Raw genomic sequence first — 71,486 nt, forward strand, 5'->3', positions numbered from 1 at the left:
AACCAAGACCCGAACCAAGACCCAGACTAAAACCAAGACCTGAACAAAGACCCAGACTAAAACCAAGACCCAGACTAAAACCAAGACCCAGACTAAAACCCACACCCAGACTAAAACCAAGACCCGAACAAAGACCCAGACTAAAACCAAGACCCGAACCAAGACCCAGACTAAAACCAAGACCTGAACAAAGACCCAGACTAAAACCAAGACCCAGACTAAAACCAAGACCCAAACAAAGACCCGAACCATGACCCAGACTAAAACCCGAATCCAAGACCAGACCAAGACCCGAGCCAATTACCAATCAACGATCAATATCTCAAAAATGAAGTGGCACAAACGAAGCACAAACGAATGACACCATTCTGAAGCAAATCGGACACTATGGGGGGGCGAACTTCACACAAGTATCATTTGTTCAACAGACGAAAGGGCTTTTCTTCATTATCCCCCATTTTATGAAGTTTTTTGCCCATTTTCCTCACATTTTCTCCTCATTTGTTTCCCTAGTTAGACAAACTCAATAAAAAGTGACGTGTTCTCCTGTTTCTAAACTTTAATGTAACTCCTGGCCCTGATAGAAACTCTCCTGGTTTAAGATCATGGGATTTGCAGCAATAACAAAGTAATGGAAATTTGACAAGGTGAGCTGAGGAAAACATCAGGACAAGACAAGTCAAAATAAAACATGTTCAGACACAAAGACAGAGAGGACGCGACAGGAAAAGCAAACACTACAATCACTGAGACATTTAGTCCTGATTGTGGAGCGGGGGGATGAAGGGCAGGGAGTTCAGCTTCCCCATGGCCTTGTGTATGAAGCTGTTCTTCAGTCGACTGGACCTGACCCATAGATTCCGCAGTCTCCTCCGTGAAGGCATAACCTTGAAGATAAGATAAGATAATCCTTTATTGATCTCACAAAGGAGAAATTCACTTGTTACAGTCGGCGTTCAAGAAGATCACTCAGAGTTAATAAAGTGCAGCTGATACAGAGATTATTGCACATGTTACTTCACAGTCTTATTGCACAGTCTGACAGCAGTGGGGATGAAGGCTTTGCGGTAGCGCTCCGTCCTGCACTGAGGGTGTCTCTGTCTGCCACTGAGAGAGCTGCTCAGCTCTTCTACAGTCCCGTGCAGTGGGTGGGAGGTGTTGTCCATGATGGATGACAGCGTCCTCTACTCCGATGTTGGGTCTGTAGGCAAACTGCAGCGGGTCGAGGGTGGGGCTTACCACAGAGCGGAGGTGGGTGAGGATGAGCCGCTCCATCGTCTTCATCAGGTGGGAGGTCAGGGCGACTGGTCTGTAGTGGGCCGGTTCCCTGGCGTGCGCTGTTTTAGGAACCGGGATCAGACAGGAGGTCTTCCACAGGATGGGGACCTTCTCCAGGCTGAGGCTCAGGTTGTAGATGTGGCAGAGGACCTCGGAGAGCTGGTCTGCGCAGGTCCTCAGCAGCCTGGGACTGATGCCATCTGGTCCTGCAGCTTTCCCCCGCTTCTGTCGCCTCAGCTCCCTCCTCACCTGGTCCGGTGTGATGGAGAGGGGGGAGTGAGGGGGGGACCGGTGTGGGGGTGGACTGCCGGGGGTGGGGCAGGTGCTAGAGGAAGTCCTTATGGTGGGGGCTGGAGGCAGGTGAAGGTGGTCGGGGGAGGGGGCAGTGTCCACAGGGCTGGAGACGTGTGAAGAGGAGGGAGTGGGGGGAGAATCAAACCGGTTGAAATGTTTGTTGAATTCATCCGCCCCGCGCTGGTCTCCATCAGCTTTCCCTCTGGCACTCTGTCCAAAACCGGAGATGTTCTTCAGTCCCCTGAGTCCTTGAGTCCAAGGAGCTGCTCCCGTGAATAAACAAGAGGACAGCGTGTGTCACCGTGGCAACAAGAACAACAAGAAGGGAATCCTCTTAGAGACGCGGATCCCAAAAGTGCAGAAGACGTCACAAATAAAAGGGAAAAGTGCAACAAAAGCAGCTTCCCATGTGCACAAATGCACAATGTATAGTCTACTTAAGAAAATTTATAGCAAACATGTTCAGACACAAAGACAGAGAGGACGCGACAGGAAAAGCAAACATTACAATCACTGAGACATTTAGTTAGTTAGTTAGTTTAGTTTAGGCTCAGAGTCTTGTCGGGAGCTGCTGTTTCCTCATGTTCTCCTCTTCAGAGCGACAGAGTTCCTCCTCATAGACCTCCTCCTGCTGCTGGAGCTCCTCAGAAGGTGCCAGGACTCCTTCGTCAGTTATCCAAAGGTGAAAGTATTAATAACATCATGTTGAGGAACATGTATGTCGTTATTCCCCCTCCCTCCTCTGGAACCTCCAGGTAACAGGTGGATGGATCTGGGCGTCGCCTTGTCCTTTTATTCAGGCATTTACAAAGAACCAGAACAGAAAATGAGGACAGTCCTACAGAACACAAATAACAACGTCAAACCATCGGGACAAAACAAGTCAAAATAAAACACGTTCTGACACAAAGACAGAGGACGCGATAGGAAAAGCAAACATTACAATCACTTCAACTATAACGCAAACCAACTCTTTCCTCAGGTTCTCCTCTGGTTCTTTGGCTCAGAGTCTGGTCCAGGAGCTGCTGTTTCCTCAGGTTCTCCTCTTCAGAGCGACAGAGTTCCTCCTCATAGACCTCCTCCTGCTGCTGGAGCTCCTCAGACAAAACAAGTCAAAATAAAACACGTTCTGACACAAAGACAGAGAGGACGCGACAGCGGTGACGTCATCATAAACGGGACCTCTAGTATTATTGTCACTCTGAACTCCTCATTCGAGCTCACCTCTGACAGACGTTCACACACATCTCGTTCAGCAGACACAGCATTTATCAAAACCTCCAGCATTTCTTCACGAAAACCTTGTTAATTCTCATATTTTCTCAGAAAATGGAGAATCACAGCACAGTTTCACTGTTGCAAAACACAGATCTGGAAATGTCTCAGATCCAAGCATCTGGCTCATCCTTTGAGGCAGGCATGGAGTTCTGGGACTATTCAGAGCTGTTCCCCTCCCTGGAGGAGTGCGGGAACAGGGCCTTTGGGGAAGGAACTGCAAAGCCTCCCCCCATATTGGCCCAAAAAATTAAGAATTACGCTGGAAAGGCCAAACGCAGGATCGCAAAAGGTCTCAAGAGCCTCCAGCCAGGCAGGACTCTGAAGAAGGAGGTTCAGACCCTCCGAGGGGAGAGCGGCGCCCTCGTAGGAGCATTAGTCGATGTCCACATGGTTGTTGGTGATCATAAGAAGACTTTGCACGTTTTGAGTGAAGATACAGAAGATAAACAGGGCCGTTATGAGATAGAGATCGCTCGTCTCAAAGCAGAGCTCCTGGCCACACAGGAACGCTGCAGAAACGACCACGTCAACCTCGACGAACTTGAGATGCACAAGGAAACCATCTCAGACCTGGAAGCCAAACTGCGCCTCCAGAAAGAGACCAAAGACGCAGAAATCTCCAAGCTGAAAGCGACAAATCATGAACTCACCGTGGCCAACGCTGCTCTGGACACAGAAGTACGTTTTCTGAAGCGAGAACTTCATCTTTGTGAAGTTCAGAAAATCTCTGTGGCTGAACAGAATCTGTCTAAACAAAAGCAGATTATTGAGGAGATGAAGAATGACCTTGACTTAAAAGTTAAAGTTTCCAGCTTAGAGCAGGAGCGTCGTGTCCAACAGAAGATGAACGATTATTCTGAAAGAGAGAAAGCTCGTCTCTCGACCATCTCAGCCCAGCGAGACACAATAATCCGTCTCACAGAGAGCAAGGCGGACCTGCAGAGAGACTTTGAGGAGGTCTTAAAGGCTCTGGAGGACAGACAGACGGCCGAGGGAGACGCCGACAGGTTGGAAATTGAAAATGAGACGATCCAGAAACAACTCGCAGAAGCTCAGGCGGAGATCTTACATCTGGAGGAGATGAAGAATGAACTTGACTTCCGGATGAGGCAGAGTGAGGTTCGCGCCAAGGCCGAACAGGAGAAGAATTCTGCAAAGATTTTACAGTTGAAAACAGCATTTGACGACCTGCAGGTAAACATGGACACCTTTGAGCAGGAGATGATGAATGTTCAGTCAGAGCAGGACCAGAAACTCGCCGCTCAAGAAACAATAATTCAGGATTACGCTGAAGAAAGTGCCAGCCTTGAATCGTTACAAGCCGCGATGGAGGCTCGTGCCAAGTGTGACCAGGAGAGGATCCTCGAACTGCAGACGGCGTACGAAGACCTGAAGGACAGCATGGCCACGTTCGACGATGAGGTCACGACTATTCAGTTTGAACAGGACGAGAAAATAGTCGCTCAAGAAACAATAATTGAGGATTATGCTGAGGAGGTTATGAAGCTGGAATCGGACAAGGCCGCACTTCGAGATAGAGTTTCCAGCTTAGAGCAGGAGCGTCGTGTCCTACAGAAGATGAACGATTATTCTGAAAGAGAGAAAGCTCGTCTCTCGACCATCTCAGCCCAGCGAGACATAATAACATGTCTCACAGAGAGCAAGGCGGACCTGCAGAGAGACTTTGAGGACGTCTTAACGGCTCTGGAGGACAGACAGATGGCCGAGGGAGACGCCGACAGGTTGAAAAAGGAGAATGACAAGATCCAGAAACAACTCGCAGACGCTCGGGCTGAGATCTTAAGTCTGACGCATCATCACTGCGACAAAAAACTACAAATTGTTGCAGAAAAAAGTTTTAATTTGGGAAAATCTGCCAAATAACAGGTTTATTGAAGCTTTACATTAACCCCTTAACTCCCGCCTGAACCGAGAGGATCTTTTTCCTCACATCATCAGATTTTTTTTCCATCATTTTTGTAACTTTTTTGTCAAATTTTTATCACATTTTGTAATTTTTTGGTCACATTTTGTCACATTTTTGTCATTTTTTTGGTCATTTTTTGGTCACATTTTTGCCACTTTTTCATTAATTTTTCGTCACATTTTTGTCAATGTTTTCTCACTTTTTTGTCACATTTCCATCATTGTTTTCGTCTCAGTTTTGTTGCTATTTTCACACCTTTTTTCCCAGGAGCTTTTGGACTAGGGTAAAGCCAAACTGGAGAAAATGTGCTCGGTTCAGGCGGGAGTTAAGGGGTTAATGTAAAGCTTCAATAAACCCGTTATTTGGCAGATTTTCCCAAATAAACGTGTTAGACGTCAACGCGTGACAGATAAACGTTACTGATTCTGGATGTCTAGATGTTTTTGTTTTTTTTCAGATAATTTGTCGTTGAAATCTGGAAACTGCAAAACCTGCCACAAAGTGAAAGAACCAAAACCCGCGGACACACGGGCGGACGCGTCAGTCTGTCACTGGTTTAAGAAGCGATGATGAGAAACTGATCTTTTCTTCCTCTGACTGAAAAAAACTGCTTTAAAGCCTTAGAGTCTTGATATTGTTCACTATTAATGTTTGTGTTTTGTTTTTCTCTCGTGGAAGTCTGTAAACTGGGTTAGGCGTTATAAGTTTTCACTTCAGCCTAAACCCTTTCGGTCGTGTTGTTCACAAAGAATTGGAAATGTTTTTACGTTTAAAGGAATGAATGAACTGACCGAATAAACTACTACTACTACTACTACTAGATTTGAGATTCTGTCTTTGGAAATAGTGTTTTTGATCAAGCATTATTAATATATAAACAGCCTGGGTTAACCTGATATGCCTGGAGTAACTGACAGTTAGACGGCAGTTACACACTTTACATGTCCTGAACTGATCCACATGTTGTTTTTTTGTTCATTTTACAGATTAAATGATTAAGTTATTCCACACACTGTATTTTAATTTAAACCAGTGTTAATTTCGTCTACTAAAATATTTAGTCTTAATTTTAGTCAAAGTGATATTTTTGACGACTAAAGTTGGACCAAAACTAAATTACAAGTTTCTCATGAGGCTAAAGCTGTGACTAAAATGTCCAGATATTTTAGTCGACTAAAACAAGACTAAATAAAAATGAAAATCATCCAAACTTGTATTGACCGTCTGAAAGAGCTTCATATAATTTAAAATCACTGACAAATTAACAGGTCTGAGCTTTGTTCATGTGGAAGCAGCTCCACGATTAAATATGATTATGATGAATATTATAAATATAAGTCGACTAAATTAGTTTTAATTTTAGTCGACTAAAACTAGAGTAAAATTAAATTACGTTTTAGTCAAAAGCCTAAGACTAAAACTAAAATAAAATATGTTGTCAAAATTAAAACTGTTTTAACCCCTTAACTCCCACCTGAACGGATCCCATTTTCTCCAGTTTGGCTTTACCCTAATCAAAAAGCTTGGGAAAAAAGCACCAAAACAACCACAAAAAATGAGAAAAAAACAAGGATGTAAACGCAACAAAAATGTGACAAAAACAACAAAAAATGTGACAAAAACTGAAACAAAAAATGACAAAAACCTTAAAAAGGTGACACAACACAGCAACAACGCAAGGAAAAAGATCAGTTTTGTGGGTCTTAGCTTTCAAATGAGGTGTTACACAGGTCTATAGCCAAAGAGGACAGAAGGCATTCGGTTTCGGCGGGTGGTAGGAGGTTAAACTGTTTAATCATTATACTATGTATATATATATATATATATATATCGCCATATAAATCCTACACAAATCATTTGTTCAACAGACAAAAGGGCTTTTCTTCATTATCCCCCATTTTATGAAGTTTTTTGCCCATTTTCCTCACATTTTCTCCTCATTTGTTTCCCTATTTGTTGACAGTGGAGATAAACTCGATAAAAAGTGACGTGTTCTCCTGTTTCTAAACTTTAATGTAACCCCTGGCCCTGATAGAAACTCTCCTGGTTTAAGATCATGGGATTTGCAGCAATAACAAACTAATGGAGATTTGAAAAGGTCGAATTCTGGAGTCACTTTAAAACCAACGCAATAAACTCCTAAAACTTTGGAGTCGAGGTGTTCCTTTAGAGGACGGGGGTTTGGTGAAGGACGAGGGAAAACGGGGATATGAACACGAGGAACAGGTGAGGAAAACATCGGGACCAAACAAGTCAAAATAAAACATGTTCAGACTCAAAGACAGAGAGGACGCGACAGGAAAAGCAAACATTACAATCACTGAGACATTTAGTCCTGTTGTTTGTTATGTTTCTCTCATCCTTGATTGTGGAGCGGGGGGAGGGCCCGGAGTTCAGCTTCCCCATGGCCTTGTGTATGAAGCTGTTCTTCAGTCGACTGGACCTGACTCGTAGATTCCGCAGTCTCCTCCCTGAAGGCATAACCTTGAAGACACTGTATGATGATGTATCTATATATCTTATGGATCTATGAGCTGAAAGAAAGGTGTTTTAAAGAAAGAATTACTGAACAGATGATTATAATCTAACTCTAAACTAACCTGCTGACCAGGGTCTCAGGCATGTCTCCAAACAGCTGTACGTATGTGGCCTTCACTGCCTGGAGAACATCTGGTGCTGGGTTATGCAGGTGTCCACACCCACCTGCTGACATCTGCACATACTAAACATATTTGTATAATTATGTTGGGGTATAAAATCAGAAATACCTTCGGGGTCTCCCTGCAGCGCACGCTTTCCCTCGGGGACGATGAGGTGCAGTGACCGAAGATGCACCTGTTGAGGAAGAGTTAAGATAAGATAAACCTTTATTGATCTCACAAAGGAGAAATTCACTTGTTACAGTCGGCGTTCAAGAAGATCACTCAGAGTTCATAAAGTGCAGCTGATACAGAGAGAAGAGTCAACAATATTATTACTATATTAAAACACAATTCATTATACGGCTCTTCACAACGTAAGTAGAAGCTCCGTTGATTTGAATGGGATTTCCCAACGTTCTACCGGTCATTATTTTCTGATAAAGGACCTCTGAAAAAAATAATGACCGCTTCCCACCAGGCCTTCCTGTGGAGCATGTTTTCCCTGTGTTTTATTGATTTATTTATTTGACAGGGACATTGCAAGTCAACATAGCACAAAACAAGCTTGTTACTGATGCAAAAAGAGTTTATAGCTAGTGCTAATTTTCAACTCCAGTCCCTGGTTGGGCCTTTCTACACAAAATTAAAATGTTCAATTTTTCTAAAAAACGTACCTATATACACTATATAAATCATTTACACAAACTCAGTGCTATTTACAGATTTACAAATGGGTACAATTCTGTTTTGATTTCAGCCAAGACTTAAGTCAAGAGGTGAACATTTTAAACTCAGTCATGGTTTTGAGTTCAGTGGGTCATGAGTTCCATAACTTTGCACTTTTATATGTAAAGGCTCTGGTGACTCTGGTGCTGTTTTGTCTCTGTACAAATGAACTGAGGCTCAGGTTGAGACTATGGCTGTATCCGAATGTCCACACTATTCCCTATATAGTGCACTATATAGTGCTCACGCCATTTTGTAGGGGTCTCCGAATGTCCAGAGAGAAAAAAGTAGTGCACTCGAAATTTCCCACAATGCATCTGGAAAAGTAGTGAGCATCGATGGTCACTAAACGGGTCAATATAGACCACAATGCATTGCGGGCAAAAGTAAAAATGGCGGAGGCACGAAGGGACGAGTGTGACGAGTTGGAGCGAGAGCGGGACATGAGTTATAAATGTAAGTATTTAATCATCATGGACATGTAAATGTGTAAACCGTTATGTGTTGTTGATGATAAGCTGCCAAAATAAGTCACAATACCGCCCTTTTAGGCGAACCAGCGTACTAATGTTTTGCCGCAAAAATGCTAGCATCTCTTGCTACATACTGCTTTAAGCCAACGCTACGAAAACGGGTCACTGGTGGTTAGTTTATGTACATGTGTTATAGGTATAGCATTTATTGTGTGTTTAATGTTTTTAAAGGGACAAACGCCGATGTGGAACGGCTCATCCGTCTGCGGGTGAAAAACGCCCGCCTGTTCTCGGGCCGGCGTTTTGCCTCGGCGGCTGGTTGGGAGTACGACCATTACGAATGATTAGTAATGATTGTAAAAACGTCTACTAGTATTACATTACTTTTTATGTATCGTTACTTTAGGGCAATAATAAAGGAAATGGGGCTGAGCCGCCTGATCAGCCCTGACAGAGCGGCCAAAAAGTGGGAGAACCTGAAGAAGACCTACAAGGTTTGTTTTTCTGAAGCTTTGTGCGTAATTTGTGTACAGTGTGAAGCATTTAGTTATACAAAACTCACTGTTTGAAGGAGCTCAGACAGCCAAGGACAGGGACAGGCACGGAAGGAGGGGAGCCCACTGCTGTGACGTGGAAGTGGTACTCCCTCATGGATGAGGCGATAGGCAGCAGGCCTTCTGTGCAGCCTCCCTGCTTGATTGCCTCATCCATGAGGGAGGGCCCTTCCACATCTGTGGAAAACCCCCCTGCCCCGGTGCAAGAAGAGGTGGAGGAGGTAGAGGAAGAGGGCAGCATGGCAGCCAAGAGGCCGAGGAGAGAAAGCCTGGTCAGCCTGCTGGAGAGGGCGGAGAAGAAGGAAGAGGAAAGGGAGAAAAGAGAAGAGGAGAGGGCTAAAAGAGAGGAAGAGAGAGAGGAGAGGCTGTTGAAGTTGTTGGAAAGAGTTGTCGAGAAGTTATGAGTTTAAATTGAATAAAAGTTTACTTTGAGAACAGGTGTAGTTTGAACTAATATACATATTGACATACAATGAACACAACTTATTTACACAATAGAAATATAATCAACTAGATGCAAAGACTACAGTATATACATATATTCAACAATTTCTTTTTCTTATAAATTTACATGTTAATTTGATTTTATTTTTATTTAAATAGGAAAAAAAATACAGATTTTGGGAAATATGAAATTAATAGTCGTGGTCCTGAAGAGCTGGTGGCCTGACCCTTGGGGTGGAAACTGCTGCTGCCATCCGTCCACGCAGCTCCTGTCCGCACTGCTGATCAGGCTGGTGCTGGTGATGCTGGTCTGGCTCATCATCAGGCCCTGGCTCCTCTTCCACTGGCTCCCAGAGATCACCATCGCTGATGCAGATGTTGTGCAGGATAGCGCAACAGGCAGTCACCTGGACTGCAAAGGTGGGTTTTACTTCCAGTGCCTTGAAAAAAATGGATCGCCATCTTGCTTTCATCATGCCAAAAGCTCTTTCTATGACAGAACGGGCCCTTGCGTGATGCCGGTTGAAGCGGGCTTCCACTGGGCTCCGTACAGGCTCTCTGTATGGAGTGAGGAGTGTGATGGGCTGACGGAGGCAAGGATAGCCACCATCACCAAGGAGGATGTGTCCATTTGGGGGATAGAGGCGGTGGACGTACAGGGGACTATTTTTAAGCACGCGAGAATCGTGCACAGATCCGGGGTAGCCAACAAACAAATCAACAAATAAGCCGAGGTGATTACACACAGCCTGCATTTGAATAGAATAAAACAATTTCCTGTTAAAATAACACGGTGCATTTTCATGAAGGGGCTTGATTCTGATGTGGCAGTCGTCGATGCTCCCCACCACATTGCTGAAAGCAGCTGATCCAGCCAGCAGCTGAAATCCAGCAGCAACTTGGGGCAGTTCCTCCAGGGAAGGGAAATGAATTATTTGGCTCCGCATCTGAAGGATCTGGTTGGCCACCCTGTGGATCACATCGTGGACCGTCGACTGAGGCATGTCAAAGGCCCTGGCGACGACACGGTATGCGGTGCCACTGGCCAGCCAAAAGAGAAATACCAGAACCTCCATGTCCTGGCTCCAGCCCTGGTGATTGGTGGTCTTCAGGTGGTTAACCAGACGGGTGATGGTGGTTCGAGTGAGCCGAAAATCGGGGCGGAGGTCAGACCGGCCGTTTAAATACATGCCGAGCAGGGGTACATGGCAGTTAAGTCGGCAGTACAGAAGTGGTTCACCCTAAAACATAATATACAACTTCATTAATAGAGGAAATTGCTTGTTACTGCATCTCTTTACAACATACAGGGCTGCAGATAGAAAATGTGCTATCAAAAAGATATGTATCTTCTTTTTGATACCACATTTTCTATCAAACTGGTACTAATGAACAAAAAGTGTTCTGTAAACTGATTTAATAAACACAAGGGAAAAATATATTGTAAATCTAAATGAACATAAAGTAAAGTATAAATGTAAGAAAGTAGTAAGGTTTTGGCAGGCAAAAATATATACATTATATATGTTTACAGTCAGTGTGTGTGGTTGTGATTAATAAAGTGGACTTAATATAGTGTATAGACCCCTGCGACTGACGTCACGCGCATTGAACCAGCGCCATCTTGGAAGATGACGGCCCTATGCGGGTGCACCTGCGTGGGTGTGTTTACTTGAATTATACCGTTTCCCCCCCCACTAAATCAAAGCAGCCCATGTGCAAAACGATTGCCGATGGTCGTCTCCGTTTGGCCTCAATATGTCGGGGGTCACGGATTATGTTGACACTCTACCAGAATCTGAGAGAAGTCGGTACAAGGAGAAACTGAGTCTGATCGGCGGGAATGACCCCTACAACGTTCCTGTTGACAAATGGAGTGAAGATGTTTCTTTCTTCCCGGGAGTGACTTATCCTGACATTGTGAACTACCTTGTCTTTACATCCAGCTCATACACAATGGACCACATGAAAAGTTTCAAGGGACTGGAAGCTTACAACCAGTTTGTTTGTGGCTGGATTTGTGAAGTAGCTGCTTTTATTTATGATGGACTCCATGTGGTTAAATCCAGGGTAAATTGGCTAATTTGTCATAATTCATCTGTAATATGAGTGCAATGCTGTTTTTTTCAGAATCTGAGCTATTTTATAAATGACCTAAATAAGATGTTAGATGTGCCTGTCATATAATTACAATATAATGGAAGATCAACACAATTCAACTTAAAATGTAAAACTAATATATGATATTGACTCATGACATGCAAAGTGACATATGTCAAGCCTTTGTTACAATTTTGATGATTATGGCTTACAGTCCATTTTCAAAATATTCTATTTTAATATGGGTTTTTTACAAGCTGAGCCATAATAATCAAAATGATAACAAATAAAGGCTACATATAACACTTTGCATGTAATGAGTCTATCACATATTATTTTCACAGTTTAAGTTTAATAACAGTGAGAAGTGAATGCACTTTTTCCATGATATTCTAAATATATGGCAAGCACCTGCATGTACCATGATTATTTGCATTTATAACAACAGAGTAACACATGTTCTTTTCATTATGTAATTTCAGGTCAAGCATTCCCAGAGTTTGAGAAAAAACGCACTGTTTCCGTGGATCGTTGCTGAAAAGAGTGGCAAAGTTTTGGCTGCCCACTGTGACTGTAAAGCAGGTCTTGGTGAAGCATGCTCCCATGTGGGTGCCATGCTTTTCTATCTGGAAGCATGTGTGAGAATCCGTGACTCAAAGACAGTAACCCAGGAGAAAGCCTACTGGAAGTTGCCTGGTGCTTTGAAAGAAATTGAGTATAGACCTATTCAAGAAATTGATTTCACTTCTGCAAAGTGCAAGCGAGTGCAATTGGATAATGCTCTTAATTGTGGTTCTTTGCTATGTCACTCAAAGGCACCTAAACCACCCAGAGTGATGAAAAAAGCTAGTCAAACTCCAGCTCCTACCCCAGAGGAATTAACTTCCTTTCTCAAAGACATTAGCTTGTGCGGTATTAAACCAGCCATTCTCAGCGTCGTTCCACCTTATTCCACTGGATACATTCCAAAACCTGTTGATCCCACTTTTCCACGATTATTGACTGATTTACATGATGATTCATGTGCAAAAATGGAATACCATGAGCTCTTGGCTCACTGTGAGAACATTGCAATTAATGTAACCCAGGAACAAGTTGCAAATGTCGAAGAAGCTACAAGGGCCCAGGCTCATGACAAACTTTGGTTTCGGTTCAGGGCTGGTCGGATTACAGCATCCCGGTTCAGGGCAGTTTGCCACAGCAATCCTGCATCCCCTTCTCAAAGCCTTGTGAAAGCCATCTGCTACCCTGAGAGTGTGAAGTTCACGAGTGCAGCTACTGCATGGGGATGTGGTCACGAGAAACGTGTTCGGGACCTTTATTATCAAGAAATGGCTGGACGTCACACCAATTTCTCAATCCTTGATTCTGGCCTGATAATTAACACCACCTATCCATATTTGGGGGCATCCCCTGATGGGGTTATAAAATGTGACTGTTGTGACACAGGGTGTGTTGAAATTAAATGCCCTTTCTGCAAGCGCCAGAACATGCTGACAGATGATGTTGAAGGACTGGCATCTTGCCTGGAAAAAAATGATAACGGACAAGTAAAACTAAAAACTTCACATGCTTACTATTATCAAATTCAGTGTCAAATGAATGTTGGTGCCTTTGAATTTGCAGATTTAGTGTTGTGGACAGAGCAAGAAATGTACATTGAGCGGGTAGAATGTGACTCTGAATTCTTTGCAGCTAAGGTGACATTGGCAAATGAATTTTTCAGAGTAGCCATCTTACCAGAGCTAGTAGGGAAATTTTACTCTCGCCCCCCTTTGTCAACTCCTTTGCTACCAATTGACCTGAATGTCCAGCAGGCAGAGAGGAGTGTGAATGTGGACAGTGATGAGTTTGAGGTTTGGTGCTTGTGTAAGAGGGGATTGGATGTAGAGCTTATTGGATGTGACAATGACAGTTGCCCTGTACAGTGGTTCCATTGCATATGTGTTGGTGTAAAAACTAAGCCCAAAGGGAAATGGTACTGTCCAGACTGCAGAAAACTGCCTCAGTTTAAACGTGGTAAAAAGGCTGGTGCGTGTACATTTACTCATTCTTGAAAAGATTGTTTCGGAGATAGAAATAAAAAAACTTCTTGAATATTGCTTGAGACTAATCATTTCAAGATTGCAGAGTTAATACCATGCATTACATTCTTCTGTGCATTGTGATAAACATTTTGTACAAAACAATTTATTGTGATACAGCGTGGCTTAGTAATTTAATTAGAATGTATTATATCATGTCTTTTGGTCTTTGAAAGAACTGTTTTAGCTGTTATAAGCAACTGAATTTCAACACGAGAGCCCTGGAGAAATCAAATCATCAGTTTTTATGATAACAAATGTATTACAAATCAGTTAAATGGTACCACAGACTCATTCAAGTTTATCATAGCACAACATGTAATTACTTCTTTGTCCAGCATTGGGATATCGCCTGGAGGGCAAATAAGGTGATCTACAGGAATAACGCTATGGAAAAATGTGTACTTCTGTCTGAGACTACCGATAACCCTTTCAACGTGGATACGGACATTAGCTATTCTGCGGGTCTTTTCCACCTCTAAAGCAGACAGCTGTTTTTTCCCTCTGGTAAAAGAAGGGAGAATTAATTTTGCACAAACTGACCCAACACTGTCAGCAATATCGAACCCACGGTCAGCTAATACAGTGTCTCCTGGGAGTAGTCTAGGAGGTCACAATGTTCTGTAAGGTACTTATCAGACACTCTACCTCCCCAACCTTTAGAAATGTAACTTATGACACCTTGAGGGATAATACCAATCAGATACTTGACAGTATTATTGTGTTTGTAGGAAGACCATGTCATTGCCCTGGCTTTAAGATTTGAAGGTCTTTCAATAAATATTTCAAAACAATCAATGATAATTGCCACATTAGTTTTAAAATGTTTACGAAAGTCCATTGGCATTGTTTTCTGGAGTTCCTCTCTTTCAGGCCAATTAATCAAACATTTAAATTTGGCATACATGACATTGATTACATTAGCATAGGTTCTGGATATTGTAGATGGGGACACACGGAACCAGTGACTCAACAGCGACAAAGGCATATTGAGACGTAATCGCATAAAAGTCATTATCAGTTGTTGAAATTTGCAGAGTGAGGTTCTGTCATTCTGTGTCAAGGATGCTGACACAAAGTTGAAAACTGACATGAGTACCAAGAAGTTTGGCAGTCCAGTGAAATATTTAACTTTCTCATCATTGTCTTTGAAAGCCTCAGGTGTGACTTGGTGATTACTTAGTTCTTTTTTCAGGTCCATGTTCTCGATTGTAAGTCTCTGCATTTCCCTCTGCAATCTGTCAATGTCTGTATGCTTCATGTCAGTTTGTACAACAGAGACCACATTGCTATCAAAAACGAAAGTATCATCCTCAGCAGCTTCTGATGGGAGACTTTCAACTTGCTGGAGCGATGTCTGTAGCTCCAGCGGGGTTTCAGCAACTTCAGTTCTCTTGCGTTTAGTTGCACGCTCATTTTTTCGTCGATACCTGTCTGAGTTATTCTTGACTGAATCCAACTTGAATTTGTCATGGCCCATCCTTATGGTGGGAATCCAGTCCGGATTGGTTGTGTCATAGAGCCTGGATGGCGAACCTGAAATAAATACAATAAATGACAGTTATGTTACACAATGAAATTATTACATATAGAATTTCATTGGGAATTAGCGTGACTAGCAATTAGCAATTCAGACTTTCGTTTGATGTATTCTTAATTCTGACACAAAAGACAAAAAAACATGAACTAAGCCAAGCCTCACATGATAACGAAGTTTCGATAAACTTACCAGTGAGAAAATGATCGGAGCAGATCCTGTACTGGTACAGGCTTGTTGTTTTCAGGTCAGCCCTGCACAGGGCAGCTAGCCAGGCCTTCCTCCTTTCAAGAGAAAGTGCCTCGGTTTTTTCTCCTTGGGTGGTTATCACAGCTGGTATCCTGAAGAAAGACTTCTGTACTCCATGCCCAGCTGTGTTAGAACACCCAAACACAGCGCAAAAGTTTACCATCGTTGTGGGATCTTGCTTCGCTATATACAGTCTACGATCGCGCGGTAGCTTCTTCTTCCATCATGGCGGAGGACCGTACGTCACGTGACCTGTGAGGTCATGTGGCATGGGTCTATACATAAAATGAGTGAAATACATGCCCATTGAATCTGTGGATCCTGAATACAGGCTCAACGTCTATAGCTCCTGTCACATCTGTATAAATCTGCTCAGTTTTAAAAACCGGAGTCCAGGTCCAAATCAAACCAGGTGGTTTGGACCTGTGCGTTAAATCCTTAAATACTTTTACTTTTAAAGTACATTTTACAGGGGATACTTTTACTTGAGTTGAAATTTAATCTGATTAGGATTCTGATTTAGGTACAGTTTGTACATTTTTAGTTAAGGATAATGAGTACTTCTTTCACCACTGCCTTTAATTAGGAGCCAAAGATAAAGTGGGCATGTGTTTTTAGTCCCTTGCTATGTATTTTGTGTTCTTTCAAACAATAAAGTTTTTAAATTATCTTGCATTTTAAGTGTATATTCAATGTGTTTTTTTGTTTTAATATGTTTAAATGTATATAACATTGGCTAAAGTGTCTCCCATTGGTTGAGAATAGTATTTTTAATTAGAAGAAACTTACAAAGTACTACTTAACCCAGTAGATGGCGCTAATGCTAATGCTAATGCTACAGACGATGGCCGAATACAATACTTACACGGCGTCTTGCCAATGAAACGAGAGCCATTCTCATTCTCCTCCTCCTCCTCCTGATTGCCTGTCTTCGTCTTCTTCGACGGGTTTTGATTCTCATTATGAGAATTTGAATAATTGTTACCATAAAGACAGCAAAATTCAATGGGGGTGCCATTTCAGCGGTGACAGAAGAGGCCGGTCAGGACTCGGGTGGTGGGAATATCAAGACGTTAATTAAATAAATCGACCAAATCCACACATATATATATATATATTATTTAATACATGTATATTAGACACAGAATAATATTTAAATACATATATATATATATATATATATACACTAAAGTATATTGAACCAATGACGTCATGACGGTTGGGTGACGCGGGCCGCGGCTAAAAATAGTGTGCAGCGCGTCCGAATCGCCAACAGAATGAGTGGACCACTCACTCACTATATAGTGCGGGCCTATGTAGTGAATGAGGGGTTAGGGGATAGTGTGGACATTCGGATACAGCCTATTGCTGGGTTGCAGGTGACATCACTGCATTCTAAAGGCCTATACTGTTATATGGAGGAAAAATTATTTTGTTTTTGAGGAAATTTTTGGTCTTGTACAGAGAGATCATGGACCCAGTGACTGATATTAATGATCATTTTTCTAATTCATACATTTTCTTTATAGCTACGACTTGTGAAAGTGTAATGCTGTTAATAGGAAAAACTGGCCCTTGCCCCCCGCTGGGTCCGGTGACATCATCATATTCTAGAACCTGCAACCCAGCTATAGGTGGCGTTCACGATTTCGAATGTGATGATGTCATAATGTCAGATGGAGGGCAGGGCCACTACAACTCTATGGGAGAAAAGCAGTTTTTATAAGAAATCTCCAAAACGAAAATTGACAAATGTTTTTCCTCATCAGTATTTGATCGTGATTGGATTCACAAACCAGACATACTATTTTTTTGTCTGAAAGTCCGCTCTATTGGACAACATCACGGTCGTGTTTTCGCATATTGTCACCACTTTTGGATGTTTTTCTGAGAAAATAATTGGACATTAGTTCATATGTGCTGACAGAGGAGAGAATGAACTTTGTGACAATTTTTGTTTAATGTGGATTCCTCCAGTAATGACTGAGATATGAGCCAAAAAACAAAGACATAAAAATAAAATTTTGTCAGTTACCACAGTTACCATAGTTACCGTCAGTTGACCTCCACCTCAATGTTAAACTGTGGGCTCTTTAGAATGTTGTGATGTCACGTGAACGCTGCCTATTGAGACATGTGAAAGTTAGTTTGAGAAAACCTAAATCACTGAAGCTTTCAAAGCTTAACAATTTATACTTGTTGAGAATATTGCAGTGATGGAAGCGGATCGGCTTCTTGTCCATGATCTTTAGAGTTTTATCGTATAATGGACCTGATATCTTTAGTGTCTGAGGGCGTGGCCTGGGCCCAGGCTGTCATACAGTCTGATATCTGTGAGAATATCATAGCGTCATGTACAGGAGGGCCTGGTTTGGAATATAGTGTCTAATAAGTTTGAAACAATTTAAGTTGCTTTGTATAGTTTTCGATGTTTTCTTTAGATGTTTGTCAAACCTTAATTGGGGGTCGAGGACCAATCCAAGGTGTTTAAAATCTGTCACCAATTTTATAATTTTGTTTACATTTTGTCTTTTAATAGAAAAACACATTGATACAGTTTTTGTTGTTTTGTTTTGTGTCTGCATTGTTTATCCTCGTTTTCGTGACGCTTTTTTCAAGAAGCCTTTAGATTTGGTTAAAGCCAAACGTAAGGAAACGTGCTCGGGTTAAGAGGTTAATGCTGAGAAACCCATCAGGACAGAACGAGTCAAAATACATAAAACACAGAGTATTGTAAATCTCATCTCACAGACTGACATTTCTCCTCCAGGGCCAGAGGATTGTGGAGCAGTGGTGGAAAACAGGGATATGAACACGAGGACCAGGTGAGGAAAACATCAGGACTAAACAAGTCAAAATAAAACATCGTTCAGACCGAGGGAGGACACGACAGGAAAAGCAAACCAAACCATCGTCTTCATCTTTCACGTCTGTCCAGCAGGATGAAACTATAACATCGCTCTGAAGCATGAAGATAATCCATGACCACCAAACCACCTGTTTCCTCACCGTGAGGTCAGACTTTGGCTCTGGTTATTTTCAGTTCATGGTTTTATTGAGTTTATGGTTATTTTCAGTATAATATTACCAGTATTGATGTTTACTGCAGTGTCTTATCTGCTCCAAAGCACCGGTGTCGGCTCCTCTGTCCGCGGGTTTTGGCCTGACTCCTGTACATGTAATATACATACATGTAATACATACATGTAATACATACATGTAATACATACATGTAATATACATACATGTAATACATACATGTAATATACATACATGTAATACATACATGTAATATACATACATGTAATACATACATGTAATATACATACATGTAATACATACATGTAATATACATACATGTAATATACATACATGTAATACATACATGTAATATACATACATGTAATACATACATGTAATATACATACATGTAATACATACATGTAATATACATACATGTAATATACATACATGTAATACATACATGTAATATACATACATGTAATATACATACATGTATACAGCCTGGGGACCATGGCCCAAATGTTCGCATGGATTTGGGAACCAATCACAGAACGAGGAGGGACGGCAAGATGATGACGAGCTATTCGATATACGAAGCTTGTAGTTTATTTACGGATTAAGAAAAAAAAAGTTTATTTACGGATCAAACATGAGAGCAGCAGACGCGATGGTATTTTTCGATCAAGTTTTAGTAAATAGTTTAGCAAGTTTACAGCAGGTACGTCATCATACGTCATCTCATACGATGATACGATTGGCTGTGGCCTCGTGCATGAGACGCATGAGAGACATTCGTAGCGCCCCGTAAACCACACCTCTCCTACGAGAACATGAATTGGTGTCCCCAGACTAAATATCACTTGTGATTTTAGTCCCGCGTTAGCCAGGCTAGACATTTGGTGTGAAGTAGCAAAAGGCCTTTGGGTCCTATAACCGTCTCCAGTGATGAATCTAATGGCTGAATGGAAAACTGCATTCAGAGGCTTCAACACAGATGCAGTGGAATCACATATATGACATCACCATAATCCAAAATCCAAAGTAACGTAGCCTGGATTAACAGTTGTCTCTTGTTAGGAGGGAAACAGTTTTTGTTTCTGTAGAAAAAAGACCGCTTTGCTTTAAGTTTGTTCGTTAGCTCCTGAACGTGTTTATAAATGAGAGCCTCTCATCGATCCAGATGCCACCTTACATATTTTTTCCTGTTTCTAAACGTAATTGTTTTCCAATGGCCCAAACCTTAACCTGTTAGAAACTGTTCAGATCAAACTCATGTGACGGCGTCGTTGACACTTTGAATAAAGAAGAACGGACTTATTGTGGCCTATTTCCTTCTATAAGGGAACAGTGACCGGCTCTGGAACTATATATATATGTATGTGTGAGTGCGTGCGTCAAATAAGTGAATAAGTTTTGGTCAATGTTAAATAGTCCGTGTCTAAATAAAAACATGACTCGTAAATCCGTAGACCTTTTTTTTTCTACATTTGTTTTTAATTGAAGCGACAAATTTTCTTTCAAAAAGTTGTGTGATTGGAACGAACTAGAGTTAGTAGCAACATTCGCAGTGTTTATATTTCAACATCAGATGTGACAGAGGCTGAACAGATTCTGTCCATTTTGACCAAATCCTGTAGAAACCTTTCTCCATAGACGTCATGCACAGTGCCCAGTGTTTGTTGTTTTTCCTTCCGGCCTTTTTACTTCCTGCTCACAGAATGTAGTTTCTTGTCTCCATTGTTAAGTTTTCAATCTCTACATCATTTCCCCCCTGATTCACCTGCAGCGTCTCTGACCTCTGACCTCTCCTAAACAGAAGCCTCTCATTTCTCTGTGTAGTTACAGGCAGTCACCAGTAGATGGAGCCAGAGTCCAGAGTGTAACAGGGTTCTTCCCCAGGCGAGTGAAGAGGAAGAGAAGAGCAAAGAACCTTCACCCAGTTTGACCAAACCTGAGCGTCACAGCCTGTGGATCACCTCATTTGAAAGCTAAGGCCTAAGTTTCTTCTTTGTTTTTGTTTTCACGTTTTCATTGTTTTTTAACCCCTTCACTCCCACCTGAACCGAGCACATTTTCTCCAGTTTGGCTTTACCCCAATCCAAAAGCTTCTGGAAAAAAGGTGCGAAAATAGCAACAAAACTGAGACGAAAACAATGATGGAAATTTGATAAAAAATTGACGAAAATATGACAAAAATTTGATAAAAAATTGACGAAAATATGACAAAAATGGGACAAAATGTGACAAAAAAAATGATGAGAAAATGACGAAAAAATGACAAAAAATGTGACAAAAAAGTGACGAAAAATTGATGAAAAAGTGGCAAAAATGTCATAAAAAATGTCACAAGAAATTTACAAAAAATTGAAGAAAAAATGACTAAAAAAATGACAAAAATGTAATAAAAAAATTACCAAAATTTGATAAAAATTTGGAGAAAAAAAAATTACAAACATTTGACAAAAAAATGACTAAAAAGTTAAAAAAAAATGAGTTGAACACAAATGATGGGAAAAAAATCTGATGACGTGAGGAAGAAGATCCTCTCGGTTCAGGCGGGAGTTAAGAGGTTAATGTAATGCACCTGATGAAGCCACAAAGATGTGATGAAAACCAAAAAAGACAAAGATGAGGAAGAGGCTTAGATCAGTTTGTAGGTCTTAGCTTTCAAATGAGGCGTTTCTCTGGCCTGAAGTCTGTAAACTCCAGTCGAGAAGCCTTCAGATTTGGGTAAAGCCAAACTGGAGATAATGTGCTCTGTTAAGAGGTTAATAAAACGGTTTAGTTTGAACAACTGGCGGCCATTTTGTGACCTCTAACCCAGTGTAAAGTAAACTAATGGAAACACCTTTTAGTATTTTTTGACTTTTTGCAGTTTTGTTTTTCAGGAGCTCAGACTTTAGCTCCATCTGTTCAGGGATTTTCTTCTTTTAAAACTATTTCTGTCGTTTTTAACACCACATGACCAATATTTATTCAACCTGGGACAGAGATAGTTACGTTTACTCAAGTACATGTACAGTGGCGACAAAAAGTATTTGGCCAAAATCCAATAGAAACTTAACTTCCATGACGGTTCCTGAGGTTGGTTGTTAGGACTTAGGACTACAAACACGTTTACCCACAGGTGAGAGTAGCTGTTAATAAAGGGGCGGGACTGAGCCAGACTAAGCTCCTCCCTTTATCTAGTCTTCGGGCTGAGCTGAACCTTTAGTGTCTCTGACGAAGCCTTTCTTATGTAGTAATGTTCAGCTGCAGACCCGGAGCCGAGACAGATCCACCGTAAAAAGCGAATCCACCGTGATAGTGCGCCCTCTGCTGGTAAAGACGGATATACAACGGTGTTTAGCTCATGTTTTACAGTTGTATTGTTGGGATTATTTTGTGTAATTTTGTGTTGACATGTAACTTAGTTTACATGTACTATTATTTGGGTTATTTTATTAAATTAAAACTGTTTTACTCCTTTCATTGTATTCTGTTGGACAGAGCCTTCATTTGTTCATTTGTTCAATAAGGGACAGAGACAATATTTTGGAACAAAATCACATGTTTATTGTGGTGACGGCCATTGCTGTAATCAGTAAAGAAAGGAGAGAAATCATCGGGTTAATAATGTTAGCTTACAGATGCAATAACAAAGTAAAAAATAACATTTGTACCGTCAGGGTCTTCCCTGTTTCCTAAATTCAGCAGCAAAACAAAAGATCAAAACTGATGTTGTAATTCTGTGCTAATAATAATAATTATAATAATAATCCCCTCCTGGAGCCGCCACCTTAACGTGGTGGAGGGGTTTGAGCGCCCGTATGATCCTGGGGGCTCTGTTGTCGGGGGCTTCGTGGAAGAAAATGGATGGATGGATGGATAATAATAATAATAATAATAATAATAATAATACGTTCAAAACTAGTCTGGAATGACATACATGCAACAATGTGCCATTAACAATGGTGCCAAAACTTTTTTTAAAATTTTATTTGTCCTTTATTTATCCGGGATAAAACTTGTTGAGATTAAAACTCGTGTCCAGGCCAAGATTCTTTAAAATTAAAATATGCAATAATTTGCCACAGAAAGTAAAAAGTACCCTTAATACATCATTATCAATAAATTATATATTTACTTTACAGCCTGCAATGGCATTTTTGGGTAGCATGTAACTGGGATTATTTATTGTTTTTATTCATTTACAACTAGCATAAACACTGTGTCATCTTATCTTTATCAAACAACAGAAGCATCTACGATTTCAAAATTGGTTCATAAGAAATCAAAAAATTAAATAACTCGGTTAAAGTTAAAGTCTCACGTTCGTTGAGTTGATCAAATCAATCTTCCCAAGACCTAACACCGTCGTGTATCCGTCTTCACCAGCAGAGGGCGCACTATCACGGTGGATTCGCTTGACCGTATTTCTGTCTCGGCTCCGGGTCTGCAGCTTCCCCGACTCTTCTTATGTTATTTTATCTACGTGCTACTCCCCTCCACACCACAGGAGGCGCTGCAGACTCCCTCTCCTCAGCATCCACAGCCCCGCCCCCAGCAGCAGGGCGACCTTCGACCCCAGCGTGAGGGACAGCAGCAGCGTGAGCGGCTGGAGCGTGGCGGCGGGGCAGAGGGGCCGGAGGAAGTACAGCGTGGCCTGGTCCCGCCCCAGAGGGTTGGTGGCTGCGCAGGTGTAGTGCGTCTGCGGCTGCGCGTCCTGCAGCCGAGCCACGGCGTGGAAGGGGGAGGCTCCGGTGGGCACCGCCCCCTCGGAGCCCCGCGGCCACGCCCCCTCGGAGCCCCGCCCCCGCACGCCGGCCTCCAGCCACTGCACGTCCGGCAGAGGAGAGCCCTCCACCCGGCACACGGCGCTGAAGCCTCCGTCTGCGCCGGCCTCCAGCGCCACCCACTGGATCTTTGGAGGAGCTGCAGGAAACAGACAGGTGAAGCTTTTCTGTATTTCGTTATGTTTGTTTCTGTCTGGATGTGTTTCTGCATCTGTGATGAACCCCTTAACTCCCACCTGAACCGAGCTCAAAGTTACTGGAAAAAAGCTGTGAAAAAGCAACAAAACTGAGACGAAAACAATGATGGAAATGTGACAAAAAAGTGAGAAAACATTGACAAAAAAGTGATGAAAAATTTGTGAAAAAGTGGAAAAAATGTCACAAAAATGTCACAAGAAATGTACAAAAAATGACAAAAATTTAAGAAAAAATGGATGACAAAAATGTGACAAAAAAAGATGAAAAAATGACAAAAAATTGACAAAAAAAAGACAAAAAAAATGACAAAAATGTGACAAAAAATGTGATAAAAAATCAACGAAAAAATTATCAAAATGTAACAAAAAAATGACAAAAATGTGATAAAAATGTTACAAAAAAAATTACAAAAAAATGATTAAAAAATTGATGAAAAAATGAAAAAAAATGTGATAAAAGTTTGACGAAAAAATGACAAAAATGTGATAAAAAATTGACAAAAAAGTTACAAAAATGAGTTGAATACCCAACAAAAAAATGATGGGAAAAAAAGTCCGATGACGTGAGGAAAAAGATCCCCTCGGTTCAGGCGGGAGTTCAGAGGTTAACCAGGATACAGTAACTGAAACCCTCACCTTCGACCCTCACCCTGGTGCCCATCTTCTCACTGTGATCTTTCCCCTGGATCTGCAGGTGGCAGTAGTAGCGGCCGCTGTCCAGCAGGGTGGCGCTGTTGATCCAGAGCGAGAGGTCGTGCTCCCGAGGGTTTCCTTCCAGACGGAACCTGAAGCAGAGCCGGAAACTCGTTCACTTTATGTTCTGTCCACACGAGACTTCAGGTCCCCCCCGTTACCTCTGGTCCTGGTGCGGGTCGGCCACGCAGCCCTCTGGCGCCCCCTGGCTCACACAGCGGAACACCAGGGCGGACTCTGGCCCGTGGCCCCGCCTCCACATCACCTGCAGCGAGGCATGATGGGAGTGCAGGGGGTGGCTGAAGGAGCAGGGCAGGACCACGGGGTGGCCCTCTCTGGCCCGGACCTCCGGCTGCACCACCAGGAGCCACCCGTCATCACCGGCCAGAGCTGCAAACACGCAAACCATGAGGGGGCGCTGGAGAGTAACCACATGTGAGACTCGGGCACCGTCACACTATTATGTAAACACACAAACCTTTAGGGGGCGCTGGAGAGTAACCACACCGGGGACTCAGGCACCGTCACACTATTATGTAAACACACAAACCATGAGGGGGCGCTGGAGAGTAACCACACGCGGGACTCAGGCACCGTCACACTATGATCAGTACAAACCACACAAACCTTTAGGGGGCACTGGAGAGTAACCACACGCGGGACTCAGGCACCGTCACACTATTATCTAAACACACAAACCTTTAGGGGGCGCTGGAGAGTAACCACACGCGGGACTCAGGCACCGTCACACTATTATCTAAACACACAAACCTTTAGGGGGCGCTGGAGAGTAACCACACGGGGGATTCGGGCACCGTTACACTACTATCTAAACACACAAACCTTTAGGGGGCGCTGGAGAGTAACCACACGCGGGACTCAGGCACCGTCACACTATTATCTAATCACACAAACCTTTAGGGGGCGCTGGAGAGTAACCACACGCGGGACTCAGGCACCGTCACACTATTATCTAAACACACAAACCTTTAGGGGGCGCTGGAGAGTAACCACACGCGGGACTCAGGCACCGTCACACTATTATCTAAACACACAAACCTTTAGGGGGCGCTGGAGAGTAACCACACGAGACTCAGGCACCGTTACACTACTATCTAAACACACAAACCTTTAGGGGGCGCTGGAGAGTAACCACACGGGGGACTCGGCACCGTTACACTATTATCTAAACACACAAACCTTTAGGGGGCGCTGGAGAGTAACCACACGGGGGACTCAGGCACCGTCACACTATTATCTAAACACACAAACCTTTAGGGGGCGCTGGAGAGTAACCACACGCGACTCAGGTACCGTCACACTATTATCTAAACACACAAACCTTTAGGGGGCGCTGGAGAGTAACCACACGAGACTCAGGCACCGTTACACTATTATCTAAACACACAAACCTTTAGGGGGCGCTGGAGAGTAACCACACGAGACTCAGGCACCGTCACACTATTATCTAAACACACAAACCTTTAGGGGGCGCTGGAGAGTAACCACACGGGGGATTCGGGCACCGTTACACTACTATCTAAACACACAAACCTTTAGGGGGCGCTGGAGAGTAACCACACGGGACTCAGGCACCGTCACACTATTATCTAAACACACAAGCTTCACCTGTTGGGTATTCAACTTTTTCGTCAATTTTTTATCACATTTTTGTCATTTTTTTGTCAAATGTTTATCAAATTTTTGTCAAATTTTTGTCATTTTTTCATCAATTTTTTGTCATTTTTTGTTAGATTTTTGTCATTTTTTTGTCAATTTTGTGTCATTTTTTCGTAATTTTTTTGTGATTTTTGTGTCACATTTTTGTCATTTTTTCGTCGCTGGAGAGTAACCACACGCGGGACTCAGGCACCATCACACGATGATCAATACAAACACACAAGCGTCACCTTTAGGGGGCGCTGGAGAGTAACCACATGCAAAATGGCCGAAATTTAGGCAAAAATAAGAGAAAATTGTGTAAAAAAGAAAATATTTGTAATAAAAAAAATGGGGAAAAATTTTGAGAAAAGGAGAAAAATTGGGGCAAAATTGGGAGAAAAAAATCATTTGTGTTTGAGCTGAAAAAAAAAAAAATCACTTCCTTTAATGCTGGGTATAAACCAGGGGGGTCCAACTTTTTTCCATGGGGGGCCGCACTGAGGTGTACACGGGGTGAAGGGACAAACTGATAAAAACAAATATCTCAGTATTTGAAATATACAGAAGTTAGTGACGGGATTTACGGCTCTTTTGGATCCGTTCATTTCAAACGACCGGCTCTTTTCAATACAAAACGTTAATAACGCCAGAAAACTCACAGAATCCAAGACGGCATCGAAGAAAGGCACTTTTTGATTTAAATCCTTTAACCTCTTAACTCCCGCCTGAACCAAGAGGATCTTTTTCTTCACGTCATCAGATTTTTTTCCATCATTTTTTTGTTGGGTATTCAACTCATTTTTGTCACTTTTTTGTCATTTTTTTGTCATTTTTTGTCATTTTTTTGTATTTTTTTGTCATTTTTTTGTATTTTTTTTGTCCATTTCTTGTGATATTTTTGCCACTTTTTCATCAATTTTTCGTCACTTTTTTGTCACATTTCCATCCTTGTTTTCGTCTTAGTTTTGTTGCTATTTTCACACCTTTTTTCCAGAAGCTTTTGGATTGGGGTAAAGCTGGAGAAAATGTGCTTTGTTTGTGAATCAAAAATATTTCTAAAGGTCTAACATTTGATTGTTCTGCCTTCAGCTTTGACTCCAGCACATGCTCTGTGTCGTTTCCAGCTCTAGATTGACGATGGGAAAGTGTGACCACTGCACAAAGCCATCTCCAGCACATCCCAAAGACTCTGTGGTGCCCCCTGACATCTTAGAATATGCTTAAATCCAATGATGGAACAACCTGGCCTTCTGGATGTTCATAGAGTCGCTGAACCCAGACCTGACTGACCACAGCAGGTCAGGAACATCAGGTGAAGGACCTCGCACTGAGGAACATCTGACCTCACTTTATGGAGACACAAGTATAGTAGAAGGTGGTAAACACTGACCTGAAGCCGCTGAGAGGAGCAGAGCAGAGACGAACACCCACAGCTCCATGACCTGCAGAGACTGTGGAGCCGGACCTTGAGTCACTCACAGCTCATTCTGTCCACTTCCTCTTCTCCTGCAGCGAGACACAAATAAGCACTTCTCTACGTAACGTCCTGAGCCCCAAAGCCGAGCATTTTTTTGTCAATTTCTTATCACTTTTTGTCCATTTTTTCTCACTTTTTCGTCCATTTTTTCTCACTTTTTCGTCCATTTTTTCTCACTTTTTTGTCAAATTATTCGCATTTTTTTGTCAAATTCTTATCACTTTTTTGTCCATTTTTTGTAAATTTTTCGTCACATTTTTCTCTCTTTTTTGTCAAATTTTTGTCATTTTTTTGTGCATTTTTTGTAAATTTTTTGTCACTTTTTCAACTTTTTTTTTTGTCCATTTTTTCTCAATTTTTCGTCCATTTTTTGTCCATTTTTGTCATTTTTTTAAACATTTTTTGTAATTTTTTTTGTCACTTTTTCTGTCACTTTTTCGTCCATTTTTGTCAATTTTTTGTCAAATTTTTGTCATTTTTTGTAAATTTTTGTCATTTTTTTGTCCAATTTATTTCGTCAAATTATCCGCATTTTTTTGTCAAATTCTTCTCACTTTTTTATCCATTTTTTCTCAATTTTTCGTCAAATTTTTCTCACTTTTTTGTCAAATTGTTGTCATTTTTTTGGGCATTTTTTCTCAATTTTTTCTAAATTTTTGTCACATTTCCATCCTTGTTTTCGTCTCAGTTTCGTTGCTATTTTCACACCTTTTTCCCTGAAGCTTTTGGATTGGGGTAAAGCTGGAGAAAATGTGCTCGGTTCAGGTGGGAGTTAAGGGGTTAATATACATGTTTGTGAATCAAAAATATCCTTCTGTCCACTTCCTCTTCTCCTGCAGCGAGACACAAATAAGCACTTCTCTACGTAAAGTCCTGAGCCCCAAAGCCGAGCATTTTTTTGTCAAATTCTTATCACTTTTTTGTAAATTTTTTGTCACTTTTTTATCAATTTTTTCTCAAATTTTCGTCAAATTTTTCTCACTTTTTTGTGCATTTTTTGTCACTTTTTTGTCAATTTTTTGTCCATTTTTTGTCACTTTTTCATCCATTTTTTCGTCCATTTTTTGTACATTTTTCGTCCATTTTTTCTCATTTTTTTGTGCATTTTTTGTACATTTTTTGTCACTTTTTCGACAATTTTTTCACATTTTTTTGTCAAATTCTTATCACTTTTTTGTCACATTTTTGTCAATTTTTCTCATTTTTTGTGTGCATTTTTTGTAATTTTTGTCAATTTTTTTGTCAATTTTTTTGTCAATTTTTCATCAAATTATTCACATTTTTTTGTCAAATTTTTGTCACTTTTTTGTCCATATTTTGTCAGTTTTTTGCATGTTTTTTGGGCACTTTTTCTCAACTTTTTTCACATTTTCATCCTTGTTTTCGTCTCAGTTTCGTTGCTATTTTCACACCTTTTTCCCAGAAGCTTTTGGATTGGGGTAAAGCTGGAGAAAATGTGCTCGGTTCAGGTGGGAGTTAAGGGGTTAATGTACATGTTTGTGAATCAAAAATATCCTTCTGTCCACTTCCTCTTCTTCTGCAGCGAGAAAAGCACTTCTCCATGTGAACGTGAAGTCCTGAGCAGCAGAAGTGAGTCACGCTCCGGCGGGTCGTGACTCTGTGACTCTGTGACTCTGTGACTCTGTGACTCTGTGACTCTGTGACTCTGTGACGTCTGCAGCCTCTTCATCTCCAGCCTTTACTTTGATACAAGTTCTCATTTGTCCGGCTGTCGAGGTGAGGCGGGATAATGAGGCCTCAGCCAGAAGAGCCGCCTTAAACCAAGAGTTTATAAATGATCCATCTTCATCCCCTCATCCATCACTCCCTCCTTGTCTCCATCCCACCCTGTCTCTCCTCTTTAACCCCCTTCTCTCCTTTTTCTCCTTCCCTGGCTCCCTCACTAAGCCCCGCCCCTCTCTCCCCTCTCCCTCTTCTTTTCTCTCCCTCTCTCTCCATCTCCTTTCTCCTTCCCTGGCTCCTGCACTAAGCCCCGCCCCTCTCCCTCTCTCCCTCCTTCTCTCCCCTCTTCTTCTTTCTCCTTCTCTCTCTCCTCTTTCCTTCCCTGGCTCCCACACTAAGCCCTGCCCCTCTCTCTCTCTCCTTCTCTCTCTCCTTTCTCCTTCCCTGGCTCCTGCACTAAGCCCCGCCCCTCTCCCCCTCTCCCTCTCTCTCCCCTCTCTCCCCTCTCCCTCTTCTTTTCTCTCTCCATCTCTCTCCTTCTCTCCTTTCTCCTTCCCTGGCTCCCTCACTAAGCCCCGCCCCTCTCTCTCTCTCCATCTCTCCTTTCTCCTTCCCTGGCTCCCTCACTAAGCCCCGCCCCTCTCCCTCTCTCTCTCTCTCTCTCTCTCTCTCTCCCTCTCTCTCTCTCTCTCTCTCTTTGCCTCCCTCACTAAGCCCCGCCCCTCTCTCCCTCTCTCTCTCTCCCTCTCTCTCTCTCTCTCTCTCTTTGCCTCCTGCACTAAGCCCCGCCCCTCTCTCTCTCTCTCTCTCTCTCTCTCTCTCTCTCTCCCCTCTCTCTCTTTGCCTCCTGCAGCAGAATCCACAGCAGGTGCTTTTTCCACAACACTTCTGTGGTTTCTCCGCCGGCTTCCAGGTCCAGACCTGGTTCTTCTGGAGAAGAAGCAAAGAAAACCCGGAACATGGAGGCGGCGGCGGCGGCGGAGCGGAGCTGATCAGGTACAGAGTCTTTAACTTTACACTAAAGCGGGGCTGGAGTTATTTATAGAAGCTCCCGGTGTCACTTTGTCTTGTTCTGACGGGTCCTGACGCCTGGTGTGGTGGAAACTCTAGGTGGGGCTGTTGCTCATCGTGTTAGGAAGTTTTACTGTCGGACACACGGGAGGAAAAAGTGAGTTCACCGCGTGGAATTTCTCACATTTCTGTGTCACTAAATGTGTCTGATCTTCATCAAAATCATCTTCCTCCCTGTCCTGTGAATGTTTACTTGTTCTGGCCGATATAAATATGATCAAATGTAAATGTTTGGGTGGGATTAGTTTAAGCTGTTTAATCATTCGTATGATTTTAATAAAGATCAGACACATTTAGGTGGAAATAAGAGGAATTCCAAACGTTTTCTTCCCAGGGCACTAAACACACATAGATAAAAAATACCGACTAAAACTTTAGTCCGAGGCATGTTTTGGCTCCGCGGGGCCTCGTGGTTCTTTGTTCCTCTCTCGTTCTGTCATCACTGAGTCTGATCTGAGATGAGAAAACCTTTGACCTTTGACCTTTCAGCAGCGATCATACATGTTCATGTCTTTAAGCTGATTGTTGAAGCCGACTCTGCATTTAGCTTTAGTTTCTCAATTTTAATATGGGCTGTATCCGAATGTCCACACTACTCACTATATAGTCACTATATAGTCACTATATAGTGACTATATAGTGACTATATAGTCACTATATAGTCACTATATAGTCACTATATAGTCACTATATAGTCACTATATAGTGGTCACATGTTGTAGGAGTGTCCGAATGTCCAGAGAGAAAAAAGTCGTCCACTCGAAATTTCCCACAATGCATCTGGAAAAGTAGTGAGCATCGATGTCACTTAACGGGTCAATATTTCCCACAATGCACTGGGAGAGTCTGAGAAGAGCCTGACAGAGACAGGTCTGTGAACTAAACACGACTGAAGTAAATCAGCTGTTTCAGTCGAGTGTTTGTGTTTCTCAGGAATAAACGACTTAAATATAAACGGTTACGGTGAAAAGATGCTAACGTTAGCTGCTAACCTTTAGCTGGAGCTGTTAAATGACCGATAGCTTCATGCTAACGTTAGCTGCTAACCTTTAGCTTGAGCTGTTAAATGACCAACAGCTTCCTCTGGAATAATCCAAGTCATTCATGTAAAATCCATGTGAAGTAAAAGCGTATCTGACTCGTATTAATCCATAAATATTCCACTGTCTCTGAGTTTGTTTTTATCACAGAAATACTTTATTCCCGGAGTTTATTGAACTTTTAGCAGATGTAGTCGCTCAATCTGCTGGTGTTCGGACGCCGGGCTCTGACCGACTTTCGACGTCTCTGAGCTCACGCTGGAGTGACTTTTTTTTTCTTCCTTTTTTTGTGATGACAGTAACGCCTGTAAAAGTGCCAAAACAGTCGTTCTGTTTCATAAAATACGTTTCTAACAATAAATAAATTCAGATTAAAAAAAACATATCTGCAGCCGCAGCGCGCGTGACGTAAGCACGGAGAAAGTAGTGGCTTGTGTCGAATCGCCAACAGAATCAGTGACTACATGGTCACTATATAGTCACTATAAAGTGTGGGCCTGTGTAGTGAATGAGGGGTTAGGGACGAGGGTGGACATTGGGATACAGCCATGGTCTTTTTTTCCTGTTATCAGTAAGTTTTTTGGATCGGAGCCGATACAAAGCCGCCGTCGGTCTGTGGTTCATCCTCGTGTGTTTCTTCATGTCTCAGACTCGTGATTCCACTTCACTGTTGAAGATGATCTGACCAGAGCTCATGAGGCGGCGTTAGACCCGGTCCAGACCCGGTCCAGACCCGGTCCAGACCCGGTCCAGACCCGGTCCAGACCCGGTCCAGACACGGTCCAGACCCGGTCCAGACCCGGTCCAGACCCGGTCCAGACCCGGTCCAGCTCATGTGCTCAGGTTTCCATGGAGATCAGAGTCAGAACCGGTTTTACTGCCACAGTTCATGAACAGGAACGAGAAACACAAAACTTAGATAAATAAGAAAAACTATGAACTATAAAGTGGACACAGAACAGCAGCGTGAATAACTAAAGCTTTACCACAGAAACCTCTGACATGTCATACACAACAACAACCCCTTAACTCCCACCTGAACCCATGTTCTCCAGTTTGGCTTTACCCAAATCAAAAAGCTTCTTGGGGAAAGAAGCACCAAAACAGCCACAAAAAATGAGAAGAAAACAAGGATGTAAACGCAACAAAAATGTGACAAAATTCAACAAAAAAGTGACAAAAACTCAACAAAAATGTGACAAAAAGTTAACAAAAAATCAACAAAAAAATCAACAAAAAAATTCAACAAAAAATTTAACAAAAATTCAACAAAAATGTGACAAAAATTCAACAAAAATGTGACCAAAATAAAACATACAAAAGGTGACACAACACAGCAACAACGCAAGGAAAAAGATCCGTTTTGTGGGTCTTAGCTTTCAAATGAGGTGCTACACAGACCTACAAGGTGGTAGGAGGTGAATTGACAGTCAGACGATGAATGAATAAAATAAAACATGTTTGAAACTGTTTTGACTGCAGGAAACGTAACAGCCTTAGCTCTGATATCGATCCTCATCATGGGTTTGCTTTCCTGAACCACAGAGTCCAGACGAGGACTCCAGAACCTTCATAGAGGATCTGCTCCTCAGAGCTCTGTGATGTAATTCACATGTTTCACATTCACAGCTCGTGGTCTTCAGACTGATGCATGCTGGGATGCGTAGTGAAGCAGCGGCGTGTTGTGTTGTTGACAGAGGGGGGGGAGGCAGAGGTGAGGGGGGGTGAGGAGGGGGGGCGGGTCTCATGTTGCCGCGGAGGGTTATTTTTAGATTCCCAGACTCGATCCGCAGCTCATCCACGCTCTGCGGCAGGAATCAAACCCGTGACGCCGCTGTCGCCATGACAACAGGGGCGCCGGCCCAAAGGCAGCGCGTACGAGCGGACGCCGCAGGTGAGGAGGGAGGAAGAGACGGACATGAAGATGAAACAGAAAGTGTTTTCAGCCGTGACCAGAGCCAGGTTTATGTGGCTTCATTTCCTGCTACACGTGGATACCAAACATGTCAGTAAGTCTGGGAAAGACCAGGGAGAGACACAGACATGAGGGATTTTTCAAACTGTTTCAAATCTAAAAACATTAAAATCTTTAAGTTAATCATCTCTAATCTAATTTTCTAAAGATTTTCAAAAATATTTCCAAAGTGTTCAGAAATTATGAACATTTTCCAGAATGTTCAGGTAATGTAAGAAACAGTTTCAAAATTTTCCAAAATTAAAAAAAGAAAATTAAATTTACATTTTCCAAAATGTTTCCCACAAAGGAAATGACCACATTTGGATCACAGCCTTTCCTGCTGTTTTTAATGAAAAAAATAAGATTTTATACATGTTTGTGGCTGTATCCGAATGTCCACACTATTCACTATATAGTGACTATATAGTGACTATATACTGACTATATACTGACTATATACTGAGTATATAGTGAGTATATAGTGAGTATATAGTGACTATATAGTGGTCACATGTTGTAGGGGTGTCCGAATGTCCAGAGAGAAAAAGTCGTCCACTCGAAATTTCCCACAATGCATCTGGAAAAGTAGTGAGCATCGATGGTCACTAAACGGGTCAATATAGACCACAATGCACTGGGAGAGTGGGAGAAGAGCCTGACAGAGACGGGTCTTTGAACTAAACACGACTGAAGTAAATCAGCTGTTTCAGTCGTGTGTTTGTGTTTCTCAGGAATAAACGACCTAAATATAAACGGTTACGATGAAAAGATGCTAACGTTAGCTGCTAACCTTTAGCTGGAGCTGTTAAATGACCGATAGCTTCATGCTAACGTTAGCTGCTAACCTTTAGCTGGAGCTGTTAAATGACCGACAGCTTCCTCTCGAATAATCCAAGCCATTCATGTAAAATCCATGTGAAGTAAAAGCGTTTCTGACTCGTATTAATCCATAAATATTCCACTGTCTCTGAGTTTGGTTTTTATCACAGAAATACTTTATTCTCGGAGTTTATTGAACTTTTATCAGATGTAGTGACTCAATCTGCTGGTGTTCGGACACCGGGCTCTGACCGACTCTCGGCGTCTCTGAGCTCACGCTGGGGTGATTTTTTCTTCTTCCTTTTTTTTGTGATGGTGGTTTTAATTTTAATTCAAATGACAAATTAAACGGCTGTAAAAGTGACAAAACAGACGCTCTGTTTCATAAAATAAACGTTTGTAACAATAAATAAATTCCGATAAAAAAAAAACACATATCTGCAGCCACAGCGCGTGACTTGTGTCGAATCGCCAACAGAATCAGTGACTATATAGTGACTATATAGTGATTATATAGTGATTATATAGTGATTATATAGTGATTATATAGTGACTATATAGCGCGGGTCTGTGTAGTGAATGAGGGTCAGGGACGAGGGTGGACATTCGGATACAGCCAGTGTGAATGAGTCGTGGGAAAGACCATGCTGGAGTGACTTCCTGGATAAATCTTCACCCTGACGTTCCTCGGTGTCGCCTCGTTGCCGTGGAAACCTCTCAGTCTTTGTAGTTTTTAATGAGAGCCTTATCTGCGAGTGACGAGTGGGGCCGAACAAAGCCTTATCTCCGCTCCCCTCGGACACCAAACCCTCGACCGTCACCGTCAGGGCGGACAGGAGAGCGAGGAGACAGCGGGCTTTTCTAACAACCCAGACCACCATGAAGCCGGGACCAGCTGAACCACCTGTGCAGGACCAGCTGAACCACCAGGACCAGCTGAACCACCAGGACCAGCTGAACCACCTGTGCAGGACCATCTGAACCACCAGGACCAGCTGAACCACCAGGAGCAGCTGAACCACCAGGAGCAGCTGAACCACCAGGACCAGCTGAACCACCAGGACCAGCTGAACCACCAGGACCAGCTGAACCACCTGTGGGTTCTACCAGTGTCGAAGAAAACAAGCACATCCAGAGACAGTTTCATGTTTGATTTTACATGGGTTTAGCCTGAGGGGGCGCTATCGAGCATCAGGTCTGAGCTAATGATGACTTTTCCCCTTAACCCCTTAACTCCCACCTGAACCGAGTACATTTTCTCCAGTTTGGCTTTACCCCAATCCAAAAGCTTCAGGAAAAAAGCTGTGAAAATAGCAACAAAACTGAGACGAAAATAATGATGGAAATGTGACAAATGACCAAAAAAATGAGAAAATGTGACAAAAAAGTTACAAAAATGAGTTGAATACCCCCAAAAACTGATGGAAAAACATCTGGTGATGTGAGGAAAGAGATCCTCTCGGTTCAGGCGGGAGTTAAGAGGTTAATGATTCATGTTTAGGTGGTTTTATTGTCACTATAATTAGTAATATTTGTTCTTATTGTTATTAGTGACTCTTCTTTGTGTGTTTATGTTTTGTTCCTGTGGATGGAAATGAGCTGAAGCTTTTATTGGTTCAGATGAATGTGTTTTGTGAATGATCCCAGTCAAATAAACTGTTAAAGGATCTGATATTTTAGCCGCCTCAAAGTAAAGTACAGGCATTTATTTGATGCATTGTTCTTCACCATATGGAGTCATATTTTTTGTGAGAAGTATTTTCTGGAGGTATTTTTCCACCTCGGAAGACACAACGTTTGGATTCAGTTGACTCCGCCCCCTCTCTCCGAGCGGATCCGCCCATGCAACATTAGCAGTAGTAGAAATATCAAAGCATCAAACCTTTGGCCTCCAACAGAAATTTGAAGAGGCATTTATTCATAAATCAGAGACCAAATACGTGAAAAAGACTCTAAAATGTGGAAAATACTGTCAATATTTTTACATTTCCCAGGAAAAAAGCGGCAAAAGCAATGGGCGCTGGCGGCTCTGCTTTATGACCACGACACTGGGGGCCACCATTGCTCCGCCATTGCTGTAGTGCCTCCATGTCGCCACTAGGCCCCCATTGAAAAGCATTGGAGTTTAGACACATTAAAAACAACTTTAACGCCTGGTTTCAGTTTTTTCAACACTAGACGAGGCTCGATCTTCCTCCTGAGATAACTCTGGGTTAGTCACAGTTATAGAAACCAGGCTGGTTTTCGTAGAAGAATTTTAATCTGGTACATAATGAGGTTTGGACTGTTAGCATTGGAGCTGCGCGAGCTACACGTCACACAAGGGCGGAGTCTACAGTGAAGATCCCGCCCTTATGCCCTTTTTAGGAACATGCTTCGTCAGAGCTGGGGAGGGGGAGTCTGTGAATCCTCCATGAATTCCCCCTCGACCGTGGTCATTATGGTAAACGGGGAGGAGTGAGCAGAAGACGTCCATTATTTTTACAGTCTATGGAGAAAAAAACACAAAACAGAGACATGAGCAAATAATGATCAGAACGTCAGGCCTGGTCACTCATCACGTGTGTCCCGTGTCTTCATCACGTGTGTCCCGTGTCGTTGCAGATGTCAGGTGACCTCCCGGCGGTGACGGCGCCCGGCGTGTCCTCTCCCGTGAACAGCTCGGAGTGGGCGGGGCCTGAGTGGGCGGTGCCTCGCTTCACGGTGGCGGCTCCCGTGAACAGCTCGGAGTGGGCGGGGCCTGAGTGGGCGGTGCCTCGCTTCACGGTGGCGGCTCAGTGTCGCGTGGTGGCGACCCTGCTCCTGTGCGTGGCGGCGGCGCTCAGTAACTCGTGCGTGCTGGTGAGCGTGTGGCGAGCGCGGGGCCTGGCGTCGCACCTGCGGCCGCTGCTGCTCAGCCTGGCGGCCGCTCACCTCATGGGGGCGCTGCTGGTCATGCCCATGGACGCGGCGTGGAACGTGACGGTGCAGTGGAGGGGCGGCGCCGTGCTGTGCAAGGCGCTGTGTTTCCTGAAGCTGCTGTGCATGCACGCCTCAGCGCACGTGGTCATCGTCATCAGCCTGGACCGGCAGCACGCCATCCTGCGGCCGCTGCACGCGCTCAACGCCCACCAGCGCAACCGCCGCATGCTCGCCACGGCCTGGGCGCTCAGCGTGGTGCTCGCCACGCCGCAGGTAAGACACGCCCCCCGGAGAGACGGACTGAAAATAACATCTGTAAACATCTGCATCATTTTAACCTCTTAACCCCCGCCTGAACCGAGAGGAGCTTTTCCTCACGTCGTCACATTTTTTTCCCATCATATTTTTGTTGGGTATTCAACTCATATATGTAACTTTTTAGTCATTTTTTGGTCACATTTTTTCGTCAATTTTGTATCCATTTTATTTATTTATTTATTTATTTTTTTCATTTTTTGTCACATTTTTCAAAGTTTTTATTTTTTTTATTTTTTTTCATCAATTTTATATACATTTTGTGTGATTTTTTTTGGTCAAATATTTATCTTTTTTTTTTCATTTTTTTTTTCATTTTTTTTATCACATTCTTTTCATATTTTTGGTCATTTTTTTGTCACATTTTTTCATTTTTTTCGTCAATTTTTTATCCATTTTTTTTTCTGTAAATTTTTTATCAAATTTTTGTCCGATTTTTTGTAATTTTTTGTCAATTTTTTCTTTTTTTTTTCTTTTTTTCATCAATTTTATATCAAATTTTTGTCATTTTTTGTTACTTTTTGGTCATTTTGTTTGTCCCATTTTTGCCACTTTTTCATCAATTTTTCGTCACTTTTTTGTCACTTTTTTTGTCACATTTCCATCATTGTTTTCGTCTCAATTTTGTTGCTATTTTCACACCTTTTTTCCAGAAGCTTTTGGATTGGGGTAAAGCCAAACTGGAGAAAATGTGCTCGGTTCAGGTGGGAGTTAAGGGGTTAAAGTAGGGGGGGGGGGCGTTTGCTCTGGGGGCCACATTATGGTCCTGGCTGAGCTGGGGGGGGGCTGGGGCCGGGTCGGCTGTAACATAGATAATAAATGCAGCCGCCTCAGTGACCAGAGTAATAACGGCTCACACTTGTATTTACAAGCCTGTGGCACAAGTTTCTCAAAATGTGGTCATTATTCATTTTAAGTCGCCCCCTAGTGGCTGGAATGAGTATACTGGTTACCGTAAATGCTCTAATACAGGCCGGGGCCTTTATTTACTCCAGGGCATCTGGGACCAGGCCTTTATTGGAACCAGGCCACAATTAGAGACAGGCCTTTATTTCTATTTGAGCAAAACGGACGACCAGGAAAATGAAGAAAAACAAGATTTGTGTCCATTTGCACCTAAAATATTAGGTTCATTTATTAATGAACATTTCAAACCCTCTCCCAGCGGCTGGAACATTGACGCCTTTTATTTTGTCGGGACAACAGGAAGTGTTTCGTTGCTGTTAGCGGAGCTTTGACATCAGTGTCACTGCAGGTTTCTGTTTCGTTTTTACTGGACCGGATTATTTGTTGTTATCTTGTGTAAAAGGCGAGTTTAGACGGAGCGTTTGTGTTTGTGATCGATCATGAGACTGACCCGAGAGAAGACAAGTTATTTTGAGGCGTGGGACTGACCCACGAGATGTGAGATGTGAGAGTCTTCCTGCAGCTTCCCATGTCAGGCATATGTAAGTCAAAGCATAAATAAAAGATGGAGAAGGAATGAAGGCATCAGCATAAGACAAGACTGAAGGACGAAGAGGAGGAGGAGAGGGGGGGAGGAGAGGGAGAGAGGGGGGAGGAGGGGGAGCAGAAGGATGAGAGGGGGAAGGGAAAGGAGCTGGAGGAAGAGAAAGGTAAAGAAGGAGAGCTGATGTGAAGGGTAGAGGTGTGACTCCATTAAGGTCTGTGTTTCCATGGCGACTCGTCTCAGGGCCGTCCTGGAGAGAAAGGCTCAGATCTTAATAGTGTTGTTGTGTCCTCGGGCGGGACACTTTCCCCGCCTTTACGTCTTCGTTTTGATCAGTTTACTACAGGAACATGGCCGTCAGTGGCTGTAATTCAGTGTGTGTGAACCGGGACGTCCCACCGGTTATTTACATACTTTAATGTCCCACGTGCTTAATCGACCACTTTTATTAAATGTAAGTCATTAACCCCTTAACTCCCGCCTGAACCGAGCACATTTTCTCTTAAGTTTGGCTTTACCCCAATCCAAAAGCTTCTGGGGAAAAGGTGAGAAAATAGCAACAAAACTGAGACAAAAACAATGATGGAAATGTGACAAAAAAGTGAGAAAACCTTGACAAAAAAGTGACGAAAAAATGACAAAAAATGGACAAAAAATGTGACAAAAAATGACGAAAAAATGACAAAAAAGTGACAAAAAAGTGACAAAAAAGTGATGAAAAAATGACAAAAAATGATTAAAAAAATATAAAAAATGACAAAAAATTGACAAAAAACGACAAAAAATTGACAAAAATTGACAAAAATGTGACAAAAAAAATACAAAAAATTGATTAAAAAAATGACAAAAAAGCTACAAAATGAGTTGAATAACCCCCCTCCCCCAAAAAAGATGGAAAAAAATCTGATGATGTGAGGAAAAAGATCCATTCAGATGAGTTTTGTAGATCTTAGATCTCATCTTTCAAATGAGGCGTTACACTGGCCTACAGGGTTTGGGTAAAGCTGAACTGGAGAAAATGCTCTCGGTTCAAGCGGGAGTTAAGAGGTTAAAGTCCAAATAAACCCCCCCACACAGAGGGGGCGTGTCCTGGAGGTCCCTGTTCTGTCACTTGTGTTCATTCAGTTACATCTGTGGAGAAAAAAAATCCACTGCGTTCATGAAGTTGTTTCAGAGCCGTGTGGGTGAAACTCTGCAGTGGAGCTGTCGTCCTGACTGGGGAGTTCATACAGAGCATTAGTGCAGCTCAGAGCAGGGGGGAATTCCTCTGTGATTAAACCTGCTGCTCTGACACGACTCACACACGACTCACACACGACTCACACACGCCCTCTGCTGGCACTGACACGACTCACACACTCACCACTACTTTAACGATTCCTGCTTTTCGGTACCGGTGCCTTAACGGTACTTTTTTCGATACCTGTGTTATTTTGATTGAGTTAAAAGAACGTGCATAGGAAAAGTATCACGGCACGTCAGAAAACAGGAGCAGCAGCGTCACCTGGAACTTCATTATTCCCACTAAAGCCGTGATAAAAAGAGAGTTGGGACGTTATTCCCTCCTGAGCTGCAGGAACAGACCAGATCCACATCAGGACCGTTTACTGAAGATAAACTTTTCTAAACTCACTGAGCTGTTCCACAGTGAAAGCTCCTCACACGTCACAGATCTGTTACATAGTGAGAGCGCTCACTCTGTCACTGACAATGCACCATAACTGTTCCAAACATGGCTAATGCAGAGTGAGCCTCACCTTTTCCAGAGACAATCTTTGATCCCAAACGCTCCGGTGCAGCTGGAGTTTAAACAACAGCAGTAACTTCAGGCTCTGCGGCTAAAGCTAAAGGTAAAGGTAAAGCTAAAGCTAAAGGTAAAGCTGAAGGTAAAGCTAAAGGTAAAGCTAATGGTAAAGCTAAAGCTAAAGGTAAAGCTAAAGGTAAAGCTAAAGCTAAAGCTAAAGGTAAAGCTAAAGGTAAAGCTAAAGCTAAAGGTAAAGCTAAAGCTAAAGCTAAAGCTAAAGGTAAAGCTAAAGCTAAAGCTAAAGGTAAAGGTAAAGGTAAAGCTAAAGCTAAAGGTAAAGGTAAAGCTAAAGGTAAAGGTAAATCTTAAGGTAAAGCTAAAGGTAAAGCTAAAGCTAAAGTTAAAGGTAAATCTTAAGGTAAAGCTAAAGGTAAAGCTAAAGCTAAAGCTAAAGGTAAAGCCCATGTGTTTTTCGTTGTCACTGCTTTTCTATTTGTCCAAGAGCTCTAGTTTCTTATTCAGTCCAGGTTTAGAACCAGTTTACTGTAAGTCCTGGTTCAGTCCAGGTTTAGTCCTGGTTTAGTCCTGGTTTAGTCCTGGTTTAGTCCTGGCTCAGACCACGGCTCTGCCATCTCTGATAATGACTGAAGTGTGAGTAAGTCACAGCTTTGCTTCTGCATTTGTGCTGAAGCTGCTCATTTACTGACGTTTGGAGACAAAAAGTACCGAAAATTAGCATCGAAAAAAAAAGTGTTTCGATACCGCCCCCTACAGGAGCTTTTCGGTCGGTACCAAGTAGGTACCGTTTAACTGTGCCCAGCCCTACACACGACTCACACACGCCCTCTGCTGGCTCTGACAGGACTCACACACGACTCACACACGACTCACACACGACTCACACACGACTCACACACGCCCTCTGCTGGCTCTGACAGGACTCAGAAACTAATAGAGAAATGGGGGAGGAGAGGAAATAATGTAGGGAAGAATTGGGAGAAAAATTAAGAAAGAATGAGAAAAATGTGGAAAAAATATTGCCAAAAAACTGGCGAAATTCTGGGGTGAAATGTAAGAAAATTGAGGAGAAAGTTGGGGAAAATGTGAAACAAAATTGAGAGAAAATTAGGGGGAAATTCACGGGGAGAAAATCTGAAAAATTGGGGTTGAAATTGAAGAAAAATGTTGAAAATATTTGAGGACATTTATCTTTGGCGGGGGGGGGCGGTTAGGGTTTGTGTTTAGTTGCGTCTCTGGTTCTGACTTGTGTTTGTGTTTTCCTGCCGCCGCCCCCCGCCCCTGCCCCCCCCTCTCCAGCTCTTCATCTTCCGGCTGAGCAAGGCGGAGGACGTGGACTTCACGCAGTGCGCGACTCACGGCAGTTTCTCGCGGCGCTGGCAGGAGACGCTCTACAACATGTTCCACTTCATCACGCTGTACGTCTGCCCCCTGGTGGTGATGGTGTGGTGCTACAGCTGCATCCTGCTGCAGATCCAGCGCCAGGCCACGGTGCAGAAAGGTACAGAGGACACTTCCGGAGCAGCGGGGGCGGGACCGGGACTGAAACACGGCCCTGGACGGTGACACTTACCGGCTTTACCCAAAACTAAAAGCTTCTCGACTGGAGAGCAACTGAGAGCCAGTGACGTTATGTTTTCATCACGGTTTTGTCACTTTTTTGTTGTGTTTTTGTCATGTTTTTATGACTTTCTTGTTGTTGTGTTTTTTGTCGCTCTTCCGGCACATTTTTGTTCCGTTTTCATCCAAGTTTTTGTTGCTATTTTGGTGCTTTTCTTTTAAGCTTTTAGATTTGGGTAAAGTTCAGTTAAACCTCTTAACTCCCGCCTGAACCGAGAGGAGCTTTTTCCTCACGTCATCAGATTTTTTTTCCATCATTTTTTTGTTGGGCATTCAACTCATTTTTGCCATTTTTTCGTCACTTTTTTTGTCCGTTTTTTGTCATATTTTTTGTCATTTTTTTGTCATTTTTTTGTCATTTTTTAGTCTTTTTTTTCATTTTTTTTCATTTTTTTGTCATTTTTTTTAATTATTTTTTTGTCCAAATTTTATCTTTTTTTGGTCATTTTTTTGTCATTTTTTCGTCCATTTTGTAGCATTTTTGTCCTTTTTTTGTGTCATATTTTTTGTCATTTTTTTGTCATTTTTTTGTCATTTTTTAGTCTTTTTTTTCATTTTTTTTCATTTTTTTGTCATTTTTTTTAATTATTTTTTTGTCCAAATTTTATCTTTTTTTGGTCATTTTTTTGTCATTTTTTCGTCCATTTTGTAGCATTTTTGTCCTTTTTTTGTGTCATTTTTTGTGTCATTTTTTTTTCTTTTTTTCATTTTTTTGTCATTTTTTGTCATTTTTTAGTCATTTTTTGTGTCATTTTTTTGTCATTTTTTTGTGATTTTTTTTTGTGATTTTTTTTCTTTTTCTTTTTCTTTTTTTGTCATTTTTTTGTCATTTTTTGTCATTTTTTTGTGTCATTTTTTTGTGTCATTTTTTTGTCATTTTTTGTCATTTTTTTTGTGTCATTTTTTGCGTCATTTTTTTTTTTTTTTTGTCTTTTTTTTTGTCATTTTTTTGTCATTTTTTGTCATTTTTTTTAATTATTTTTTTGTCCATATTTTATCTTGTTTTGGTCATTTTTTTGTCATTTTTTCGTCCATTTTGTAGCATTTTTTGTCTTTTTTTTGTTAATTTTTTGTCATTTTTTCGTCCATTTTTGTCAATTGCTTGTGCCATTTTTGTGCCATTTTTTACACTTTTTCATTAATTTTCCGTCACTTTTTCGTCAATGTTTTCTCACTTTTTTGTCACATTTCCATCATTGTTTTCGTCTCAGTTTCGTTGCTATTTCCTCACCTTTTTTCCAGAAGCTTTTGGATTGGGGTAAAGCCAAACTAGAGAAAATGCTCTCGGTTCAGGTGGGAGTTAAGAGGTTAAAGTGATAGTTGGGAAGTCTAAATGTTTTGCACTTTTTATAATATGTGCAAAATCGACTGCCTGGTTTTGTAAAGTTTTCACAGGTTACACTGGAAATCTGCTGCTAATCAGAGTCTAGTCTCCTCCGTTTCATTAGAGCCAAGACTCTGCCTCGTGTCTCAAAGATAAATAAGCAGCAGCCGAACAAGAAGCGCCTTGTGAATAAAAACATTCCAATGAGCCTGAATTCAAACCCGCTTCACTCATGCTGCGTCCACACCTAACACGGCCGGCGCCTCCAAAGCGTCAGGTTTACATTTAAAATACATGGAGGAGGCGCCTCCGGGGGGCGTCACGAGGTCCCGCAGCGCCTCACGCGCCTCCTGTGCGGCGCGTTTTGAGGTGACGTACGTTGTAGCTGAGCCACCGGGGCAGATCCTACGTCGGCCCCACAGATGTAAACAAGTCCCGGAGGTTTAGCTTCTTTGTGAACCGGAGCTACAGCAGCTCTGGGACTTTTACAAAGACACATCAGAGTTTCTTTATCTAAACACCAGGATTAAAAGACAAGAAAACTTATTTCAGAGGCTGAATCTGCGCTGGGAATGTGTTTGGGCCTCGAGGAGCCTGTTGTAGCATTAGCACCGGAGAAAGCTAATGCTAAGCTAAACCTCCGGTCCTGGCGTGAAAATGAGAAATATGGACAAATAAAGTCAATAAAGAACAATGATCACACACTGAGCTGGGCTGATGTTGTAGTTTATCACTCACATCATCTACAATTAGCTCCGGGAGAAAACCACAGCTTGTTAGCTCAGTTAGCTCAGTTAGCTCAGTTAGCTCGCATTGAGCTCCGGTTTTCTCCCATGTCAACAAGCATTAAGCACTAATAACGTCAATGAAGCCGTAACGACATAGAGCAGCTTTATGACGATCACACACTGAGCCGCCTTCACGCATCTGTGGTTTATTACAGACTTTTAATCAACAATGAGCTGTCGCAGGTGTATTTCAGGCAAGAGCGACTTCCAAGATGCTACGAACAGACTCTGAGCTGACGCCAGAGCGTCTGACGCTCGGTGACATTTGTGACGAGCGTCTGACTTAAGTAGCACAAGCTCCAACAACGGGCTTGAGGCGCGTTTTTGACGCCCAAAGCGCGTTTGGTGTGGACGCAGCATCAGTCTAACCCCTCCCTGGTCTGAGTCTAACCCTCCCTGGTCTGAGTCTAACCCTCCCTGGTCTGAGTCTAACCCCCCCCTGGTCTGAGTCTAACCCCTCCCTGGTCTGAGTCTAACCCCTCCCTGGTCTGAGTCTAACCCCCCCTGGTCTGAGTCTAACCCCTCCCTGGTCTGAGTCTAACCCCTCCCTGGTCTGAGTCTAACCCCCCCTGGTCTGAGTCTAACCCCTCCCTGGTCTGAGTCTAACCCCCTCCCTGGTCTGAGTCTAACCCCCCCTCCCTGGTCTGAGTCTAACCCCCCCTGGTCTGAGTCTAACCTCCCTCCCTGGTCTGAGTCTAACCCCTCCCTGGTCTGAGTCTAACCCTCCCTGGTCTGAGTCTAACCCCTCCCTGGTCTGAGTCTAACCCCCCCCCCTGGTCTGAGTCTAACCCCTCCCTGGTCTGAGTCTAACCCCCCCCCCTGGTCTGAGTCTAACCCTCCCTGGTCTGAGTCTAACCCCCTGGTCTGAGTCTAACCCTCCCTGGTCTGAGTCTAACCCTCCCTGGTCTGAGTCTAACCCTCCCTGGTCTGAGTCTAACCCCTCCCTGGTCTGAGTCTAACCCTCCCTGGTCTGAGTCTAACCCCTCCCTGGTCTGAGTCTAACCCCCCCCCCTGGTCTGAGTCTAACCCCTCCCTGGTCTGAGTCTAACCCCCCCCCCTGGTCTGAGTCTAACCCTCCCTGGTCTGAGTCTAACCCCCTGGTCTGAGTCTAACCCTCCCTGGTCTGAGTCTAACCCTCCCTGGTCTGAGTCTAACCCCCCTCCCTGGTCTGAGTCTAACCCCCCCTGGTCTGAGTCTAACCCTCCCCCTGGTCTGGTCTAACCCTCCCTGGTCTGAGTCTAACCCTCCCTGGTCTGAGTCTAACCCTCCCTGGTCTGAGTCTAACCCCCTGGTCTGAGTCTAACCCCCCCTGGTCTGAGTCTAACCCCCCCTGGTCTGAGTCTAACCCTCCCTGGTCTGAGTCTAACCCCCCCTGGTCTGAGTCTAACCCTCCCTGGTCTGAGTCTAACCCTCCCTGGTCTGAGTCTAACCCTCCCTGGTCTGAGTCTAACCCCCCTCCCTGGTCTGAGTCTAACCCCCCCTGGTCTGAGTCTAACCCTCCCCCTGGTCTGGTCTAACCCTCCCTGGTCTGAGTCTAACCCTCCCTGGTCTGAGTCTAACCCCCCTCCCTGGTCTGAGTCTAACCCCCCCTGGTCTGAGTCTAACCCTCCCCCTGGTCTGGTCTAACCCTCCCTGGTCTGAGTCTAACCCTCCCTGGTCTGAGTCTAACCCTCCCTGGTCTGAGTCTAACCCCTCCCTGGTCTGAGTCTAACCCCTCCCTGGTCTGAGTCTAACCCTCCCTGGTCTGAGTCTAACCTCCCTCCCTGGTCTGAGTCTAACCCCTCCCTGGTCTGAGTCTAACCCTCCCTGGTCTGAGTCTAACCCCTCCCTGGTCTGAGTCTAACCCCCCCTGGTCTGAGTCTAACCTCCCTCCCTGGTCTGAGTCTAACCCCTCCCTGGTCTGAGTCTAACCCTCCCTCCCTGGTCTGAGTCTAACCCCCTCCCTGGTCTGAGTCTAACCCTCCCTGGTCTGAGTCTAACCCTCCCTGGTCTGAGTCTAACCCTCCCTGGTCTGAGTCTAACCCTCCCTGGTCTGAGTCTAACCCCCCCTGGTCTGAGTCTAACCCTCCCCCTGGTCTGGTCTAACCCTCCCTGGTCTGAGTCTAACCCTCCCTGGTCTGAGTCTAACCCCTCCCTGGTCTGAGTCTAACCCCCCCCCCTGGTCTGAGTCTAACCCCTCCCTGGTCTGAGTCTAACCCCCCCCCCTGGTCTGAGTCTAACCCTCCCTGGTCTGAGTCTAACCCTCCCTGGTCTGAGTCTAACCCCCCTCCCTGGTCTGAGTCTAACCCCCCTCCCTGGTCTGAGTCTAACCCCCCTCCCTGGTCTGAGTCTAACCCTCCCTCCCTGGTCTGAGTCTAACCCTCCCTGGTCTGAGTCTAACCCTCCCCCTGGTCTGGTCTAACCCTCCCTGGTCTGAGTCTAACCCTCCCTGGTCTGAGTCTAACCCCTCCCTGGTCTGAGTCTAACCCCCCCCCCTGGTCTGAGTCTAACCCCTCCCTGGTCTGAGTCTAACCCCCCCCCCTGGTCTGAGTCTAACCCTCCCTGGTCTGAGTCTAACCCTCCCTGGTCTGAGTCTAACCCCCCTCCCTGGTCTGAGTCTAACCCCCCTCCCTGGTCTGAGTCTAACCCCCCTCCCTGGTCTGAGTCTAACCCTCCCTCCCTGGTCTGAGTCTAACCCTCCCTGGTCTGAGTCTAACCCTCCCCCTGGTCTGGTCTAACCCTCCCTGGTCTGAGTCTAACCCTCCCTGGTCTGAGTCTAACCCTCCCTGGTCTGAGTCTAACCCCCTGGTCTGAGTCTAACCCTCCCTGGTCTGAGTCTAACCCTCCCTCCCTGGTCTGAGTCTAACCCCCTCCCTGGTCTGAGTCTAACCCCCTGGTCTGAGTCTAACCCTCCCTGGTCTGAGTCTAACCCCCCTCCCTGGTCTGAGTCTAACCCCCCCTGGTCTGAGTCTAACCCTCCCCCTGGTCTGGTCTAACCCTCCCTGGTCTGAGTCTAACCCTCCCTGGTCTGAGTCTAACCCTCCCTGGTCTGAGTCTAACCCCCTCCCTGGTCTGAGTCTAACCCCCCCTGGTCTGAGTCTAACCCTCCCCCTGGTCTGAGTCTAACCTCCCCCTGGTCTAACCCCTCCCCCTGGTCTGAGTCTAACCCTCCCTGGTCTGAGTCTAACCCCTCCCCCTGGTCTAACCCCTCCCCCTGGTCTGAGTCTAACCCCTCCCCCTGGTCTAACCCCTCCCCCTGGTCTGGTCTAACCCCTCCCCCTGGTCTGGTCTAACCCCTCCCCCTGGTCTGGTCTAACCCCCCCCCCTGTTTGCAGCGGGCGAGTGGAGCCTGCGGCGCTCGGGCACGGACATCATCCCCAAGGCGAGGATGAAGACGGTGAAGATGAGCGTGGTCATGGTGCTGTCCTTCGTGGTCTGCTGGACCCCGTACTACCTGCTGGGCCTGTGGTACTGGTTCCAGCCCGAGGTCCTGCGCTTCACGCCCGAGTACGTCCACCACGGCCTCTTCGTGTTCGGGAACCTCAACTCCTGCCTGGACCCGCTCATCTACGGCTTCTACTCGCCGTCCTTCAGGGCGGGGCTGAGGCAGTGCTGCGGGGGGCGGGGGCGGGGCCGGGCGGCGGCGGGACCGCGGGGGGGCGGAGGTCAGAGCCCGGGCCGAGGCGGGACGAAGAGCCCGCGGGACGAGCACGAGCTGGAGAGCATGAGCCCGGAGCACGGGGAGCTGGAGTGAAGAAGCTCAGCATATGTGAGACATGGCTGTATCCGGGCGCTCTGCTCCGTCTCCACTGGGGGGCGCTGTGACCCAACAGGACTCTGTGTCACACTGCAAAAAGTAACGACTAAAAACAAGGAAAACAATCTGAAAAAAAGACATTTAGTCTTGTTTTAAGGAAAAAATTCTGCCAATGGGGTCAGGGTTTTTTTCTTGCTTAGAGTTCTTCTTTGCAGAATATTTTTCTTATCACAAAACAAGAAAGAAACACTAAATTTAAGCAAATAAATTGAATTAAAGAATAAACGTCCTCAGAAAATGGAATAATTTAAGGAAAACATTCTTATTTAGTGAAAAAATGTGGATATTTTACTGAAATGTTGCTTGATTTAAGTAAAATGTTCTTAATAAATACTAATATTTAAGGAAAGTATTGCCGCGCCCGGAGACCCGCCTCCATGATGTGAAGCTGAGGCTCTAACCGCTGTGCCACCGAGCCACCCACTTTAAAGAATGGAATATTTATCTCTCTGTGAGAATCAGTTCTTACATTAAGAGTTGTTGATCTTAGTTTTAAGAAAAAAATTTTCAAAAAGTTTTTCTTTCTTGTTACAAGATAAATTAGCATGTTTTTTTTAGCAAATATATCTGAAGAAATGGCTGGATTTTATTTCCTAAAATAAGATTTTTTTTCTCAAGAAAACTTTGCTCAGTGAGACATTATTACTTTTTAGGGAAAAAATTCGAACTTATTTCTTAAAGTGAGACATTTTTTACTTGCTTAGAATCCACTTTTTGCAGTGTCTCCACTGGGGGGCGCTGTGACCCAAAATGACTCTGTTTGCTACACTGCAAAAAGTGGATTCTAAGCAAGTAAAAAATGTCTCACTTTAAGAAATAAGTTCGTATTTTTTCCCTAAAAAGTAATAATGTTTTGCCGCAAAGTTTTCTTGAGAAAAAAAATTTAGGAAATAAATTGCTCAGTCCGAGGCTGGAAAATGTGAAGTCTTTAGGTCCGACTGACGTGGACATAGTGTCGCCACAATGACAGAAAAAGTGTTTTGAGAAAAAGGCCCTTGAAATTGCATCGTCCCATATAAGTCTATGGGGGAACATTGAATCAGTGCAATATTTAAACATGTTATTGTGAAGATTAGTCATATTTTCGGTTTCCAGGTGAAAGCTTATATGTTCAGAGACAGATTTGGCCCAAAACCTGAAAACTGAAAAAAAAATAGTTTTGCCTGCAGTGTCTCCCCTTAATTCAAGCAACATTTAAGTAAAATATCCACAATTTTTCACTAAATAAGAATGTTTTCCTTAAATTATTCCATTTCCTGATGACATTTTGCTTAATTCTAGCTTTTTATTTGCTTAAATGTAGTGTTTCTTCTTGTTTTACGAAGAAAAATATTCTAGAAATAAGAATTCTTAGCAAGAAAAAAATGCTGACCCCATTGGCAGAATTTTTTCCTTAAAACAAAACAAAATGTCTTATTTTAAGACTTTTTGCTTTCCAAATGTACGGAGTCAGAACAGTCGAAGTCGCATCATAAACATCAGCTACAGAATTGAGTTCCTCTTTTAGAAGAATGAAAACCGAAAACGCTACGGCAGAATGTTACCCATAATGCAACGCCCATCGGAGGACATTTTGGAAGAGCAGAACGCCCGAATGGTTCCAAACCTGTGGGACCTTTGCTCTCGGAGGTTTCTGTTCTCGCTGCAAACGCCTCCGTGCACTAACGACTTCCTTCTCCGGGAGATCAAACGTGATGTCACTCTGGACTCATCTCCAGAGCAAACCAAGTGCCCGCCCCCTTCGCTCGTATTCGTTTACACAGGAGCACAAAGAGGCAAAAGGGCGGAGTCAGGGCGGAGTCAGGGAAACACACCTGTTTCCACTGAACTGATGAAAAGTTAAAGGGATGTTTCAGGATGTTTGACACAGGGGCTCATTTCCTCGTTATCCAGAGTGTTGCTGATTTATGGAGATGTTTTTTTTTGTAATTCATGCAGTTCTTATATTTGAAGAGCTTAGTGGCGCTAGGCTAGTGCATGTCTATGGTATCAGCTAGCCTGCATTAACCCCTTAACTCCCACCTGAACCGAGCACATTTTCTCCAGTTTGGCTTTACCCCAGTCCAAAAGCTTCTGGAAAAAAGGTGAGAAAAAAGCATAGAAAAAAAAAAGATGAAAACAATGATGGAAATGTGACAAAAAAGTGAGAAAACATTGACGAAGAGATGAAAAATTGATGAAAAAATGACAAAAAATGTGACAAAAAAAGACAAAAATTTGATAAAAAATTTACAAAAATTTGACCAAAAATGAGGAAAATGTGACAAAAAAACGACAAAGATTTGATAACAAAATTGCCAAAAAAATGTCACAAAAAATTGATGAAAACTGACAAAAATGTAATAAAAATGTAACAAAAAATGACATAAATAATTACGACAAAATGACAAAAATGTCACAAGAAATTTACAAGAAATTGACGAAAAAATGAAAAAATAAATAAAAATAAAAATACAAAAATATGACAAAAATATGACAAAAATGTGATAAAAATTTGATGGAAAAAAGCAAAAATGTGGCAAAAAAATGACCAAAATGAAACAAAAATTTGATAAAAAATTGACAAAAAAATGGAAAAAAAATGTGATTAAAAAAAATGAAAAAAAAGTTACAAAAATGAGTTGAATCCCCAACAAAAAAATGATGGAAAAAAAACTGATGACTTGAGGAAAAAGATCCTCTGGGTTCAGGCGGGAGTTAAGAGGTTAAACACAGTGTGACCCGCTCCACAGAGCACCTGAGTCAAAATCACTTCTAACACCAGACTAACATATAAAGAATCATGTTTGGAATATAACTGACCTGCATCACATGAATCATCGCATTTTGAGGGACTATTTTCTCTCAGATCACTCCGCCCTCGCGTAGCTTATACAACCACGAAGCTGCTGCTCAAATATAACAAAACAGTTAGAATTATTCTATTAACACAGATGTTTGTATTATTATATTATAAGTGATTTGCCTCAGGTGCAAATGTGACAAAAATGTGACAAAAATTCAACAAAAATGTGACAAAAATTCAACAAAAAATCAACAAAAATGTGACAAAAATTCAACAAAAATGTGACAAAAATTCAACAAAAATGTGACAAAAATTCAAGAAAATTTCAACAAAAATGTGACAAGACTGTATTTAATGCAGGCTAGCTGATACCATAGACATGCACTAGCCCAGCACTAGCCTAGCACCACAAAGCTCTTCAATATAAGAACTGCATGAATTTAAGAAAAAAATATGTCCATAAATCAGCAACACTCTGGATAACGAGGAAATGAGGCCCGACGTGAAACATCCCTTTAAATGGAACAGCAGATCATGTGAGCGGCAGGTAGCCTGATAAACCACACCCACCTTCTTTCTGCACGAAAGAAGGTGGGTCTGGCCACGCACGGTAGACAAGTTGTTATTGGCGGCTAAGGCCGAACCAATCACGACCGTCACAGAGAAATGAGAAGGCTACGTCACTCGCTGCACCTCTATGTTTTTAGTTCAATTAACGTTAACATCAGCCAAAACTAATCATTGGATGAAGTAGTCAAGGATTTTGCCTCGCGGTCTCCGCGTGAGTTTATATTCACTTCATATGTTTTTAATTGGACACAGCTGTCGTCACGTCCGCTAATCGCTAATTGGTTTATTTCACTGACAATCTGTGCGCGTTAGGCCCGCCCGTTCAAACTGCTCCAATTGCTCCGTGACCAGACTAACTCCCTGCATGGAATGGACAGGGAAGAGTATGGCAGAGCCAGGCAAAGCGGCAGGTGCTGTTGGCTCCAGCAGGGGGCGGTATCGAAAAATTAAAATTCTTTCGGTGCCAAGTTTGGGTTCTTTTTCCTCTCCAGACGTCACATGACCCACAGGAAGTGTAAAAACAGGAACATACCGATACTTTGGGGTCTCAATACCGATACCGATACCAATACCAATACCAATACCGGTCATTTTTATCTGGGTGAATGTATTTCAATCAATATACATTTCTAAAAGCTGCTTATTTTATATAATTAACCTCTTAACTCCCGCCTGAACCGAGAGGATCTTTTTCCTCACGTCATCACATTTTTTTTTCCTCATTTTTTTGGGGGATTCAACTCATTTCTGTAACTTTTTTGTCATTTTTTAATCAATTTTTTAGTCACCTTTTTTTCATTTTTTTGTCCATTTTTAAATCACATTTTTCTCATTTTTTGTCACATTTTTGTTAAATTTATGTATTTTTTTGTCAATTTTTTATCACATTTTTGTCAAATTTTTCTCATTTTTTGGTCATTTTTTGTCACATTTTTTTTAATTTTTTTGTCACTTTTTTGTCATTTTTTTGTCCATTTTTTGTCACATTTGTCTTTTTCTTGTGACATTTTTTGTGACATTTTTGCCACTTTTTTCATCAATTTTTCGTCACTTTTTTGTCCCATTTCCATCATTGTTTTTGTCTCCGTTTTGTTGCTATTTCCAGAAGCTTTTGGATTGGGGTAAAGCCAAACTAGAGAAAATGCTCTCGGTTCAGGTGGAAGTTCAGGGGTTCATTAGGTAAATTAAAATGACATTACTTTATCTGGTTAATTAAACAATGTTAAAGTGAAATTAAACACATACACAAGTTTAAAAGTAACTCTTTAATGACAAACAGAACCTAAAGCAGAACGATGTGGCTGCTTTACTTTAATCTCCTGCTGCTGTGACTGTTTTGCCTCAGAACAAACATGTAAATTGTCCTTTTATGTTTAAAATTGCTGCCACGCCCACTTTTTACACACGCAAATTAGTATCGATGCTTTTTGCCCGATATCGATACTTCAAAAGTAGCCGTTTGGTATCGATATATCGATCCGCCCGTCCCCAGAGCACAGATACTGAGCTTCAGCACAAACGGAGGAAGCGAAGCAATAACTGAACCTGAGACGACAAATCCAAACACCAAACTTTGATTCGCTCCATCGATCAGTGATAAAGGCCGTTTCTAAGCCCCTCCCCCCCCGCCTGAACCAAGAGCTTTTCCTTTGTAGATTTGGGTAAAGCCAAACTGTGCTCGGTTCAGGCGGAGTCATGAGGTTATTTGATGACTTTACACTTTCTAACATAAGAAGCACAATCAGGGAATGGAGCCCCACAGTCACATGACCCGCAGACAAGGGGGCGTGGCCTAAAAACCTCTCATGGGGATCTTGTGTGGACCATGACAGATGTGGACCGTGACAGATGTGGACAGGACTGAGGCAGATCTACTTTTACTTTGGAGAAAACAGTTACTATAGAAACTGTTGAAGAAATGAACCTCACGAGCTTCTTCTGTAACATCTGTCCACATCAGTCCTGCTGCTCCACGACTCAGAGGAACTGGGACAAACATGACTCTACAGCAGACACACATGACAAGGTTTTTTTTAGAGTAAATAAAATAAAATAAACTTTTTGATTAGATACATGATTTTCAAATATTGTTCTTTTTGTAATTGTAATAATAATTTTCCATATATTATGTTTTTCCTCCAGATTTGAGTTTCAGAATATGATATGACTCTTACCTGCAGCAGAGTCTGAAGTTCTGTCTAAAGCAGAAGCTCCATGACTTCCTTCTTCAGAACAATGAGGCCTCAGCCTTTGGAAACAAAGAGCTCACTGTGTTTAGCCTCATGTCACTGTCACTCATGTCTGACCTAAAGTCTCTCTGAAGAAAGTCAGCTCACATTTACACTGAGGAGGTTGGAAGAGCGCCCCCTGGTGTCACCTTGTGTCCAAATGCCCGGAGCGTAACAGCGAAGGCAACACGAGGGTTAAAGCGACAGCAACTGGAGAAAGTTCAATGTTGTGTCTTCGTTGTTTTCCCCCTGACTGCTTCACACGTGACCATATATGGGCGATTCCAATACAGAAGGGTTTGCTCTTTAGCCGCACTTTAAATGACTTTGACTCCGTGCTGCGTGTTTGTTTCCTGTGGGGTTTGTAGCTCTCCACGCTGATGAACTACAGGGTTACAGTAGTTTATGTGAACGTTACTGAATGTGCTTCAGTGATATCATTATTATTATTATTGTAATCGAAGCATAATCCTGACTGTAAACCCGGAGCATGAGGGTCCCGGAGGAGGCGTGTTCATCTATGCACTGTTCCTGAATGTCTTTGTGATCATGTGATTAAACACGTGACGCCTCCTGTACACGTGACTGTGCCCTCACGGCTGCTGCTGCTGAGAGGGAAGTGTTTGATTAAAACCACTGTGAAAGCAGACGCCTCACGAGTCTCATTTCAGAAGAAGAAGAAGAAGCTCCTGTGAGAGAAGACGAAGCAGGAACGCCTCACCTTTAACACAGCGGCTTTACCCAAATCGTAAAGCTCATGGTTTTTCTGGGTTTAGCTCTGACGAACCGACGATTCACAGAACAATAAATATCTGCGTTTATAAATCAAAATCGGGCTTTTTTTTTCCTAGACAAATGATTTCTTGATCTAAAAGGTCATTTTTTCGATGTTTCCCGTTCTCCATGTGCTCAGTGTAAAAGAAGCCATGTTGGAGTCAAAGTCAATTATACTGGAGTCAGTAAAATCGATGAAAAAATTCAAAAAATGTGACAAAACTGACAAAAAAAATGACAAAAATGTGACAAAAAAATTACAGAAAAATTACCACAAATGTGATAAAAAATGGACGAAAAAATGACAAAAAATGTGACAAAATGTAATGGAAAATGATGGAAATGTGACAAAAAAAATGACAAAAATGTAACAAAAATATGACTAATATTTGGTATAAAATTGACAAACAAATTACAAAAATATGACAAAAATTTGATACAAATTTGACCAAAAAATGACCAAAATGTAACAAAAAAAATTGTTTTAAAATTGATAAAAACATGAAAAAAATGTGACAAAAATGACAAAAATGTGATAAAAAATGGACGAAAAAATGACAAAAAATGTGACAAAAAAATACAAAAAAATTACAAAAAAGTTACAAAAAATGTGATACAAAAATGACCAAAAAAAAGACAAAAAAGTGACAAAAATGAGTTGAATACCCGCAAAAAAATGATGGACAAAAAATGTGATGACGTGAGGAAAAAGATCCTCTCGGTTCAGGCGGGAGTTAAGAGGTTAACTGACCCTTCCTGATTAGTTTAAACCAGTGTATTGTTGTGGTTGGAGCTCCACTTATCATTGGCTGCCACTGTCGGCCACTGGCCAATCAGGGAGCGGCTGGCCTTTCCCATCCTACGAAAAAAGAATCCAGTGGAGGCGTCTGGTGCTGAAGTCCCGCGGCGAAAACCTCCTCCTGAACCGAGCTTGTTGTGTCCCGTTTGGCTTTACCCAAATCTAAAAGCGAGGATGAAACAACAACATGACCAAAAAAAACGAGGAAAACATAAATGTGGCGACAAAGAAGGTACGGTCAGTTTTGTAGGTCTTTCAAATGAGGCGTTAGTCTGGCCTGTAGTCTGCAAAGCCTCCAGTCAAAAGCTTTTACATACAATAATAAAAATAATAATAATAATAATAAAAATAATAATAACATCCCTGTTTTCCCATAGTTTGTTTTTGTCTCGACGCTGTTCTCTTCCTCGTGTCAATGTCCCGGGTTTTTCTCGTCGTTCCTCCTCAAACTCTGGCCTGAATGTGGGAAACGTGTGTTTGTCTTCAGTTTGGTGGATAAAAAGTGATGAAAAACATCTGTACACACCAGAGAAACCTTACAGCTGTTCAGCCTCAGAGCCTTCACAGACGACGGTGATGAGAGACCGTGAGGAAGACGCCATTTTGTTTTGTCCTCGTGTTAATGTCCCAGTTTCCCTTTTCCTCTGTCTTGGTCTTTGTGCCTTTCCAAAGTTTTAGTTTGTAAGAAAAGCTCATGATTATTGCTTTCAAATCATGGTTTGTCAAAAGAAACTCATCCATTTCTACAGATGGAAAGTTTTCTGGTGTGGTTTGGTCAATATGAAAGAAAGTGATGACAAAGCCACAAAGAAGGTGAGAAAAACACATCCAGGGCCGGATTTAAGTCAAATGGGCCCCGGGGCTTACGTTTTTTTCAGGGCTTCCCATATACTGAATTTCTGAGTTTATTTTTGCATCTCGTAGCTTTTTAACCCCTTTTTTTGCCCTGCACCAGTTTTCTACAGCAGAACCGGGTCTTTCAGTCTTTAGGTTTCAGTTCCCTGGGATGTGCTTGGGAGGGGGATTTGGCCCATTTTCTCTGTTTTGCACTTGGGATTTTTGTTATTTAGAACATAGAATTAAACACTTTTTAACATTGAATTCCTGGTCCCTTTAAATAAACTTTAATTACATATTTTAAAAGCACCGTCTCTATCTCTGATTTTACAGATCCGTATCTGCGTGTGCTTTGGTTTTATCCTGGTTTTATGTTTTGGGTTGATTATTTTTAAGTACCTCAGGTCACACATAAACACAGTGAACGAGCTCCCTGTGGCAACATGGCCGCCGTGTGTGGGCGTCGCCCTCCAGTGGCCGCAGCGCGTACGAGACATCCTTTATATCTGTGGTGACGCTGATGTGTCCTTGGTAAATTGGCCACATGCTAAAGGGGGACCCAGGCCTCAGGTGTGTTTAAGGTGAAAGTGCTGCGATTCCAGACGAGACCTGGCGGTGGCGCCGGGGGCGGATAAAAGGCGCCTCTAATCAAATCAGACACTTCTCAGTTCGAGAGCAGAGGAGCCTCAGATCACGCGGCGCTTGTAGAAAAGAAACTTTGCTCGCCTGCTCAAGGCGCTCCAGCCGGCGCTCTAACCCCAAACCTAACCTCACGCTCACGAGAGACTGGCACCGCCAAACAGGGGGCGCCAGAGCAAGAGGGGCCAACCTGGACACCAATCTGACCACCGCTTGCAGAGCCGCCTACAGAGCCGCCTGCAGAGCCGCCTGCAGAGCCGCCTGCAGAGCCGCCTGCAGAGCCGCCTGCAGCCGCCTGCAGCCGCCTGCAGCCGCCTGCAGAGCCGCCTACAGCCGCCTGCAGAGCCGCCTGCAGAGCCGCCTACAGAGCCGCCTACAGCCGCCTGCAGAGCCGCCTGCAGAGCCGCCTGCAGAGCCGCCTGCAGAGCCGCTTACAGCCGCCTGCAGAGCCGCCTGCAGAGCCGCCTACAGCCGCCTGCAGAGCCGCCTGCAGAGCCGCCTACAGCCGCCTGCAGCCGCCTGCAGAGCCGCCTGCAGAGCCGCCTACAGCCGCCTGCAGCCGCCTGCAGAGCCGCCTACAGCCGCCTGCAGAGCCGCCTACAGCCGCCTGCAGAGCCGCCTGCAGAGCCGCCTACAGCCGCCTGCAGCCGCCTGCAGAGCCGCCTGCAGAGCCGCCTACAGCCGCCTGCAGCCGCCTGCAGCCGCCTGCAGAGCCGCCTGCAGAGCCGCCTACAGCCGCCTACAGCCGCCTGCAGCCGCCTGCAGCCGCCTGCAGAGCCGCCTGCAGAGCCGCCTGCAGAGCCGCCTGCAGAGCCGCTTACAGCCGCCTGCAGAGCCGCCTGCAGAGCCGCCTACAGCCGCCTACAGCCGCCTACAGAGCCGCCTACAGAGCCGCCTGCAGAGCCGCCTGCAGAGCCGCCTGCAGAGCCGCTTACAGCCGCCTGCAGAGCCGCCTACAGCCGCCTACAGAGCCGCTTACAGCCGCCTACAGAGCCGCCTACAGAGCCGCCTACAGAGCCGCCTGCAGAGCCGCCTGCAGAGCCGCCTGCAGAGCCGCTTACAGCCGCCTGCAGAGCCGCCTGCAGAGCCGCCTACAGCCGCCTGCAGAGCCGCCTGCAGAGCCGCTTACAGCCGCCTGCAGAGCCGCTTACAGCCGCCTGCAGAGCCGCCTGCAGAGCCGCTTACAGCCGCCTGCAGAGCCGCCTGCAGAGCCGCTTACAGCCGCCTACAGAGCCGCCTGCAGAGCCGCCTACAGAGCCGCCTGCAGAGCCGCCTGCAGAGCCGCCTACAGAGCCGCTTACAGCCGCTTACAGCCGCCTGCAGCCGCCTACAGCCGCCTGCAGCCGCCTGCAGCCGCCTACAGCCGCCTGCAGAGCCGCCTACAGCCGCCTACAGCCGCCTACAGCCGCTTACAGCCGCCTGCAGAGCCGCCTACAGCCGCCTGCAGCCGCCTGCAGAGCCGCCTACAGCCGCCTGCAGCCGCCTACAGCCGCCTGCAGCCGCCTGCAGAGCCGCCTACAGCCGCCTGCAGCCGCCTACAGCCGCCTGCAGCCGCCTACAGCCGCCTACAGAGCCGCCTGCAGAGCCGCCTACAGCCGCCTACAGCCGCCTGCAGCCGCCTGCAGAGCCGCTTACAGCCGCCTACAGCCGCCTGCAGAGCCGCTTACAGCCGCCTGCAGCCGCCTGCAGAGCCGCTTACAGCCGCCTACAGCCGCCTGCAGCCGCTTACAGCCGCCTGCAGCCGCCTGCAGAGCCGCCTGCAGCCGCCTACAGCCGCCTACAGCCGCCTGCAGCCGCCTGCAGAGCCGCCTACAGCCGCCTGCAGCCGCCTACAGCCGCCTACAGCCGCCTGCAGAGCCGCCTACAGCCGCCTACAGCCGCCTGCAGCCGCCTGCAGAGCCGCCTGCAGCCGCCTACAGCCGCCTACAGCCGCCTACAGCCGCCTGCAGAGCCGCCTACAGCCGCTTACAGCCGCCTACAGCCGCCTGCAGCCGCCTGCAGAGCCGCCTGCAGAGCCGCCTACAGCCGCCTACAGCCGCTTACAGCCGCCTACAGCCGCCTACAGCCGCCTGCAGCCGCCTACAGCCGCCTGCAGAGCCGCCTACAGCCGCTTACAGCCGCCTGCAGCCGCCTACAGCCGCCTACAGCCGCCTACAGCCGCCTGCAGAGCCGCCTACAGCCGCCTACAGCCGCTTACAGCCGCTTACAGCCGCCTACAGCCGCCTACAGCCGCCTGCAGCCGCCTACAGCCGCCTGCAGAGCCGCCTACAGCCGCTTACAGCCGCCTACAGCCGCCTGCAGAGCCGCCTACAGCCGCCTACAGCCGCTTACAGCCGCCTACAGCCGCCTACAGCCGCCTGCAGCCGCCTACAGCCGCCTGCAGAGCCGCCTACAGCCGCTTACAGCCGCCTACAGCCGCCTACAGCCGCCTGCAGCCGCCTACAGCCGCCTGCAGAGCCGCCTACAGCCGCCTGCAGAGCCGCCTACAGCCGCTTACAGCCGCCTACAGCCGCCTGCAGAGCCGCCTACAGCCGCCTGCAGAGCCGCCTACAGCCGCCTACAGCCGCCTGCAGCCGCTTACAGCCGCCTACAGCCGCCTACAGCCGCCTACAGCCGCCTACAGCCGCCTGCAGCCGCTTACAGCCGCCTACAGCCGCCTACAGCCGCCTACAGCCGCCTACAGCCGCCTACAGCCGCCTACAGCCGCCTACAGCCGCCTACAGAGCCGCCTACAGAGCCGCCTACAGCCGCCTGCAGCCGCTTACAGCCGCCTACAGCCGCCTGCAGCCGCTTACAGCCGCCTACAGCCGCCTACAGCCGCCTACAGCCGCCTACAGCCGCCTACAGCCGCCTACAGCCGCCTACAGCCGCCTACAGCCGCCTACAGCCGCTTACAGCCGCCTGCAGCCGCCTGCAGAGCCGCCTGCAGCCGCCTACAGCCGCCTACAGCCGCCTGCAGAGCCGCCTACAGCCGCCTGCAGCCGCCTACAGCCGCCTGCAGAGCCGCCTGCAGCCGCCTACAGCCGCCTACAGCCGCCTACAGCCGCCTGCAGAGCCGCCTACAGCCGCTTACAGCCGCCTACAGAGCCGCCTACAGCCGCCTGCAGAGCCGCCTACAGCCGCCTACAGCCGCCTACAGCCGCTTACAGCCGCCTACAGCCGCCTACAGCCGCCTACAGCCGCCTGCAGAGCCGCCTACAGCCGCCTACAGCCGCCTACAGCCGCCTGCAGAGCCGCCTACAGCCGCCTACAGAGCCGCCTGCAGCCGCCTACAGCCGCCTACAGCCGCTTACAGCCGCCTACAGCCGCCTGCAGAGCCGCCTGCAGAGCCGCCTGCAGAGCCGCCTACAGCCGCCTACAGCCGCCTGCAGAGCCGCCTGCAGAGCCGCCTGCAGAGCCGCCTACAGCCGCCTACAGCCGCCTACAGCCGCCTACAGCCGCCTGCAGCCGCCTACAGCCGCCTACAGAGCCGCCTGCAGAGCCGCCTACAGAGCCGCTTACAGCCGCCTGCAGCCGCCTGCAGCCGCCTACAGAGCCGCCTGCAGAGCCGCCTGCAGAGCCGCCTGCAGCCGCCTGCAGCCGCCTGCAGAGCCGCCTACAGCCGCCTGCAGCCGCCTGCAGAGCCGCCTACAGCCGCCTGCAGCCGCCTACAGAGCCGCTTACAGCCGCCTGCAGCCGCCTGCAGAGCCGCTTACAGCCGCCTACAGCCGCCTGCAGCCGCCTGCAGAGCCGCTTACAGCCGCCTGCAGCCGCCTGCAGAGCCGCTTACAGCCGCCTACAGCCGCCTGCAGCCGCTTACAGCCGCCTGCAGCCGCCTGCAGAGCCGCCTGCAGCCGCCTACAGCCGCCTACAGCCGCCTGCAGAGCCGCCTACAGCCGCCTGCAGCCGCCTACAGCCGCCTGCAGAGCCGCCTGCAGCCGCCTACAGCCGCCTACAGCCGCCTACAGCCGCCTGCAGAGCCGCCTACAGCCGCTTACAGCCGCCTACAGCCGCCTGCAGCCGCCTGCAGAGCCGCCTGCAGAGCCGCCTACAGCCGCCTACAGCCGCTTACAGCCGCCTACAGCCGCCTACAGCCGCCTGCAGCCGCCTACAGCCGCCTGCAGAGCCGCCTACAGCCGCTTACAGCCGCCTGCAGCCGCCTACAGCCGCCTGCAGAGCCGCCTACAGCCGCTTACAGCCGCCTACAGCCGCCTGCAGAGCCGCCTACAGCCGCCTACAGCCGCTTACAGCCGCCTACAGCCGCCTACAGCCGCCTACAGCCGCCTACAGCCGCTTACAGCCGCCTGCAGCCGCCTGCAGCCGCCTACAGCCGCCTGCAGCCGCCTACAGAGCCGCCTACAGCCGCCTACAGCCGCCTACAGCCGCTTACAGCCGCCTACAGCCGCCTACAGCCGCCTACAGCCGCCTACAGAGCCGCCTACAGAGCCGCCTACAGCCGCCTGCAGCCGCTTACAGCCGCCTACAGCCGCCTGCAGCCGCTTACAGCCGCCTACAGCCGCCTACAGCCGCCTACAGCCGCCTACAGCCGCCTACAGAGCCGCCTACAGCCGCCTACAGCCGCCTACAGCCGCTTACAGCCGCCTACAGCCGCCTACAGCCGCCTACAGAGCCGCCTACAGAGCCGCCTACAGCCGCCTGCAGCCGCTTACAGCCGCCTACAGCCGCCTACAGCCGCCTACAGCCGCCTACAGCCGCCTGCAGCCGCCTACAGCCGCCTACAGCCGCCTACAGCCGCCTACAGCCGCCTACAGCCGCCTACAGCCGCCTACAGCCGCCTACAGCCGCCTGCAGCCGCCTACAGCCGCCTACAGCCGCCTACAGCCGCCTGCAGCCGCCTACAGCCGCCTACAGCCGCCTACAGCCGCCTGCAGCCGCCTACAGCCGCCTACAGCCGCCTACAGCCGCCTACAGCCGCCTACAGCCGCCTACAGCCGCCTACAGCCGCCTGCAGCCGCTTACAGCCGCCTACAGCCGCCTACAGCCGCCTACAGCCGCCTACAGCCGCCTGCAGCCGCCTACAGCCGCCTACAGCCGCTTACAGCCGCCTACAGCCGCCTACAGCCGCCTACAGCCGCCTACAGAGCCGCCTACAGAGCCGCCTACAGCCGCCTGCAGCCGCTTACAGCCGCCTACAGCCGCCTGCAGCCGCTTACAGCCGCCTACAGCCGCCTACAGCCGCCTACAGCCGCCTACAGCCGCCTACAGAGCCGCCTACAGAGCCGCCTACAGCCGCCTGCAGCCGCTTACAGCCGCCTACAGCCGCCTGCAGCCGCTTACAGCCGCCTACAGCCGCCTACAGCCGCCTACAGCCGCCTACAGCCGCCTACAGCCGCCTACAGCCGCCTACAGCCGCCTACAGCCGCTTACAGCCGCCTACAGCCGCCTACAGCCGCCTACAGCCGCCTACAGAGCCGCCTACAGCCGCCTACAGCCGCCTACAGCCGCCTACAGCCGCCTACAGAGCCGCCTGCAGCCGCCTACAGCCGCCTGCAGCCGCTTACAGCCGCCTACAGCCGCCTACAGCCGCCTACAGCCGCCTACAGCCGCCTACAGCCGCCTACAGCCGCCTACAGCCGCCTACAGCCGCTTACAGCCGCCTACAGCCGCCTACAGCCGCCTACAGCCGCCTACAGAGCCGCCTACAGCCGCCTACAGCCGCCTACAGCCGCCTACAGAGCCGCCTGCAGCCGCTTACAGCCGCCTACAGCCGCCTACAGCCGCCTACAGCCGCCTACAGCCGCCTACAGCCGCTTACAGCCGCCTACAGCCGCCTACAGCCGCCTACAGCCGCCTACAGCCGCCTACAGCCGCTTACAGCCGCCTACAGCCGCCTACAGCCGCCTACAGCCGCCTACAGAGCCGCCTACAGCCGCCTGCAGCCGCTTACAGCCGCCTACAGCCGCCTACAGCCGCCTACAGCCGCTTACAGCCGCCTACAGCCGCCTACAGCCGCCTACAGCCGCCTACAGAGCCGCCTACAGAGCCGCCTACAGCCGCCTACAGCCGCCTACAGCCGCCTACAGCCGCCTGCAGAGCCGCCTACAGCCGCCTACAGCCGCCTGCAGCCGCCTGCAGAGCCGCCTACAGCCGCCTGCAGAGCCGCCTACAGCCGCCTACAGAGCCGCCTACAGCCGCCTACAGCCGCTTACAGCCGCCTACAGCCGCCTACAGCCGCCTACAGCCGCCTACAGCCGCCTGCAGAGCCGCCTACAGCCGCCTGCAGAGCCGCCTACAGCCGCCTACAGCCGCCTACAGCCGCCTACAGCCGCCTACAGCCGCCTACAGCCGCCTACAGAGCCGCCTACAGCCGCCTACAGCCGCTTACAGCCGCCTACAGCCGCCTACAGCCGCCTACAGCCGCCTACAGCCGCCTGCAGAGCCGCCTACAGCCGCCTGCAGAGCCGCCTACAGCCGCCTACAGCCGCCTACAGCCGCCTACAGCCGCCTACAGCCGCCTACAGCCGCCTACAGCCGCCTGCAGCCGCCTACAGCCGCCTACAGCCGCCTACAGCCGCCTGCAGAGCCGCCTACAGCCGCCTGCAGAGCCGCCTACAGCCGCCTACAGCCGCCTACAGCCGCCTACAGCCGCCTACAGCCGCCTACAGCCGCCTACAGCCGCCTACAGCCGCTTACAGCCGCCTACAGCCGCCTGCAGAGCCGCCTACAGCCGCCTGCAGAGCCGCCTACAGCCGCCTACAGCCGCCTACAGCCGCCTGCAGAGCCGCCTACAGCCGCCTACAGCCGCCTACAGCCGCCTACAGCCGCCTACAGCCGCTTACAGCCGCCTACAGCCGCCTGCAGAGCCGCCTACAGCCGCCTGCAGAGCCGCCTACAGCCGCCTACAGCCGCCTACAGCCGCCTGCAGAGCCGCCTGCAGAGCCGCCTACAGCCGCCTACAGCCGCCTACAGCCGCCTACAGCCGCCTACAGCCGCCTACAGCCGCCTACAGCCGCCTGCAGCCGCCTCGCTCTTAAACACACCTGTTGGAACAGCACTTGGGCAGCGACTGATGATGTAGATGGCTGACCACGCCCACTTCAGACCAAAGTGCAGCCGAGTGTCCTGGATAAAGCGGAAGAAAATGGATGGATGGAAATATATTCAGCAGGTTCAGGTCTTCACTCATAGCTACAGTTGCAGACTTACGTTAACAACCATAGAGCAAATTTCTCATTAAATCTCGGCTGATCATTAAGATAAACCTGATTTCTTCACTTTCTGCACAAACGTGGATCAAACATTTATCCACAGGGTAAATGTGTGTTGGAGCGAGTGAGAAATCGGGTTCTTTGTCTCGTGTCCAGGACTTAGTGAAGTTTCTGCTGCTGGTGCGACTCACAGCAAAGAGTTAAACCTTTCCCACTCCGGCCCCTGCGGCTGATTGGCCGAGGGCGTCGGTCAAAGGGCTTTTGTCCCGCCCTCCCTCAGCACAAGGCTTCAGGAGCTCAGCAGCTACAGTCATGGGTGAGTTTCTCTTCATCTCCTCCTCAAACAGGCAGCAAGTGTTCAGAGGGAGGGGGGGAGGCAGAGGGGGGAGGCAGAGGGGGGGCTGTCCCGGTTCCAGGGGGTTGTGTAAGGCCCCGGGGCAGATGGGGTCAGTTTGTGTTTTCACAGGAGAAAACTGGCTCTGGAAAAACACTTGATAAACGTCGCTCTGTCTCTGCTGTAAACGCTCTGGGACTCGGTTTGCAGAGGTTTGTCTGGTGCATTCTGGGGGAGCGGGAACGTCCGTGCAAAACTTTATCAACAAAGCAGACACGTTTAAGTCGGTGTGTGGAGATTTCTAAAGTGGAGTTGCCATTTTTGTCCCCAAGTTTATTTAATATTTAGCCACCAAAAAATTCAAACCCCAGCCCCTGTATACTCGGATTCGCCCCTGCTCAAAGTAGATTCTGCGTAGCCTTCAGTCCCGCTGTCACTGGGCTGTGGCGGATGCGTAAAATAACCTCTAAATGCTGTAAACTTTGTGTGAATGAATTAAAACATCGAAAAGCCCCAAGATTCCTGTTGATTAATCAGCTCTTACACCGTGGTTCTGGAGGCTCCGTCTGCGCTGTAGGTCCAGCCCATTGTTTCAAACGTTTTCCTAATTTTCTTGTCAAATTTTTATCACATTTTTGTCATTTTTTTTGTCATTTTTTCATCATTTTTTTGGACTTTTTTCGTCAAATTTTTGTAATTTTCTTGTCAAATTCTATCACATTTTTATTACATTTTTATCACATTTTTGTCATTTTTTCGTCATTTTTTGTCATTTTTTGTCATTTTTTGTCATTTTTGGGTCATTTTTTTAGTCAAATTTTTGTCATTTTCTTGTCAAATTTTTATCACATTTTTGTCATTTTTTCGTCATTTTTTCGTAATTTTTTTGTACTTTTTTCGTCAATTTTTTCGTCATTTTCTTGTCAAATTTTTATCAAATTTTTATCACTTTTTAATCTTTTTTTTTTGTCATTTTTTCGTCATTTTTTTTCAAACGTTTTCCTGTCCGTAAATCTCCATAAATCTCCACCTCTTCACTCTGTTTAGAAAACCTTTAATGCATCCAAAGAAACACGTGGTTTTTCCTCCTGCCTTTTCGCGCTGTATTGATTAGACACTCCGTCGGGAAACCGAACTCGCATGTGGATAATTACCAAACAAAGATGCGCCGCTTTTACAAAATGAATCCTGATCTTTAACAGTTTCTCTCAAATAATTAATAACTATAAAGTCACAGCGAGTCACTGAGAGTCATTGGCCTCAAGTCCAAGTTAAGTCTCGAGTCACAAACAGCAAGTCCCAAGTCAAGTCAAGTCTTTCTGCAGCTTTCGTCAAGTCAGTCTCAAGTCCCGAAAGTTGTGACTCGAGTCAAGTCATGTGACTCGAGTCTCCCACCTCTGGGATCTATTACTGTTTCAGTTATTGTCTCTGAAACCTGTGCGAGCCTGGGATATGAAAGGTGTGAACCAGAGATATAAGAGAGAGAAACAATTCAACATACACTTAGCAAAACTATGTGACTGTTTTTCTCTAAGTCGGCAACCAGAGAGAGATTATCACATTTTTATCACATTTTTATCACATTTTTATCACATTTTTATCACATTTTTGTAATTTTTTTGTAATTTTTTTGTAATTTTTTTGTAATTTTTTTGTAATTTTTTTGTAATTTTTTTGTAATTTTTTATCACATTTTTGTAAAATTTTTTCTTTCTTTTTTTTCTTCTTTTTTTTGTCATTTTTTTGTCACATTTTTGTAATTTTTTCGTCTCAGTTTTGTTGCTATTTTCTCACCTTTTTTCCAGAAGCTTTTGGATTGGGGTAAAGCCAAACTAGAGAAAATGTGCTCGGATCAGGTGGGAGTTAAGGGCTTAATGTATTCAGATGTAATTATGGTCTGTAAAACCCTAAATGGACTTGCCCCGCCCCCATTACAGGAGTTTATACAGCTGAATGTAAATACAAGCAGAGGAGACTGTGAAATCCCATTCAGAAAGACTTCTTTTGGACAATCTGCCTCCTCAGTACGAGCAGCTCACTCCTCCAGAACTGAGGAACCTCCTGGAACCTGACCTCACTCCACACGTTTAGAAACTCTGTGAAGAAGTGGCTTTTGGACAATCAGACATGTGAACACACCATGGTCTAGAGTCACCACTGACACATGTCTGGCTGTGTGGGAGACTGTGGTGTTTTGTGTATTGTCCCTTTCTGATCTTTTATCTGTGAACATTTACCTACTTTTTACATATTTACTGTTGTCGTTCATCATCACTGTCTCTTTCTGTCTCTGTGATGGTGTTTTCTCTGTATGTTTGTCCTGTCTGTCATCTGTATGGCAAATTCTGGCATATTTACATGTTGAAGAAACACATGTTGATGTCATTTTTTTGTCAAATTTTTATCACATTTTTGTCATTTTTTTTGTCACATTTTTGTCATTTTTTTGTCACATTTTTGTCATTTTTTTTATCACATTTTTGTCATTTTTTTATCACATTTTTGTCATTTTTTTTATCACATTTTTGTCATTTTTTTGTCACATTTTTGTCATTTTTTTATCACATTTTTATCACACTTTTGTCATTTTTTTATCACATTTTTATCACACTTTTGTCATTTTTTTATCACATTTTTATCACATTTTTGTCATTTTTTTATCACATTTTTATCACACTTTTGTCATTTTTTTATCACATTTTGGTCATTTTTTATCACATTTTTGTCATTTTTTAGTCATTTTTTTGTCACATTTTAGTCATTTTTTTATCACATTTTTGTCATTTTTTGTCACATTTTTGTCATTTTTTGTCACATTTTTGTCATTTTTTTGTCATTTTTTTGTCATTTTTTTGTCACATTTTTGTCATTTTTTGTCACATTTTTGTCACATTTTTGTCATTTTTTTGTCACATTTTTTAGATCTCAAAAAAAAGATTTTTAGATCTTTTTTAGATAAAGATCTAAAGAAACAGCGCACGGATGAGCAGCTTCAGCGGGTCAGACGCCGCCTCATGGCAAAACACTGATGTGACCAAAACATCAGGCAGAGAAAGGTTGTGTTGTTGCCTTTTCCATTTGCACAACAGCAGCTGAAATGATTTACAGAAGTGTGAATGACTTGTGTTTTCAGGCATTTCGTCTGGAAAAACCCCAATACCTAAAAGTGAAGTGATTTCAGAGAAACGTTCCTCCACTGCCAGTCGAGAACCTGTGATGTAAAACAGTGACAGTATGAGTTTGCATGTTCTCCCCGTGTCTATGTAGGTTCCCTCCAGGTACTCCGGTTTCTCCTACCACTAAAAACATGTACAATAGACCAGGATTAGTTAGAGCAGGGGTGAACAAAGAGAGAATGACCTACTTTTGCGCCACATCTGGTTAATACCAACTCTCTCCCATTCATTCTCAATGGTAAATGTGGATGCAGTACACTGTTTGGCCACCAGCGTCAAATCGGGGGCGCCGTTTCACTCTTTTCGCAAAGTTAAAGGGGGGGGTATTCTGCAAAATGGACTTTTTCAAGCTTTCCATCATGTTATTCTGTCACTCCCTCATTAAAAACATGGCTGAAGTGTTGCCTTGTCACATTCACGTATTTCTGAGTAATCTGTAAAAACTCTGATGGCGGCCATTTTAGGGATAGGTTTGCCTGAGTCCTCCTAGGAACGCCCCCACCTCCTGGAGACGCCTCCGAGCTTTCGTCACCAGCCGAGTAACCAACCACTGCTCCTCAGCAGAACCCCCTCCCCACTGATGCCACAGACAGCGTGTGGAGGGGGCGTGTCTAAAGGCTCAGAGGTTCTTAAAGAGACAGAGGCCTATTTCAAGACATTCACTACAGCCATTTTGAGAGAGACATTTTATACAAGGCAGTTATTCTAATTTACTGCATTTACAGACCAACAGAAGGTTTGTCATCATTGTAGTGTGATATAGACTGGTGCTGTGGGACTGAGAAAAGCAGAATACCCCCTCTTTAACTTGCACTGTCCCATCAAATAAACCAATAAAAAAAATACAAAAGGTGTCGCTCAAATAAAGTCTTTTCCTTTTATTCTAAAGACATTCCACCCAACGTTTTTTATAAAGCACGTTCAAAACAACCCGGCGACACAAACACAAACAAAAGTCGACTCTCAGACTGAGCTAAACGCCAAAGACTGGTGTTATGTGACTAGGGGTGTAACGTTATGCTAAAATTGTATTCGGTTCACAGTTTGAGAGCTCGGTTCGGTTAATTTTCGGTACAAATAAATAAGAACTAACAAAATGTTTCTTTTGAAAAGCTGCCAATACACAATAGAATTCTTGCATAAAATAAATAAAAGTGACCCATTTGGGTGATATTTTAAATAAATTGCTCTCTTAGAATGAAATACAAAATAAAAATGTAAATACTGTAAGTAAGTGACACAGTCGCCACTCAGAGCTTGTTCACATCAGTTTGAGCTTTTTCATAAAGTGCTGGTATAACTTTTTGGTTGAAGTGCAGACGTGATGGGAGATTGTAGCGGCTCAACACTTTTAATCAAATACTTAAAGCCAACGCCTTCAACAACTGAATATGGTGCAAATCCATCCATCCATCCATCCATTTTCTTCCGCTTTATCCGGGGCCGGGTCGCGGGGGCAGCAGTCTCAGCAGAGATGCCCAAACTTCCCGATCCACACACACTTCCTCCAGCTGTTCTGGGGGGACCCCGAGGCGACACCAGGCCAGCTCGGAGACATAGTCCCACCAGCGTGTCCTGGGTCTTCCACGAGGCCTTGTCCCACTAGGACATGCCTGGAACACCTCCCGCGGGAGGCGACCAGGAGGCATCCGAAACAGATGCCCGAGCCACCTCAGCTGCTCCTTTCGACGTGGAGGACCCTGCGTGATGCTTTTGCCTGATCCGAGCTACTGGACAGGGGTTGTTTGATGCCGACGTTAGCGGTGTTTGCAGAGGCTGCTTTTCTTTAGTAGACGTGGTTTTCACACTCGGATGATGCCGTTTTAAGTGCGTTAACATGTTTGATGTGTTGCTGCTGCAAACCCGATCTCCGTGGAATAATGTCGGCACAACTTTGGATTTATCCACTCGTCTGTTTATCCACTCGTCTGTTTATCCACTCGTCTGTTTATCCACTCGTCTGTTTATCCACTCGTCTGTCCCCGTCATGAGTTTGAACCGGAAAGACAAAGTGTTCCCAAACAGGAGACTGTAGTGATGTGGAGGGTCTTCAAGCTCTGGCTTCTCTTTCGCTGTTGCCGTGATGCCGTTTCTCTCTCAGCTACTCGTGCAGCTTCAATGTACGACTGTAGTGATTGTGTCGCCGGGTTGTTTTGAACGTGCTTTATAAAAAAGTTGGATGGAATGTCTTTAGAATAAAAGGAAAAGACTTTATTTGCGCCACACCTTTTGTATTTTTTTTATTGGTTTATTTGATGGGACAGTGCAAGTTAAAGAGGGGGTGTTCTGCTTTTTCCAGTCCCATAGCACCAGTCTATATCACACTACAATGATGACAAACCTTCTGTTGGTCTGTAAATGCAGTAAATTAGAATAACTGCCTTGTATAAAATGTCTCTCTCAAAATGGCTGTAGTGAATGTCTTGAAATAGGCCTCTGTCTCTTTAAGAACCTCTGAGCCTTTAGACACGCCCCCTCCACACGCTGTCTGTGGCATCAGTGGGGAGGGGGTTCTGCTGAGGAGCAGTGGTCGGTTACTCGGCTGGTGACCAAAGCTCGGAGGCGTCTCCAGGAGGTGGGGGCGTTCCTAGGAGGACTCAGGCAAACCTATCCCTAAAATGGCCGCCATCAGAGTTTTTACAGATGACTCAGAAATACGTGAATGTGCCAAGGCAACACTTCAGCCATGTTTTTAATGAGGGAGTGACAGAATAACATGATGGAAAGCTTGAGAAAGTACATTTTGCATAATACCCCCCCTTTAAAGTTTATTTGTCCAACGTGACAGCAGCGACTGCATGTTTTGGACGGCCAGGCGAGTTACTCTTGGGCTCGCGGTTCCTCCCGAGGGCAGGAGTAATAATGTGGCAATAACTAAGCGACCGTAGTAGCCGCAGCAGGCCTGAGGCAGATTGACGGAGGCGTGGCTGCCAGTCAGCACCATCCAACCATCGAGGCAGACGCAGAACGGCGGGGGCGTGGTTATGGGGGGGTATGTGTGTGCAGTTGTTTACAGTCTGGAAGTCAGTGTTGTGCTGAATATGACTCAGAGCTCAGTCCTGCTTTAGCTCTGTGGCTTGGCCTTGAAGGGAAAGTGATGACGCCGTAGGAGAGATAAGAGAGATAAGGTCCAGCTGCTTCAAACCTCCTCTCAGGAGGAAGAGAATTATTACAGAATACCGTAAATTCTCTAATACTGACCTGTATTCCATTAGAGGCCGGGTCTCCGACAGGGGCCGGGTTCGCGGCTGGCGGAGGCAAATTAAAGCCGGTCTCTAAAACAGGCCGGGCTTTTATTAGAAACAATGGCGGTAGAAATATTCCCCATGTTAGGAATTTGTCTCATACTGGTGTAAATGAAAACTCACGTGCAGGAAGTAACAAACTGAACCCGGGCCGAGGGCGACGCTGCGGAGGAGCTGATCCCAGCGTAACTTTGACACAGATTTAGCCACTTTTCAAACCTCCTGTGACGATATTTGGAAACAGGGCAAATGTTTATGACCCTCCAGGGTTTTAATAAAGTCTCCATCGCGTCTTCAAAGCACGTCCAGCTGCTCCGTGTGCAGGTCAGTCTCACGCCTCAAAATAACTCCTCCCATCAGCGCGAGCGTCTCGTCTTCTCTCGGGTCAGTCTCATGATCGATCACAAACACAAACGCTCCGTCTAAACTCGCCTTTTACACAAGATAACAACAAATAATCCGGTCCGCGGTAAAAACGAAACAGAAACCTGCAGTGACACTGATGTCAAAGCTCCGCTAACAGCAACGAAACACTTCCTGTTGTCCCGACAAAATAAAAGGCGTCAATGTTCCAGCCGCTGGGAGAGGGTTTGAAATGTTCATTAATAAATAAACCTAATATTTTAGGTGCAAATGGACACAAACCTCGTTTTTCTTCATTTTCCTGGTCGTCCGTTTTGCTCAAATAGAAATAAAGGCCTGTCTCTAATTGTGGCCTGGTTCCAATAAAGGCCTGGTCCTGATGCCCTTGAGTAAATAAAGGCCCCGGCCTATATTAGAGCATTTACGGTAGTTCATGTTTATAATTTATAAGCTTTTACTTGGTCTCAGCATTAGTTCAGGTCTCCAGAGCAGGAAGTTCATCCCTTTTCCATCTCTGGTCCGTCTCCAAAGCTGCCGGGTCCAAAACCACAGTCCATCCCTGTCCTTTCCTTTCCGGTGTAATTCCATCACTCGGTCACTCTCTGCTCCAAAGTCCCAATGCAAACGTCTCTCCAAATAAGTCAATAT

General features: G+C 45.5%; 3 protein-coding genes across 3 annotated transcripts in view; 2 read left to right on the forward strand and 1 right to left on the reverse strand.

Moving 5' to 3' along the window:
• Window positions 1-23,067: 23,067 nt before the first annotated feature.
• LOC306973318 (sialic acid-binding Ig-like lectin 15) lies at window positions 23,068-27,429 on the reverse strand. Its single transcript, XM_079570223.1, has 4 exons — window positions 27,328-27,429; window positions 24,437-24,665; window positions 24,219-24,367; window positions 23,068-23,524 (listed from the first exon to the last, which is right to left on the reverse strand). The coding sequence occupies exons 1-4, from the start codon at window positions 27,374-27,376 to the stop codon at window positions 23,088-23,090; spliced, it is 864 nt and encodes a 287-aa protein (XP_079426349.1). The 5' UTR covers window positions 27,377-27,429; the 3' UTR covers window positions 23,068-23,087.
• Window positions 27,430-30,081: 2,652 nt separating this feature from the next.
• gnrhr3 (gonadotropin releasing hormone receptor 3) lies at window positions 30,082-47,877 on the forward strand (the record flags this gene model as incomplete). The annotated part of the gene is made up of 4 exons (XM_079569341.1): window positions 30,082-30,093; window positions 36,589-37,158; window positions 41,712-41,913; window positions 47,459-47,877. The coding sequence occupies exons 2-4, from the start codon at window positions 36,589-36,591 to the stop codon at window positions 47,875-47,877; spliced, it is 1,191 nt and encodes a 396-aa protein (XP_079425467.1). The 5' UTR covers window positions 30,082-30,093.
• Window positions 47,878-64,003: 16,126 nt separating this feature from the next.
• Window positions 64,004-71,486, forward strand: part of selenbp1 (selenium binding protein 1) — a 36,943-nt gene continuing 29,460 nt past the window's right edge. Inside the window, exon 1 of the mRNA XM_079569340.1 lies at window positions 64,004-64,036. Within this exon, the coding sequence (XP_079425466.1) occupies window positions 64,033-64,036 (4 nt within the window). The 5' untranslated portion in view covers window positions 64,004-64,032. The remainder of the gene's footprint in view (window positions 64,037-71,486) is intronic.

This window comes from Gobius niger (assembly GCF_951799975.1).
Source record: "Gobius niger genome assembly, chromosome: 13".
NCBI lineage: Eukaryota > Metazoa > Chordata > Actinopteri > Gobiiformes > Gobiidae > Gobius > Gobius niger.

What these genes read in the sequence shown, in the direction of transcription:
- LOC306973318 (XM_079570223.1), bottom strand. Translation starts at nt 27,376, where the DNA reads ATGGAGCTGTGGGTGTTCGTCTCTGCTCTGCTCCTCTCAGCGGCTTCA. An exon ending in GCTCCTCTCAGCGGCTTCAG is followed by an intron (nt 24,666 to 27,327) that starts GTCAGTGTTTAC and finishes GCGTGTTTGCAG; the next exon opens with CTCTGGCCGGTGATGACGGG. An exon ending in CACCAGGGTGAGGGTCGAAG is followed by an intron (nt 23,525 to 24,218) that starts GTGAGGGTTTCA and finishes TGTTTCCTGCAG; the next exon opens with CTCCTCCAAAGATCCAGTGG.